The sequence below is a fragment of the Akebia trifoliata genome, chromosome 3 (genome assembly GCF_017979445.1).
Source record: "Akebia trifoliata isolate Shusen 1 chromosome 3, ASM1797944v1, whole genome shotgun sequence".
Taxonomy (NCBI): Eukaryota; Viridiplantae; Streptophyta; class Magnoliopsida; order Ranunculales; family Lardizabalaceae; genus Akebia; species Akebia trifoliata.
This window is the reverse complement of record NC_141377.1, coordinates 8565409-8629699: the sequence shown is the minus strand read 5'-3', so window position 1 is coordinate 8629699 and position 64291 is coordinate 8565409. Positions and strand designations below refer to the sequence as shown.

The 64291-nt window shown below is 34.8% G+C and overlaps 2 protein-coding genes and 1 pseudogene across 4 annotated transcripts; 1 reads left to right on the top strand and 2 right to left on the bottom strand.

Moving 5' to 3' along the window:
* Window positions 1–5293: 5293 nt before the first annotated feature.
* LOC147405888 (uncharacterized) lies at window positions 5294–22790 on the bottom strand. Of its 2 annotated transcripts, none has more exons than XM_086433768.1 (10): window positions 22563–22790; window positions 22144–22361; window positions 20577–20691; window positions 19976–20065; window positions 19644–19829; window positions 19443–19562; window positions 12303–12413; window positions 6461–6542; window positions 6293–6353; window positions 5294–5641 (listed from the first exon to the last, which is right to left on the bottom strand). In XM_086433768.1, coding segments are annotated over exons 1-10 (1149 nt in total). In that variant the 5' UTR covers window positions 22728–22790; the 3' UTR covers window positions 5294–5640. The 2 variants fall into 2 exon arrangements, with proteins under 2 accessions (XP_086289894.1, XP_086289895.1); XM_086433769.1 differs by having other exon boundaries at window positions 22144–22329; window positions 22563–22701.
* Window positions 22791–40355: 17565 nt separating this feature from the next.
* On the top strand, window positions 40356–49482 carry LOC147405887 (F-box protein At5g39250 pseudogene; annotated as a pseudogene). Its single transcript, XR_015176125.1, has 3 exons — window positions 40356–40424; window positions 40747–40845; window positions 47986–49482. The product of XR_015176125.1 is annotated as an F-box protein At5g39250 pseudogene (transcript).
* A 4682-nt stretch (window positions 49483–54164) lies between these two features.
* Window positions 54165–63054, bottom strand: LOC147405886 (biotin carboxyl carrier protein of acetyl-CoA carboxylase 1, chloroplastic-like). The gene is made up of 7 exons (XM_086433766.1): window positions 62462–63054; window positions 59257–59310; window positions 58991–59157; window positions 58195–58501; window positions 57742–57813; window positions 54449–54514; window positions 54165–54343 (listed from the first exon to the last, which is right to left on the bottom strand). The coding sequence occupies exons 1-7, from the start codon at window positions 62627–62629 to the stop codon at window positions 54320–54322; spliced, it is 858 nt and encodes a 285-aa protein (XP_086289892.1). The 5' UTR covers window positions 62630–63054; the 3' UTR covers window positions 54165–54319.
* Between the last annotated feature and the right edge of the window lie 1237 nt (window positions 63055–64291).

Here is a 64291-nt window from a genome sequence, read left to right as displayed (position 1 = left end):
CAATAGTGGTTAAATTTAAAAAAAAAAAGTGTCAAAAATGTATTAATTAAATTTAAATTCGACTAAAAAATGACGGGTTTGGGCCGTCGTTTTATTTTGACAGACCATGACCGTCGTTTTTTACAACACTTTATTGACACGTGTCAACCGTCGTTCACTAAAAACGACATCGTTATTTACAACTGTCCTTGCAACGGCGGGGGCCGTCATTATTCTAAAAAAACGACGACTTTGGTCCGTCGTTTTTTGTGAAATATGACGTAGTGATGACTCATGGCCTAAAAGCATACCACGAATTCTGCCTTCATAATAGATGAAGTAGTACTATTTTGCTCCACAAGATAACTCCTCTTGCTAGCAAAAAAACAGAACTCAATGAAGATTTTCTGTTATTAAAGCATCTGACAAAATTTGAATTAGAGTACCCGATCACTTCTAGATGATCTGATCCTCTATCAATGAACATATAATCATTCATTCCTTGTAAATACCTCATAACCTTCTTTATAATTTTCCAATAATTTATTCCTGTGTTACTTTTGATATCTGTCTAACATTTTAACTACAAAACTGATATCCAGTCTAATACATATCTGAGCGTACATCAAACTCCCAATAGTTGAAGTGTATGGAATGTCCTTTATCTACTTCATTTCTAAATCATTTTACAGACATTGCATCAAGTTGAACTTGTCTCTTTTCTTGATAGGACGTCACTAATAGAACAAGATTACATATTATATCTCTCTAAGACTCTATTGATATAACATTTTTTAAACAATAATAATAATCTTTAAGATCAATTTCTATGGATTTTTATGCTAATGACATATGTTGTCTCACTCATATCAATCATTTTAAAGATCTCAATGAGATAATTTTTAGTTTTGTGCAGCAAACCAAGATCACTACTAACTAACAGAATATCATCCACAAACAAAATCAACATAATAAACTTGTTCCCACTAATCTTTAGATGGATGCACTAGTCAACAGTGTTTTCCTTAAATCCAAATAAGTAAATGGTATCATTAAACTTTATGTACCATTGCCTTGAAGTTTGTTTAAGTCCGTAAATGGATTTCTTAAGTCCACAGGCTAACTTTTCATTTCCTTTTTTTGTGAATCTTTTAGGTTGCTCCATGTAGATTTTTTCATCCAAACTCCTATTTAAGAAAGTCGTTTTCACATCCATCTTGTGTAACTCAGAATCATAATAAGACACCAATATCATAACAATTCTTAGTGAGTCTCTAAAGAGAAAGTTTCAGTATAACAATACCTTCTTTTTTAATAAAATCTTAGGCCACAAGCCTGATTTTAAATTGTTAAACATTACATTTTGTGTCACGTTTGGTCTTGAAGACTCATTTACAATCGACTTTCTTACTTTTAGGAAATAATTCGACAAGATCCCAATCACGATTCTGGTCCATAGATTTTAACTTTTCTTTCATGACATTCATTTACTTGATAAAATTATTACTTTTCATTATTTGTGAAAACGTAATCGAATCTTTATTTATCTCAATATCAAAATCAGATTCTTATAGATAGACCACGTAATCATTTGAAATTGCAGGTCTTCTTATTTTAAGAAATCTTCTCAAAGTTACCAGTGGTGAATCTTCAATTACAATGATTAAGTCTTGATGGAGTAGTGAATCAACTTGTTCTAACTATTTTTCATTCTCCCCAAATTGTCGAACATCTTGATAATCAACAGTTTCTTGAAGATTAAGAGATGGTAGGATATTCACTCTTATTTCTTTAAGAGTTATTTTACGTTGTTCCACATTCGTACTAATCTCACAATTTTCTAAGAATCTAGCATTACCGATTTCAAATAATCTCATATTATAGTTAAGGCAATAGAATTTGTATCCTTTATATTTTTCTAAATAACCAATGAAATATTTAGAAATGGTCTTGGGATCCAATTTCCTTTCCTGTGAGTTGTAAATATTTGCTTCCGCTAAATAGCTCCAAACATGTAAGTGTCTTAAACTAGGTTTTCTATCAATCCACAACTCGAATGGAGTCTTAGGTACTGTCTTACTAGGAATCCTATTTAAGATGTATATTACGATTTTTAATGCTTCTCCCCACTAAAATTATAAAACTATTGAATCACTCAACATACTCCTAACTATGTTCATGAGTATACGATTATGTCTTTCAACTACATCATTCTGTTGAGGCGTCCTACGCATTGTATACTATACACAAATACTTAATTTTTCTAAGAGTTTGGCAGAAGAGCCAGGATTCTGGCTCGATTCATTAAATCTATCATAGTATTCACTTCCTTTATCTCATTTAAAGTTTTCGCCTTAAGCATCTAACTTGTATTAGGTTAGCCTTAGATTACACATTCTACCATAATTTTATGCAATTAACGTGCTAAACAAATGAGAAGTTTATATTAAAAAGATGGAAGAATTCTAGTATAAAAGTAAGTTGGATGAATTATTGAGATCAATGCCGCATCATCTTGAGGAATTGATAGAAAAAATCAATGAATCCAATGATGATAAGATCACTTGTATCATTGTTAATGAAGTTATGGGATTGGCTGCAAAAGTTGCTAAGAAGATGGGAATCACTTGTTAGCCTTTTGGCCGGCTTTGGCAACGCTAAGTTTCTTGAACCAACACATTCCAAAGCTGATAGAAGAGGAAATGATTGACACCAACGGTAAGAATTATTGCTTGAATAAAGCTGAAGTGACCACAAGTTTGAGCCTCATATCACACATCCTGACGCGAAAGTGTGAAAAGCATCTATGGTTCAGACACACTTTCCCACCAAGATGTGCGATACAAGGTACAATCTTGAGGTCACTTATTTCTTTGTAATTTTTTTTTTTTTTTCAACCAATGTTTTAAAAATCAGACCGAATTTTTTTTCAAATGGTCGGACCAGGGCTTAAAATTAAAGATTTTCTTGAAACTTTTCTATTTTCTTTAAATTTAATGAGATTTTTCAACTTTCTTTCTTTCTTTAAAATGACAGTTGAACTATCAATTTTGAAGAAATCGTCGATTCTATGTAAAATACTGGTTCAAAGTGAATTGGACCGATATATTTTAAAATTTTGGTCAGACCTAGTTGAACTGTCGTACGGTTTTCAAAAACTGCAATGATTTTGTAACTCAACCTGACAAGTGACTCAAAAACTCAACTGACGTGTACCCTGCAAGAACAGTAGATTTTTCCCTTGGGATACACAACTACACATGTTTTGAAAAATCTACAATTCTTGTAACTGCCACGTGTCAGTGAGTTTTTGAGTTCTCTGTCAGGTGGAGTTACAAAATCAGCATTCTTTTAAAGAAGGTATATGTCAACTCTATATGATGATGTGGATCACATGTAGAGTAATTGATACTGAGTCCTTATATCAAATCTACAGCTATTGCTACTCAAAATATATATAGACTAATATTATCTAGGATACATTATTTGTGAATCCCTAGGATTGTTCTCCCCTTCTCAACCATTTATTTGATGGATGTCTTCAAATTAACCTAGTTTGAGGGGCTTGTTTTCCTATTAAAAAAAAAAAATCCCTTTAGAAGTCTACCCACTGCCACTGCATTATGGACCAAACTAGGCCATTGAATTCTTTTGAATAACGACCATTAAAACAAGAAATCCAATAAAATTCTATCATAGGGATATGTATTTTCTGGTTTTATTATCGAAATATGTACTATTGGGATTGGTAATAGTCTCGACAGATAGGCATCACGCGTTTTTCCATGACTAAATCAATCTTATTCGTGACCCAACCCAACTTTGCCCCGGCAGGACAACACTTAGACTAATTTGAGGGTAGACGGCTAGGCTTCAGCTGGAACGTCGATTTGGAGTAAATTAAAGGTTGGGCTTGTTGAGATAAGTTGAATTATCAGGCTAAACCCAAATCGATATAGAAGCCCAGCCCTCTAATTTAATGGGCTTCATCCCATCTAAGATGAATAAGAATTGGGACTATAAACCTAATTATAGACCAATCCATTGTGGATTGGACCTGTAGTCAGGCCAATCCATTGACACCTTTATCTTTATTCTTTACTGTAATATTGTGAGAAAGGTGAGTTACATTGACTTATAACCCTACAATTTAATTTTTTAAATTACAAAAAGACCTTTAGTTATTTAATATTAAATGATTTATGTAAAATAATTAAAGATAAATCTTTAAAAAGAAAAATCTCTCGATAAATAACAAAATGTGCGACGATAAAAACCCACGATTTCGAGTATTTAGCTAAGCAGCAGTGTCCCTTCCCTAATTTTATTAAAATTTCAATTAAAAGTTTACGTCATTTTCAAAGATTTTACTAAAGACAAAATTGGTTAATCAAACTTACAGGAGCCCCATAAATCGAAAAATGGTCCGCCTATCTCCTACCATGCCTCCCATGAACAGAACCCATTATCCATGGAACCGCATCGGTGACCCTTCGGTGGACCAAACATTATTTCGATACATATTAACAAACAAGGAAGCAATCAAAGACGTTGATTTGGTTCCATGCAACTCATTCTACGAGATCAAAAAACCAACTTTTCAATTGAATCCAAACCTCCTCCCAATCGGCCCATTGCTTAAGTGTTGCCACCTAGACTAGATTCATGGAAACTTTTTGCCGGAAGACTCGACTTGCCTGCACTGGCTAGATAAACAGACTTCCTGTTCTGTCATCCATGTTGCCTTTGGAAGCTTCATGGTCTTTTAACCAGGACCAGTTCCATGAGCTAGCACTCGGGCTCGAGCTTACTTGTCAGCCTTTCTTGTGGGTCATGCAACCCAATCTCACCGACGGTCCAACCGAAACATACCCAGATGGTTTTCAAGCAAGATTAGGTTCAAATGGAAAAGTGGTGGGGTGGGCACCACAACAGCAGGTGTTGAGCCATCCTTCCATTTCTTGCTTCTTGACTCATTGTGGTAGGAATTCAACAATGGAAGGATTAAGCATGGGAGTTCCATTCCTCTGTTGGCCTTACTTTGGTGACCAATTCCATAACCAAAGTTACATATCTGATGTTTGGAAAGTTGGATTGAAGTTGCAACCAAAAGAGAACTGAATTATCCCAACGGAAGAAACTAATAAGAAGGTTAAAGATTTGCTTAGCGATGAGAAAATGAGATTAAGAGTTTTAGAGATGAAGGAAATAGCAAAGAAGAGTGTAAGTTAAGGGTGGTCTTCTACCAAGAATTTCAACATTTTCATCGAAGTTATTGAGGGAAAATGATAGATCTCATCCAATAACGGAATCATGACCACCAAAATCAGACTAATAATGATAGATCGAAATTACAGTAAGATTTGTACCCTTCAATTAAATAAACACTAGTGAGAAAAATTTGTAAAACTGTTTGAACATTTGGTGTTTCTTGTAGATGCAAGTAGTGTGATTTATGTTCTATGATTCCACGAGTATATCACTAAAGAAAGAGTGTCGTTAGAGACTACTCCACCTTTGGAAGTTTTCTATGAGGATACCAAGTCCAGTGATGAGCATGATCAAGGATTAGCATCCTTAGAGATGGGCCTCAGATTGAGGGATTTCGACCAATCCAAAGGTCCTCGTTGCATCGGCAGTAGGAGGTGGGTCCCAAAATCATCTGCATCACAATGGAATAACCTTAAGAGAAGAAGATAGCAAGAGCTTTCAAGAAATTATAATTCTTATTATAACAAAACCATTGACAATCTATATTTATGCAAGCAATGTGTTGGACCCCTTCAGATTTCATATCATAGTTTTGAATCCGAATCTGTAATCCATATCATATAATCCAAATACAATCCGACCCTTGGAAATGAAGTCTCAAGGAATTACAAGTTTGACACAGATATACTTGGAATTATAAAACTATGGAAATCTGACAGTCAAAATTTATCATAATGGTGTATTATGGGAATACGTGTCAATCCTAACAGCTGGATTTTGTTTTTCCATGAGACACCCAATCCTGGCGTGTCCATTAAATTTCTATGGAAAAATAACAAAGGAATAGCTCAAATTTTGGAAAAAAGAATAATGCTAGAGAAGCAAAAATTTTCTTAAGAACAATTTTTTTAGACGTACGCACAGAGAAAATACTCATGGAAGACTTGGCCAGCTACGACAGTATAAAACATTGATCGAGTAAAATATATATATAACTCGAGCTCAAGCCCTACCAAGCAATGCTTGATTAAACATCAATTGTTTGATTAGCAAAAAGTGGTAAAAATAATAATTCCAAGTTTTTAACCGAAATAAATATTACCATGTTGGCAAAGTGCATGCTTTGAAAGAATCCCTGAGAATGTCCTCATCCAGATTTCGACCTGCAACCCATTGAAAAAAATAATATATATATCATAAAAGGGGTCTACATAATTTGTTATAGGAATCTAAGAAGCAAAAGAAAGATTATCCAAGTCTGGAGCTTTACCTATAAACACTATCTTATCCATCCGATTCTCTCCTTGCTGCCATCTGCGAGCTGGAAGAATCTCATATATCTCCCTCACGGCCTGTCAAAACATTCCAAGACATCAAAATTTCTGTTGAGGCAAATGAAAAGAATAAAAAATAAAAAATAAAAAAATAAACAATTAAGCAATTGGTATCAGAAAAAGTCAGTTAAACCCGTTTAATGTGAAGTGCTTTGCATTTAGTGGAAATTTCTGGACTCTATCCATGGTCACCAAGTCGGGGTTCAGGAATAAGTCAGAAAGGGAAAATCTTGGAAAATTTGATAAAAACGAGAAAAAAAAAATTGAGATAGGTTAGGACTGTGTTATTATTCTTAATAGTTGGTGTTATCATATTATATTATCAAATCCCATATTAAACTACAATAATAAATCATTGAACCCCATATTGATATCATACCTCCATCCACAACAAATAACCACAGATCTACAACATATTCAAAGTTTATATTGTACTGGTCAAAATATCAAAATCAATGTCATCCTCATTTCCATGGTCGTCATCTTATGCTTAATTCGTAAAATGGTCAACATTTTTTTCCTTTTGATAGCAGTATGATGGTCAACATTATCTTCACCTAGGTTCCTCTTACTACTGGCCATATCCTCTTACTAGTGCATCAAGCTCATATTTCGTTTTTTCAGATTTAATCACAAAATAAATAAAAGTAGTGTCTTATTGAAAAAGTGACAATTAAATTGTGAGTGAACTGGTGAAGGAAAAAAGTTACAATTTAATCACGACTTATTCAATAAGTTGGAGAATTTGGTGACTATGTCTTTACCTATAGAAGAAGTGACCATTCCCGTTATCTCAGGTCTATTATACATAAGGATCGAGAGATTGAGGAAAATATTAACAATAAAATTTGAACTTGATAGTTAAAGTGGAGGTGTGCTTCTAGAGTGCTATGTGACCAACGCAAACCAATCAAATAATAAGGAAAATTTTATAAGGTACAGCAGTAAGACCAGCTATGCTTTATGGAGCTGAATGTTGGGTGGTCAAAAAGCATCATGTTAATGGATTGAATATAGAAAAGACAAGACTGCAGTGATGGATGAGTGCAAAAAAATCCAGAAGGTAAAACTGGACATGAACACAAAATGTAGCAGCTCCAATAGGTGATAAACTAAGAAAATCAATTGAGATGGTTTGGGTACATTCACGAAGGCCAGTTACAGCTCCAGTTAGATCGAATATACAAGTTTGAAGTTCTAAAGGAACAAGAGGAGGAAACAAAAGAATGTGAATTGAGGTGGTCAAAGTGGATATGAAAATACTCTTTCAATGGTAGAGTTTAATTTCTATTTCAAATTGTGATGTTATTGTCTTTGGTTTTCTTCCTTCCTACAATTCATCATTGAGTTTGAAGGGGAGGAGATCTAATTGGATCATGAGGGATGATCACTATGATCCAACAACATAAACTCTGAGTAGTAGAGGGAAAATCTCATATTTAGCTTTAGGATATCAAGACTAGCTCATCCCTCGATCTGCAAGCACTAACTGATAAGTTCTAAATTTACCGCTCTCAAGTTTATTTTACAGATTCTTGATCTACTGCATCTGTGATAGCTAGTTTTGTTGATTGATAATTTTGCTGGATATAAGAAAAATAAACATGAGAAATCTGCCCAATATATTATTCCTGTGACTGTTTGCTCAAAGTCAAATTTTAGACTTTTTTTTCCTAACACAAGATTCTTTTAGCCGGCCCAAATCTTTGGGATGAGGCTTAGATGATGATCTGTAGAAGAAGATTACTGTCAATAGCATGGGCAAAGTGGAAATAAGAGGAAAAGGAATAATCAACCAAAAACTTGAAAATGAGTTACTTTAGGGTGACGAAGACTTCTATCAAGTTATGAGGGCAGTCTTGGTTTTCATAGAGAACTCAAGAAAACTTGACCAACTACTTAGTCATTACTACATGAGAGTTCAATCAAGTACTACTCGAAGAACTTAAAAGAACGAGACTATAATGTCAGCTATTCCAACCACAGTGACAAAATTCTCCGATTTTAAAAAAAAATGATTAACTCACAATTCTTTCAATCGGCAATTTAACTCTGGGTTATTCACAAAGCTTTAAAGAATATTGTTTATATTATATTTAAAATGTAATTTTATAATGTATAGTTGACTTTGTTCAAGGGTTTCTTAAGAGAGGGAAGAGGAAGAGAAGAGAGAGGAAAGGAGAGTAAAAATGAGGAAAAATAGATATCTTGTCTCATATCCTCATCCCTTTTATAATAAATTTTTTGAAAATTACAAACTACTCCTAATAAAGGAATAACAAATAAACCCAAAAAGCATAATAAATTAGTTATCTAGTCCATATAATTACAACACTCCCTCTCAAGCAGGACTTGGATGTCGGACATACCCAACTTGTCAAGAATGGTACGGAATGTACTTGAAGCTAAGCCTTTTGTAAAGAACTAGCAACTCGCTCACAAACAAAATGTCTGTCAACCTCAATGTGCTTGGTGAGATCATTTTGAACTAGATTATGAGCAATGATTATGGAAACTTTGTTATCAAAGTACAAATTCATAAGATGGGGAGCCACAACTCCAAGATCATGTAGGAGAGATCTCAACCATAGGAGCTCTGCTACACTATGAGCCATGGCCCTATACTTGGTTTCAACGCTCGATCTGGCAACAATCTTCTTACTCCTCCACAACACAATATTACCTCCAAGAAAGACATAATACCCAGATGTGGATCGTCTGTCATCCACTGATCCAACCCAATTGACAGCTGAGAAAGTTTCCAACTTGAGGTGACCAAGATTAGCAAATATAATTCCCTTCCCTGAACAAGATTTTAGATAACACAAAACCCATTCGACTACTGCAAGGTGATGAGTTCTAGGAGAATGCATGTATTGGCTGATCACACTCACAACATAAGAAATATCTGCCCAATAACTCAGGATGGCATGCTATTAATCAAGTAAACAACGATAAGAACAGCATCTCCTCAATATCTCTTAAGCATGGTGGCATTCATGAGTCCACGTGCAACTTCTAGTAAATGGTGATTCTTGCGGTCAACTACGCCATTTTGCTAGGGAGTATGGGGATAAGTGCTCTGATGAATAATACCAAACTCAAATAGATAATGCTCAAACTCCCCCTAAAAGTATTCATCAACATTGTCAGACATGAAGATCTTAATATTAGTGTCATTTTGATTCAACACCATTTTATGGAAGTTCTTGATAAGATTTGGAGCTTCATCATGAGACCTCAGTAAATACAACCACGTAGCACGTGAAAATCATCCACAAATGTAATAAAATATCGATAACCATTCAAAGAGACAGTAGGACAAGGCCCCCATACATCAATAAGAACAATATGAAAAGCAAACAAACTTCTTATATCACTAGGATAAAAAGAGGTTCTACAATGTTTAAACAACTGACAAACTTCCCACTATAAACTTTGAAAAGAAACAAATGCAAACAACTTCGGAAACAAAACATGTAAAGACCAAAAAGACAGGTGGTCTAAGTGAGCACCTCACAGGTGGCCAAAGTGATGACATAACAGTCATATGATCAAATGCTTCTGAATCAATGATCCAGGAGGAAGAAGAAACAGATGTAGAATTGACAGATGTCAAAGTACCTATGTGAGCAAAAGCTGAAGATGCAGAAGAAGATCCCTAATCAAGACAAGCTAGAAGGCCCCTGAGTTTCTCAATCTCCTCAGTCATATGATCAAATGCACCTGAATCAATGATCCAGGAGGAAGAAGAAACAGATGTAGAATTGACAGATGTCAAAGTACCTGTGTGAGCAAAAGCTGAAGATGCAGAAGAAGATCCCTAATCAAGACAAGCTAGAAGGCCCCTGAGTTTCTCAATCTCCTCATGAGACATAAAAGACGCATCAACCGAACTAGATGGCATAGGAGTAGAAATAGTCATTAGGTGGGCACCTCCTTTAACAGGCTTCATAGGAGGTTTTCCATGTAGATCCCAACAATGCTCTTTGGAATGCCAGTCTTCCCACAATAATCACATTTCTAAATCTTCTTCCCATCACTAATAGAAGAAGGCTTGCGAGGTCCACTCGGATTTCCCTTTGGAGGAAGGGAAAACTATGATACAAGAGCAAAACGATCCCCTATAGGTGGAGGAAGCATAGCAATATGGCGGCTTTCCTCACTCTAAACAATAGAATACACCGCAGTCAGAGAGGGAAAATTCACCCTTACTCAAGATTTGCACCCGCACCATCTCATATTCTGGGTTGAGACCCGCCAAGGATTCAAACACATGGTCCTCCTCCAGTAATCGCCTATAAACTTGACCATCTTTGGGAGATTCCCACTAAACAACTCTTTAGGAAATTCCCACTAAACAACTCGATAATAGTCTAATTCTTCTCACTTAACACGTAGGGAAGAAAAGAAGGTAGCTAATGTCTTCTCCCCCTGACGAAGATTACCAATCTCTTGGCGAAGCTGATACATGTGAGCAATGTTCTGGAGTTGCGAGTAGGTCTGAGCCATGGTATCTCATACATCCTTAGCCGTATTCAAAAACAGAAGGCCTCGACTAATGGATGGATGCATAGAATTTAAGTGCCAAGAAATCACCAAGGAGTTTTCGCAATCCCATTTCTCAACAACACATCCTCTAAATCGAGCAGAGGAAGCTTCCCATTTATGTATCCCACCTTTCCACGACGATGAATGTACCTCTTAATCGATTGAGACCACTATAAACAATTGGAGTCATCCAACTTAACTATAGTAATTTGAAGAGAAGGGTAATCATCGTAACTCTAAACTTGAGAATTCCCATGTGAAGTGACTTTGGAGGAGCCCGAAGAAACCATTTACACTCAAAAGGCAACCAAGACAACGCAAGATACACACAAGCCGCAAAAAATCACCCAAAAGAAAAAATAGAATTGCGGCTGATCTACTCGATGTTTTTTTTATGAAAAGAAACACCAAAAAATGGATTTGACAACTATTTTTCAGAAAAATCTCCTAATCCACCCTCAAAGCCTTGCCAATAACTAACAAAATAATTTCAATAAAACATCCTCTAACAACTTACAAGAAGGAAAGACACAAACTTGAAGGATTCATAGGCCACACGATTCCCTATACAAGCCATATGGCCATTATTCGAGGAGGAAAATTCATCTTCGCATTTCGGAATCCTTTACGAGAGGCTCTGATACCAATTTGACTTTTTCTAGGATTTCTTAGGAGAGGAAAGAGGAAGAGAAGAGAGAAGAGTAGAAAAGATGAAAAGAGAAAAAATGAGATATCTTGTCTCATGTCCTCATCCCTTTTATAATAATTTTTTTGGAAATTACAAACTACTCCTTCTAATAAAGAAAATAACAAATAAACCAAGAAAGCATAATAAATTAGATATTTAGTCCCTATTATCAGAACATATATAATACAAGTGATAGTATATTTTTATTTTCCCGTTTTTTCTCCGACTTTTTTCCACTTTCATTGATTTTTTCCTTGCTGAATTTTTCTGAATCCCGACTTTTTCACTATGATTCTAACTCGAAAAGGATGAAGTGAAGATGTGTGTAGAACATGGAGGAAAAAGAGAACTGATGCACGAGCATAAGTAGTCTGGCCGTCTAAGGAAAATCTAAGCTACGTTCCACCAAAAAGACAATAGCGAGGACCAAAGCTGAGAATCAAAGCATGACAAAACACCTATCTTTCAAGTGACTTGGTGACCTATTAAGGATATATTTATAGAAAAGCAATTTGAGGGTATATATGATGAAACTTAACCTGTATCGTATGAAGATGATCCGAGCCTTGTACATTTAAAACCCCTTTGCAACGATAGACATCCATGTCGTATTTCTTCTCCCAAAGAATCTCCTCAAGCCATATCCGAACCTGGAAAAAGATACTAAAGTTAGAAAAAATGTATATTGGTTACAATACAGTACATCAAGCATTCAATCGAGAGATGTTAACCTTTGTTAAGGAAGTGAAAAGGAAATGAAAGCAAAGGAAAGGAAAGAAGTCTTCACTTACAACTACAATGTTAAATGTACTAGAGTTGCTACCCCATAGTTTAGATAACTTATTAATACAGTCCAGAAAACTGAAATACCAAAGTAAAGCCCTTCAAGTGGCCTCTAATGGTACCAAATTTCAATGAGTTCTTAATGAGGTGGATTTCCATTTAGGATAATGTATGCTCTCATAAAAATTCAATTTTTATTTTTTTGACATATAAAAAGAACTTTATTGGAAGAGTCGTGATTTTCTGACGCCCCGTCTGACACACGCCCCCTGATGTGGCATGTGCTAGAACCATAGATTCTTTTCCCTCAGGATAAACTGCTGTACAGCCCCATAAATTACAGTTGTGTATCCTGGTGACAAGAATTTATGGTTCTAGCACATGCCACATCAGGGGTCGTATGCGTGTGTCAGAGGGAACGTCAGAAAATCATTACACTTATTAGAGAGGAGGATGAGATACACTAAACTACTCAACTAATAAATCAAGACCCATCTAAAGAGAAAGTCCTCAAAAAAGACAAGTAAAATCAGGGAATAATTCACAAAAAAATACAACAGAACCAATACACCAACAACCTTTTGAAGAAAATGTTATTTTCCTTCAAAAACCCACCAGTTCTTCTCCTTCCTTAGACCCCAACACATAACAAAGGGAATGAGCTATTGGAAATAATTTAGTTAGTTGCTTTCCAGTCTTAATTACTTATTAGTGATGGTATTTTATTTATAAGGACTTTTCTGTAATTTAACCTTTGTAATTAATATAAATTCCTACCAAGCTCTCACAAAGAGACTTGACACAATTATTCTCAAATTCTTCTTGGTATCAGAGCCAAGGAATTTTTCTTCTTTCTCTCTTTCTTCCCTTCACTCACTAAACCCTAACCTAGAGTCAATCTCATTCAATCTTCTCCCCTTCGGGGGTAGTTCAATTTTTTTTTTCTTTTTCTTATTTCTCCTCACATGCTGCAATAATGCGCTATGCTTATACCCTATGCTAGGGTTTATTCATTCGTAATAGCCATTTTTTTATGTGAGCAATAGCAAATAGTGGCTGTTTTTTGGTCCTACAACTCCTGCGACTAACATAGGACCTCTAATTGACCCTGCGATAGATCTCTACGACCTCACTGCAACCAAGCGACTGGTTTTCTAGCTTCGTTTTGGTCCTACGACTCCACTGCAAGTGGTTTTGGTTACATTTTGGTCAGGCGATAGTGATTTGGGTTTCATTTTGGTCCTACGACAGTGATTTGGGTTTCGTTTTGGTCAATCGACAATGCTTTGGGTTTCATTTTGGTCCTACGACAGTGATTTGGGTTTCGGTTTGGTCAAGCGATAGTGATTTGGGTTTCGATTTAGTTCTACGACGTCACTGCAAGAAGTTTTGGGCCTTGGCTTGGTCAAGCGACTTTATTGCAAGAGATTTTTCCCTTCGGTTTGATCAGGCGACAGTAGTGGCTGTCTTGCTTTGGTCCTACGATAGGTCTCGACATCTCTAGACCTTCGTTTTTGGTCTTGCATCAGTCTGAATAGCTTCAAATTTCTCCTGCAACAGTGTTGGACCCTGCGTCGTCACTGGAACCTGGTGCCAGCAGTGGATATCTTATTTGTTTAGTTTTGCGATTATAGCCGCAAGCATAGGATCCTTCTTTAAGTCCTATTATTACCGCAGCAGGTTGTTATGACCCTTCTTTCAGTCTTGCGCGTACAACAGCAAGTTTTGGATTTGTCTTTAAGAAATTTTAAACAATTTCTCCTTTAGATCTCCCTTCAAACCAAAGTAATGTCTTCGGAACAAGGAATTACAACTTCTACTGCAGTTCTTGGATCTAACTCCTCAGCTCAACGTATTACTACTGCTCTTCTCGATGGTCGGAACTTTCAGTCATGGTCCTGATCTGTGCGTCTCTTTCTAGGAAGTAGAGGAAAATCTGGATGGCTCTCTGGGACTGTTACTAAACCACCTTTAACTGATCCTAAATTTGAATCATGAGAAATCGACAACTGCACTATCATTGGGTGACTATTTAACTCCATGGAGCAGCACATTTATACCATGTTCATGTACCATGAGACAGTTCCATCTTTATGGTCAGCACTTACTCGAACATACGCACATTCCAGGAATGACTCGAGGATTTATGAACTTTATCGGGACATTGCCCAGGCTACCCAAGGGACTCAGAGTGTAGCCAATTACTTTGGATACCTTCAGTCACGTTGGAAAGAATTTTCTCACTATGAGTCTATGGCTGAATTGTCTTCAGAGGCAGCCGATTATGTTGTCAAGTGGATTGCTCGACATCAAACCTACCAGTTTCTTAAGGGTCTACATCCAGAATTTGAGGCACTCCAAACACAGATCCTCAACACCATTCCTTTACCTTCTTTATTTGAGATATTTGCGACCATCGATAGTGATGAGCATCGTTGCCATATTCCTCCTCCTCAACATTAGGTCCCTGGCATTCTTTCTGCTCCAGCTACAGATTAGAAGGCCTTAGCTGCCAACTCGAGTTTTTCCGACCTCCATACTACTAGATCAGGGAGTCGTGGCCGTGGTAGCCATGGTAGTGGTAAAGGGAGTGGCCTTACTTGCAGTCATTGTGGGAAGACTAGTCATGAGAAGGCTCGCTGCTTTTAGCTCTATCCTCATCTGATACCACGATCTTCTTCCACTTCATCTTTGGGACATTCTGCTCCTCGTGCTATTACAGTAAAGTCCTCATCTACTGATCCTCCTTCAGTTGGCACGATTGACTTACAACATCTACAGACTCAGATGCCACTATTATCTGGGATCAGATTAAAGCTCACACTAAAACTTCATCGACTGCGGCCTCAGGTATTACGCCTCCAAGTACATCCTCTGCATTCAATGTCACTCAATCTAACTCTACTCCTCTGACATGGGTTATTGATTATGGTGCCTCTGATCACATGACCGGTGAGTCTAGCCACTTTACTTCTTTTTCTTCCACCACCCATAGGGAGGTTCACCTTGCTGATGGATCTCTTACACCTGTCCACAGCAAGAGTATCATCCCTTTAACTCTAGGATTTCTCTAGATTATGTGTTTCATGTCCCTCACCTATCTCTCAATCTTTTGTCTGTTAGCAGTATTACTAAGTCTCATAATTGCTCAGTTACCTTTTTTCCTACTCACTGCATTTTTCAAGATCCGACTTCGAAAAGGATTTTTGGCAAGAAGTATGAGAAGGATGGGCTGTACGTGTTTGGATCTCAGCCTACTGCTGCTCCAGATTTCGTGCTTCCATCATCTGGCAGTCACACTTTTACCTCTCAGACTTTAGATTTATGGCATGCTCGCTTAGGACATGCCAATTTTCAACACTTGTGTTCTTTATTTCCTGTTTTAAAAACTGCTTGTAGAGGACATAAATTTCAATGCTCTGTGTGCGAACTTTCTAAACACACCGTACTTCTTATATTCCTCATATGCATAAGTTTAATGCGATATTTGATTTAGTTCATTCTGATGTGTGGGGGCCTTCCTCTGTTACTGCCTTTAATGGTCATCGTTATTATGTTACATTTATAGATGATTACTCCCGTTGCACTTGGGTTTATTTGATGCATTCGTGTTCTGAGGTGCTTCCAATTTTTGTTAATTTTCTTTAAATGATTCAGACTCAGTACAATATTACTGTTAAATCCCTTAGGTCTGATAATGGGGGGGAATATATATTTGATGGTATTCACACCCATCTTCATGAGAAGGGTATGCTTCACCAGTTGACGTGTCCTTATACTCATGAACAGAACGGGGTGGCAGAACGCAAGAACCGCCACCTCATGAACATTATCCCTTGTCTTCTTCGCGGAATGCATGTTCCAAAGGCATTTTGGAATATGAATGTCCATACTGCAGCTTTTCTTCTTAATCGGGTTCCAAGTCACACCCTAGAAGGGCAAGTGCCCCTTCATGTCCTTCAACCTGATAGCATTTTCTTCCCTATTACACCTCGTGTCTTTGGATGCACGTGTTTCGTTCAAGATAAGACCCCCAATCATACGAAATTGGATGATAAAGCTATTCGATACATTTTTTTGTGTTACTTCTCTATGTCCAAGGGCTATAGGTGTTATGATCCAGTTTCTCACCGTGTCATCCACACTCTTGATGTTACCTTTTTTTAAAATGTTTCATACTATCATGCTACATCTACTTTGTAGGATTCTCCTACTTTGCAGGACTCGTCCCCTATCGTGCTACCTTCTCCAGTTTTTCCTCCATCTCCGCCACCGCTTCAGGTCTACACTCGTCGCACTCACCCCAACCAACCTCTTCCTTGGATTCAGGTATACCCTCTTCTACCTCCACACATATACCCGTTCTTATTCCATCTATTTTTGACTCTCACTTACCTATTGCCCTGCGCAAAGGTAAGCTGGGGTGTGTTACTGATCATCCTATTGCCCAGTTTCTTTCCTATCAGGGTCTTTCTTCTTCTTATCAGGCCTACCTTGCCGCAATTGATTCTATTCGAATTCCTCGGTCTGTCTCAAAGGCATTACGAGATCCTCAATGGACAAAAGTTATGACTGCTGAAATGGATGCTTTGCAAACCAATAATACCTGAGAACTTGTTCCTCTTCCGTCTGGGCCCGGACTGTTGATTGTAAATGGGTCTTCACAGTGAAATATCTCGCAGATGGTACTTTTAATCGATATAAGGCACGACTAGTTGCTAAGGGATTTACACAGACCCCAGGAAAAGATTTTAGTGCCACGTTCGCTCCTATCGCCAAACTCTCCACTGTTCGCCTTCTTATCTCCCTAGCTGCGTGTAACTCCTGACTACTTCACCAACTTGATATGAAGAATGCATTTCTGAATAGTGATTTGACTGAGGTTATTTATATGAACCCTCCTTCAGGGTTTCGTCTTCAGGGGGAGTATTCTGGGAAGGTATGTCGCCTTCTTAAGTCTTTGTATGGCCTGAAGCAGTCCCCGCGAACCTGGTTTCAGCGTTTTTCTGAGGTTATTCTTTCTATGAAATTTTCTAGATGTCACTCGGATCATACTTGCTTTGTTTGTCGAGGAGTGGATGGTCGTTACACAATTGTTTTGGTCTATGTGGATGATATCATTGTGACTGGAGATGATGCACAATGGATTAATAAGGTTAAGACGCTATTAGGTCGTGTCTTTGAGGTTAAAGACTTAGGTCCACTTAAGTACTTCTTGGGGATAAAAGTGGCTCGCTCTAGCCGTGGTATATCACTATATCAGCGAAAATACACATTGGATCTTCTTCAGAACACTGGAATGCTTGGTTGTCATCCTACTTCCTCTCCTATGAATCAGAATCATCGTCTTCAAGCTGATTCTGATGATCTTTTATCAGATCCCTCTTCTTATCAGAGACTTGTAGGCCGTCTGATTTATCTAACACACACTAGACCGGATTTGTCATTTGCAATCAGTGTGGTCAACCAGTTCATGCATACTCTGCGTGTATCTCATCTTGATGCAGTTTATCGCATTCTTCGCTACTTGAAGTCACGTCCTGGACTTGGACTTTTCTACTTTTTCACTGCTCAGCCGCATTTGTCTTGTTTTATAGATGCTGATTATGTTGGCTCTCTTACAGATAGGAGATCTATCTCTGGTTTTTGTACCTTTTATGGTAATAATCTTATCTCGTGGAAAAGTAAGAAACAGAATGTGGTATCTCGTTCTTCTGTTGAAGCTAAGTATCGTGCTATGGCCCTTGGTACATGTGAAATAATTTGGCTTCGTTCTTTCTTGACAGAGTTGGGTTTTCCTGTTTCTGGTTCTTCTACTATGCTATATAATAACAAGTCTGCTATTATGCTTGCTTCTGACTCAGTTCTTCATGAAAAAACTAAGCACATTGAGGTTGATATTCACTTTTTTAGGGAGAAAATTCGACCTGGTGACCTTCAGACAGTTGTCGCTCCTTCTTCAGATCAGATTGCCGATATGCTTACGAAGTCTGTTGGTCCATCTATCACTAATTCTCACCTTGTCAAGCTGGGTTTAGTTGATATATTCTCCCCAGCTTGAAGGGGAGTATTGGAAATAATTTAGTTAGTTGCTATAGTTGTTTTCCAGTCTTAATTACTTATTAGTGATAGTATTTTATTTATAAGGACTTTTCTGTAATTTAACCTTTGTAATTAATATAAATTCATGCCATGCTCTCACAAAGAGACTTGACACAATTATTCTCAAATTATTCTCTAGCCTCCACAAAATCTTCTCTTTACCAGCTCACAGCCTTGGATTGCCGACTATGGAACAATTGAACAACAGATTTGGGAAGGCACGATGATATAGCAAAAAGTGAAAGGAAGTGAGCCTGAACCTTACTTGCAGAATCACAGTCGATTAAAAAATGGCTAACCGACTCACCATTGGATTTGCACATAAAATTGAAATCCACATAAGTAATATCCCTAGCTCTGATATGGTCTGCAGTGGAGATTTTCAAAGGTCGCAGCCCAAATGAAGAACGTTAATTTAAAAGGAATTTTTTTTAGAGCAAACAAAAGATGTTGGAAAATATTGGAGTACTTCCAATAGGATATGTACATATGCAGGTTAAGACTCCTTGAACTAACCAACAAAAGAAGGCCTAACTAAAATAAAGAGCTAGTGAATCAAGATATGGGGGGAGATCTGTCAGTGAAATAGAGAAAGTTTTTGACTGGTTAAAAAGATATCATATTGAATATTTTAAAAGTCAATCAATGCCTTATAAAAGAGTAATTTTTAAATTATATATTAATTATTAAGTACAGGTGAATCTGATAAAATATCTCAAACAAATGAAGCCTTGTGCTCAAGTGGCATGAAGGAAGGAGTTAAATGTAATAGATATCAAGAAAAGTGTGCTTACCTTATCAAGATCAACCTTCTGCTGCTCACATATGCACAAGGTTCGCACACTACTGTCATGAAGATTCCTGGAAGCTATGGACTGGCTTTCTCTCAGAAGTGATTCCAAGTGAGCAAAATGCTGTTAAGAAAAATTGAAAACTATCAATTAAATGTAAAAAAAGAGCTCTTAGATGATAGATGGAAAATACGATTAACTAACCGTAGCATCATAGGCCTTGCGGTCCAATATCTTAGACAAGTCAACTTGGCATCGAACTGAACGAATGATATTTGCAAGGGAATTAATGCTATAAATATCCTTTTCGAGTTCCTCTAGAAGATCCAAGGTCATAGTTTCAGAATCTTCAGGAGAAACCAAATCAACCTTATTAAGAATCACCACATCCTACAACAAACAATAAAACCTATCACCACTTGTAGTAATCATTCCATCTAAGATCCAACCTATTAAAGGAGACTCAGGAGAATTGAATAATTAATGGAAAGCTTCCACAATACTAATAGAGAAATCAGAAAGTTAATCAGAATTACCGCAAATGCTATTTGAAGAAATGCTTCAGGAAAAGAAGATGAGTCATGATGCTGACTAAGCTGAAGCTTGAGGTTTTTGGCATCCACAACCTATTTTGGTCACAAATCCACAAGTAGTACGAGATTGTGAAAAGAAAGCAGAAACATTATATAAAATCACAGTGATAAAGGAACCATGAAAAGTACATGCATTCTACAACACTTGGGCATGCAACACAAATCATCTTCATCAAGCCATATCCCAAAAAAGTATGGTTGACTGGCATGTAACATAACTCAAAATTACTTAGATTAAAGTAGAAGACTTACTGATAATTTTTATTTATTTTTTGATAAGTCTTACTGGTAATATTCAGTAAAATCCAAAATCATGCCAATGAGCTTCAATATTGTTCACCATTAGTAGTTGACGACTTGAGTTGGTAACAGAAAATAGTTAATGCATTAACGTTGATGAATCTTTGGGACCATAAACTCCATAATCATAATAATCACCAAGAAACTAAAGTATGCATTAAAGATGAAATGATGGTGTAACCTCAATGCCCATTGCAAAATAATAGAAGCTAAAATTGCAGAATAATGGTGGAAGGAAACAAACTGTGATAATAGAATCAAGTCTGACTGCTGATTCTAATTGATCATCCAACCAAAGAACGGATGCAAGAGGTGCCGGATTGGCCAATCCTGTGGTCTCTAACAATATATGATCAATTCTGTGGTACATGGAAACAAACAGTCAATGTTAAGTTCTGCTAAGAACTCTACAAAAATAAAAAAATATATTGTAAATAATGGCATTCCTATTCTCGTTACAAATTGAGTCCCATCTAAACAAAATATCCTTAAAGATGAACCCCCTAAACTCCTTGAAAGACTTACACCAAAAGAGCTAAAAATTCAATTTAATTTAATTTTGACAATATTTTATTGTTCTCAAACTATAGTGTATGGTATGTAGGATTTAGTGGGAAAATATTAAATATTTAAAACTAAAAAAAAGGTGAGAACAAAAGTACCCACTGTTATAATGGCAGCAACAACTGTCAAAATGGTGACTAACGACCAAAGCCCACCACAGTTAGCTCCATTATATTCTTTTTCCTTAAACACTGGCAATGGAGGTGTAAGTAATAATGAATTATATAACACAAGTGTGTATGTGTTTTCTATCCTAATTCATTTCTAAGCATTAGGAACTGTTCAACAAGATGAACCCATGAATCCCCATGTGAACTAGTCCATAAAGGGTCACAAAAAATCAAGGTTTAAAATGGTTCACTAAACAGCAAAACAGGGCACATCACCATCTTGGCTGTTAAAACAATTACATTATAATGCTAAGACCAATTATTCATGTTATGTAATAAAAAGACATATTTCCATAAAGAAAAAGAAAATGAAATTGAAGTGAAATAATGGTTCAAATAGAAATTTGAAATTTCATTTTTCACCGAACTTTACAATCTTAAAGCTGTTAAACAGCCATTATTTCCAAAAGCCTCGAAAATCCCACTTCTTTTATTTAAGCTGCGTTTCGAAAATGTTAAGCTAAAATAATATTCAAATTAAAAAAAAAAAAAAAAATTTAAGCTTCTATTTAAAAAGAAATTGTTCTAAATACCAGCATTCAATGGGACTTTGAAATATAACAAATGGCATCATGGGTTGGGATGTTATCGATATACAGCCATTATATCTGCGTTATTCTTAATTTTTTCTAACATGCCTTGTAGCACCATTGAAAGTTATCCTCAGAGGATATTTTGCTCTCACTTGATTTCCACGAATTCCCCAAGACTTCCCTAGTTTTTCGGATTTTCTTCAGAGTTTTCCAAGACTTCTTGCATTTTTATTTCCGATTAACAGAAGTTTTGCCAAGTATTTTGAAAAGATGTTGCACAATTTTGAGGTGTCTACATCATGGTCTCAAAACTCAGCTTGACGTCTCATCTTGTTCATGGACGATACCAAGTAGTCTCAGACGAGATATACCATTTAACTCGGTTTACAATTGTTTATTCATATATACTTATACGAAATAAGGTAGACTAGAAGATATTTAATCATAACATCATTTTATTTATACAATAAAGATCTAAATTTTAAATTTTAAATAGAATATATATCATAAATGAACGTTAATGAAGCATAGAGTATAGAATCACCTCTCTTTCCTCTGAATGAGTTGTTCTAGAGCTTGGACCAGACTATGCTTCACAGTGCAACAAACACACCCATTCGCCAACTCTACCCATTCTTCAACGAGTGCCCCATCGTCTCCCTCGTTGATCATTGCCCTTTCTACTCCAATTTCCTCACCAAACTCATTCAATATAACAGCAATTCTCTTCCTATGTTGTGCATTTAAGATGAAATTCACAAGCTGAGATTTAAATGTACTAAGTGTAAGAAACCTAACAAAATTGCTCAAAAGAAAACTAAATGAAATTTCAATCAAAAAGTACGAATGAAAAATGTAACAACAACAACAACAACAAAACAAACTAACAAACAAAAAGAAATATCATTTAAGACGCATAGAATCTGAAGAAGAACGAGTTGAGATTCATAGAGATGGACTTACAGTAGATTTTCCTGCTCCGAGATACCCAGTGATCACGGTTACTCCAACTGAATCTTCGTTGGTTTCTTTTCGATTTTCGGATTTTTCAGGTAGTTTTGACGAAATCAGATTGGGGGTTTCGTCAATTTGAACTGCAAGAGGTGGAGTTTCGTCGTCGTCCTCCATGATTGAACCAGAGCTACAGAAGAGGGAGGTTTTTTTTACGACCTTTAGCAAATTTGGAATTGTGTGGGTCTATTTGCACAAACCTAAATGACTCAATGCACCCACTTACGTGACTTTTAGGAAGAAATGCAATTTACTATTTTACCCTTGCGTTTTTACTAGTTGTACCCATCGAAGGTACCTATGGATGTATACCTAAAATCACCGATTGAAAGAACACATTCACTCCACTGATTAAAACCTAAATATTTCTATCGAAATTTTTAAAATCAAATTTGTTTCGCTCATAACAATATAACAGCTATTAACACTTGAGTATCTTTACCTCTAGATGAGTTTTTAATAGATTTGAATCAATGGAGGTAACTTATTAGGGTTTTTAATATTAATCTTTGTTGGTTACACTTTTTGGATAATTACATCTCGTATTGATTGACCAATAAACGCAATGAGATGAAATTTATTTTATATTAAGGTGTTGTTAAGATTTGAAACAAATTGTAAAAATAATGATCGATTTTTAACATTTTTCATTATCGTTTGGTAGGTTCAAACTGAACATGTAATAACATATTCGGTATGTACATACCGAATTAGTTGAAAAATGAAAAAAACTAAACACTCACTCGATAGATAAGTACCGAAATTAGTATAATCGACTCGATGGTATGTACCGATTGTACCATGCAAAGTTCGGTGCAAGGGTACCGAACAGGGCTATTATAATTTAGAAATCTTGTCAAAGTTTTGTTCAGTACCACAGTACCGAATATGCCATCGAATCAATAAAACAATTTGATATTTATACATCTTTTAATTCGATCACTTTGATGACTATCGAATTAGTCCAATATCTATGTCAAATTGATCAATGACATACATTTACTGACCAATCATTAACCATTGTACAATTAACCAATTATTTGATCAAGGATAACACCACGGTCAAAATAATTTATTCTCATTGATTTATGACAAAATCACTGTCAATTCTTGTCAATCTAATCGTTTTCCTGCAATGAAAAGAGGTGAAATCAAAGGCCACCATGTCCAGTGAGTTTTTTCTTATTTTAGATCGATTTAATTTTGTTCCAAATACCTATCAAATTTTTTTTGTTCCAAATGTTTTATGGAGAAAATCGGTTCAGATCCTATAAATCTGAGATCTAGTTATTTTCGATACTGACGATTGAGTGAGGTTAAGATTAAATTTGATAGACGGGTGAAAAGATATGACGATTTGAACGCATCGATGTCTTGTCCTGAAAAAAGGGATGAACTGACCTGGGTTTTCAACGAATTGTAAACAAAATATTGTTCTGTGTACGTGCACGGCTTTAAGAAAATAGAGACTCCCATTTTGCTTCGCTGTCTAAAACAAGTGGATTCATGATTTGAGACATGAACACTAATCAAGAGGCCCCCACAAATGGGTGGTCTTTAAGAGTTAATAATCTAATTTTATAGGTCTCAATTAATGCTCAAACCAAGAGTCCTGAAATACTTCAAATAGACTATTAGTTTGTCAAAATCTAATATAAACATGTTCAAAATTACCAAAATAAAATAATAGTCCAAAGATACATTGTTGATCAATCGAGTTAAAAAAAAAAGCAGTTAATTAATATGTCAACTGTTTGGTTAGGCTTATTATCCATTTCGGTTACAGTGTGTTGGTTAGTCTATGAGTTGCATAAATCTCTATTTCAAAAAATAAAAGAACATTATGACTTATGTTCAAGTTAAGTGCATCATAACTTGATGGTCTAATCAACACCAAAAAATAATTTGTTTTATCAATAACCTTTTGGTATATAAATTAGTAATGAAATGCTTTACAATGAAATTAAATCTATTTAAAAAAAAAAATTGTCATTAATAGTGAGAAGAAAATAATCTGCCTGTTTTTTTGTGTATCAATCCATGATGGATATCCATACAACGAAACTAGTAATATTTATCAACATCAATATCAAATGTAATATTTGATATCAACATCAAAGATTTTCATTTAAATTAATATGCCACATATAATATTTAAACTATTAATACCACATGTAATATTTATTCTACTTGATTTTATCATCTGATCTTGGGTTTCAAGAGATTATCAACATCAAAGATTTTTATTTAAATCAATATACCTTGAGCCATTGATGTGTTGCAGACGAAGGTTTTATTCATTGATCTGAAAATTGAAAACCTTCTTAATTGTCTACTCACTTTAGATTTGATGTGTAGAGCTCGATCTACCCTTGATTCACCTTCTCTCTCTCTCTCTCTCTATCTCTCTCTCTCTCTTTCTCATCTTCTTTTGAAAGAGTGTTTGACTATATGTGAATATATGTTATCTTTAGACACCCCATTTTGCACGGCCCCACTCAAAAAGGCTCATAAAATGTATTTTAAAACAATTTATCAACCAAAAGACTTAAAGGCCTAATTTTCAAGATTCCAACATTTAATAGCCCAAGACCTTCATTGGGACCATGGGCTCACAAATAATTCGCTTTCGCATGAATCCATGCATTTTCATTACATTTATTCCCATGCTCATTATTTATAAACCTTATCCTTTCTCTCAAAAGTCAATTTAAATCAACCCACTAATCTCAATCCAATTCCTAAAGTCACTCTAACATAACCCCTAGCTAATTCCAACCTAAAGCAATCTCTAAATCCAACCTACAAGAACTCATTCTTTTAAAACCTAAGCCAACTCACCCATAGATCACCCCTAAAACCATACCAAGTCCATTCTTAAAGTCCAAATCCAACATTATCCAAACCCCCCAATCATGGTCCATTGACTCAAGTCAAGGTCCAATAAGACAAGAAAAGCTCATTGTCACAAAATGAACACACATCATCACTACAATTAACCTCCTAAATCCGTTCTCACCAACCTCATCATTACCCTTAAAAACTACACACACCATACCCCATCTCCCACACCACATGTCGTAACCCTACCTAATCCAAAATCCCATCACAAGTTACCCTCATACTATACCACTCCTCATTCTCTTAATCAACTTAGGTGGTGTTTGTTTGCGCTATTTTTCAGTGCTTATTGCTGAAAAAAATTAAATTCAGCACTTTTGTCAAAATAGCGCGTTTGTTTACTCGTGCTTATTGCTGAAAATAAGTGAAAAAAATTCAGCACTATTTTGATGCTGAAAAAAAGTGCTGAAGCGGTAAGCACTTCGCTTTTTCAACACGGACAAGTATGCCCTTTGTTTTTTTGAGCATGGACAACTATGCCCTTATTCTTAAAAGGATATTACCTATTATATCCCATGGATAAGTATATAGACACCCCACAAATTAATAAACCCACACCATAGCTAAATTATTTTGTCTTATATGGGTTAAAAATTTAGGAATGAGTTGATTTTTGGTGAGGATGATCTCTACAATGAGGAGATCATTCTCACAAAAAATCAGCACATCTTGAAACTTTTAACCCTATTAAAACAAGTTCAAGAATCGTAAATTGTCCATTTTTTTTTTTTGAAAACTATTTTTAACGAGTTAGAAGTTTCAAAATAAACTGATTTTTGGTGAGGATGATCTCTAGACCATATAAATTATCCTCACTAAAAATTTGGTCATTCCAAAAATTTTAATCCATATAAAACAAAACAAAAAATGGCTATAGTGTGGGTTGCCCTTATTAATTCATAGGGTGCTTTTATAATTACACATCCTTCATTTCCATCGAAAATTATTCATAAAAAATTAAGTTATTTTTAAAGTTGATTTCAAATTTTGATGACTTGTATGACATTATTATTTTTAATTTGAAATTTGTGGCTTTTATAAATAGAAATTATTATTTATAAATTGAAGATTTGAGTATTATTTATTATTTAAAAATAAATTGTATTTTAATTTTATAAGAAATAATATATTTTATTGTGTTTGATAATAAATAAGCATTTAAAACATGCAAACAATGTATAATATGATTGTAAAGATAACAAAGACAATTTATCAGTTTCAGCAATGTGTAACAAACATGATTCAGCATCTAAACAAACAACTTTTTTAGCACTTAAATTCAGCGCTTATAAGTTTCAGCGCTTAATGCTATTCAGCACTTATTTTTTTCAGTTTAACAAACAACACCTTACCTAATACACACATCCATACTCTTTTGTTGCATGTCGTCACCACACTCACCCTCCCAAAAATTAATCACATAACGTTATTACCTAAGCCATTCTTCCAATCAACCACCCTACCATCTCTTTACTTGACTTGCACTCAACCAATATATGGGTTCCAAAACCCAACCCATTTGGACCATACCAATTGAAATGGGTCAAAAAGAGATCTATCTACTCCCTTTTATCTTTAACCTTTACTAACCTCAAATTCCATCTCTTTTCTCTCAAAATCTCATGTCATTCTCTTCCAATCTTTAATTTGGAACCCCTTTTACCTTAAAAAGTGTCCCAAAAATCTATATAAACTCACCTTTTCTTCACAAAAATCCTATGTTTGAACCACCTCTTTCAAGCTTCAAAACCCCTCAAGTTATCCATCTCTCTCTCAATCTCACTAAAACTCTCTCATTCTCTCATACTTATCCATATCTCTAAGTTTAAAATCACCCTCTCATAATCTAAAGTCTCTACTTTATCAACCTATCACCTTAATCTCTACATTCAAGATCAAGAAGTTATCTTTGGAAAATAAGAAGACATCAAGATAATAAAGATAAGATCAAGGTAAGAAGAGGACAAAATAGTGTAGAAATTCTCATTTATCCTCTTTTCATCTCCCCTCCTCTATCTCTCATCTTTTTCTTTAATTTCGATTTAGATTAACCCTAAAATGTGATGCATATCCTCTTATACAACCGGTAAATTAGGCTTCGGCTCAATCAAAATAGTAGGGATTGAAGACCTTTTCAAAAAATTTATTTTGCATTAAGCCAAATACACACTTTGCACCCATCACAAAAAAAAACAAAAACTATTTTGAGGCTAAAGATAATTGAGCCTTCCTCATTCTATGAGAGTGGGCCCATAACTAATAAAGCCAACACTTTTCAAAGATTATATGATTCAAAGGCAAGACATGGATTGGGATCCCTTTTTTCGATGAAGTGATCCTCATGGTCTAGGCCAATACTAATACCACTTGCAAGTAAATGTACAAATCGATTTTCTTAATCTTTATTTTCTTTATTTTTTTTCTAAAATTGGTCTTGTTCCCAAAATTACCATCTAAGGTGAAGAAAATAGGGTACCTAACAGCTTCCTTACTTTCTAAATAGACTCTTATATAGATCTTAGGTAGATCAATGTTGTTATCCATATGAGAGTCACTACAAAAAATCAATTTTCAAAAATACTTTTTAGGTGGCCATACCTTTTTTTTTTTTAATGAATGGTGATGACTGTAATTCTCATAGTGTCGATGTTTTGAACTCGAAAATCGTATAGCTACACCATCGATGAGAGTACTCCTCTTTATTTATAGATTGAGAGAGAGGGCAAGATTTTCAATCTTTCATGGATTCCTAACCTATCAAGAAACTCAATCTTATATAAACTTTGTTTCTCATATCCAACTGGTTGTAGGATTCTTATTCAATTGGCATTTCCCTTAAGAGAATCCAACTTATTCTAAAAATCAAAAATCAAGGGATATGGGTCACACGTTCAATGAAAAATTATAATATTTCATCATTTTGATCTCATAAGATCTACGAGATTGTAGGATTTGGAGAAAAAAAAAAAGGTTTTTGAGGCTCTTGGAATTCTTGCCTTTTGATAGATCTTATGAGATTTAGTTGGAAGTACTAAAAGAAAGAGAGAGAGAGAGAGAGAGAGAGAGGATGAAAGACAATACCTTTTGTTTGTATCTTAAATGAGGTGGGATGACGATTCAAGGCTTTCATATTTTTACGAAACACTTGTTCTTGCAAAACATTATGAAGAATTCACAAGATTTTTATGTATATTTTTAATTTTTTAAATGTGGGCCCACCGCTTAAAAAGTTTACCAAACAATTGTATTTATACCCTTATATAAAAATGAAAAAGAAACTATAAATTTGTATTTCCTTCCTATAAACCTACTATGACTTTTTAAATTTATTTTATCAAACAAACGGCTAAGATATTGGATTGGTGATACGAATACGATGATTGTCGTTTCCTTCTCTAATGATCGATAAAAAAAATATGATCTAAATAGCAAATGAAAGAGAACTAAATGGTTATTTTCTTTTCACCACGATATTTCATAGACTTCTCAAAAAGTGGTAAGATCTACTTCGTATGAGAAGTAACATTGAATCCAAGAGCACTAAGATCCACTTTGTGTGAGAAGTAATAATGAATCTGATTTTCATTTTCATTGAGAAGTAACAAATTTTCTTTACTTAAAATACATAGGACTGTCAACTTTGTGAAAAGTCAATGTTATCCCTCAGAAAAACCAACATACCCCAAATTGACTAAATAACTTTTTTAATGATTAAAGTAAAAAAATAATATTACAATGTTCAACGATTACTAGAAAATTTACTGTCCACAAATTACCAAATCGTGAATGTGGTATCACTCAATGTTTTAAAGAGAAAAAAGTGATGAATATGTTTCTTCTTCCATCGCACGACAGAGGCATAGGCACAGGTCAGCGCTAGGTGAGTCTTGTTCCTATTATTCTTAACATTAAGACTCTTTTAAAAGTTGAAGATTACTGATTTTGTGGAAAGAAGAGAAAATCGTAATTATTTATTTATTTATTTTTGAAGATGATTGATTTATATTTACGTTAGGTTTTTTTCTTTTATTTTCCATCTTCTATTCATCATTTAAACTCACAGTCCATCTCAAAATCCATTATTAGGGTTTCTTTTCATCTCTTGAAGATTGTTATTAACTTGAGGCATGTAGAATTTTATCTTCCAAAAGTTTGAAAATTATTAATTTCTACTGATTTTAGTTCTAAGTAAAAAAAAACTTTTTTTCGACTGATTTTAAAGAATCAAAAACCCTTTACGCGATTAATTTTTTACCCAAAATCAAGGGTTGAAGATGATTGAATCTATTATTTTTTATATGTTTTTACTAATTTGAACACAATCTTAATTTTTTTTTCTCTATATCTTTCTTTTTTCTTCCTTTGATCTCTTGCTTGGTCTCTTCTTATTTTTTAACCATTGCAGCATGAAGGTATATGTGTAGCTAGAAAAAATTAAGAACAGAATTTGTAACCGGGGTAAATTCTAGAAGAGTCTCATTTGATCAATCTATTTATTTTTGTAACAAAATATTTTCTCTTCAATTTAATATTTTTTTTAATATGCTTTCTTATTTTCTTCAATTGCATCAATATTTTAATTTGAGTTGTATACGCATATGTACTTTAAAAATAAAGTTGTATAACTTTGAATACTTGTATCTTTACTAATTAGATTGATTTTTTTTTTTTTTTTGTTCAAAGAGGTATAATGATCTTCTAAAGGAGTGTCACGTCCCAAGATCTAAAATCTAGATTACCCCAAATCCCAAGGGTGAGTTAACCTAAAATCCTCAAAACATCTCAAATATGATATGAAATTTATTTTTTTAATAAATGTTTTCCCAGAACCTCCCATAAAAATAGACATAGGAAAAATTTGTACCTAATGAACAATATTGGAAAAAAATATTTGTACATTCATCCAATTTCAAAAATATCATCTCATCCTTTATTATACCCAAAATTTAATATCCACAAATATATATATCACCATTCCTACTATGTACACTACAATCACACATAATATTTTTATGGTTACATTGCAATCTATCTACTCATTCAAAACTATAATTTACATATAATGTCTATTACAAAACATGTACCCAGGACGACTATGTATACCTAAAAATATTCGATCATTCACTTTAGCTATCCAAAAATCTACAACGGCCACACCAACTCTATGTCCCAACCTCACCTATATCTAGTAAAAATATAAGGGTGGATTATGAACTAAGAAACAATATTTTATTGAATCTAATATAATAAAATAATTATATTTAGGGCTTAGGCTCATATCTCAGTTGGTTTGACACATTGCAAAGCAACCTTAAGGTTGTGGGTTCAAGTCCAGCTTACATATAAAAAAAATGAAATAATTATATTTATTATTTTTATGCATATAAAGTTAACATAAGTTATTTTTAATTATAATCGAAAAATATTATTTTCTAAAATATTAAATTCATTTATGGTTTCATAGAAATTTTCATCTCCAATTTATGAATTTCGCAAAAATATTCAACCAAAATCATGTAAACACATTAATTCATATAAAGTCAATCACTCGGACCGCTAATAGAAAATTACTTGAATACATTAATTCTATATAAAATCTAAATTTTGATCAACTGACACCTCTCACCGAATACCAAAGCGTGCTTCTCAACTAAGAGAGTTGGAGTCCCCAAATAACCATTGGGATTCACAATGGATTTAGGATTTTAAACCCAAGGGATGATTATGCCTTGCTTAACGATTGAATTATGTATTTTATTGTAGACACCCCATTTTTACACTCGCCTAATTAATCAACTCGTCAACCCGATTGTGACGGTTCTCCATGATGGATGAATATTTCAATATTTTTTATTTGTTATTAGATATGTTTTAGAAATTCAGATGATGTATCTCAAGCAAACAAAATTTTAGGGTATGTTCTTTATAGAAGCCAACTCCAACTCCAGCTCCAGAAGTTGGCTTCTGGAAGAAGCAGAAGCCTAGAGTCTGAAAAGTCATATTCGACAAAAGCTTGTTCATTACAGAAACATAGAATCCAAAAAAGTATGTTCGTTGTACAACTTTTTATTGCTGAATTCTGATAAAATGATCATAATACCCTTAATGTTGATAATGCATCCAGAATGCACAAAAAATGATTAGAAAATTACAATAAATATATAATTACACTAATATATATATAATTTATATTAAAAAATTATTAAAATAATTATTTTCAATTTAAATAAATGTATAAATTTTATGATTTTATCGAAATTTCGATAATACTTCTTCTTAAAAATGGACATATGAAATTTTCTTGATAAAAAAAATACCTGCATAATATACAATCTAATATATACATAACATCCCATGCACAATCCGACATCCACATAACATCTCATACATATTAACATTCAAACAAATACATCTTATACTAAAATCAAAAGTATTGCAATGTCATACAAAAAGAGAATTATAATTTTCATTAATAACAAATCCAAAATAGATTAAAGTTCTTAAATTCTATCATAAGCAGCATATAATGCATTAGTTATTCTAATCCTTGTCCTCTCCATGGTAACACGAGATCGACAATCTATAAGCTCATTATTATTATCATGTTCAGATGTACCCCCTTTATTTTTCACAATTTGTTCTTCCTCGAAACGTAAAAATTCTTCGTCTACAATTACATGTTTCCTTATGAAGTTATGGAATGCCATACAAGTCAATGTAATATCTCGTTGTGTTTGAAATTTATAATGTGGCATTTACTTCAAAATTGCCCATTTAACTTTTAAAACCCCAAAACATCGCTCAATGACATTCCTAAATGAAGAATACATATAGTTAACTAATTTTTTATCTGTTCTTGTCCTTGACTCTCTTCTAAAATCTTGTAAATAATATGTTGTACCCCGATAAGGTGCGAGGTAGCCTTCCATCAATGAATATCTAGAGTCGATCAAATTATATTTGTCTTGAAAAAAAAAGACAACCTATTAATAATGACATTTTCAATATTGTATTTTATCTTTACTTAAAAAAAACTAACCTTGAAGAGGATATGGAAATTGTAATGATGGCTTCGCAATAATATCGAAGAATACACGAGAATCATTAATAGATCATTCACATCCAGCTACGACATATGTAAATGTCATATCAAAGGCACAAGTGGCTATAACATTTTGTGTTATGTCTTTGTGTCCTCGAAATCTATTTTGATGCACGAACGAGATATGTGCACTGATGTGAGTCTCATCGATCGTCCCAACACAGTCTTTATATTTACATATTTAAATATAAATAATTATATTTGACGTTATTATAAATAATGATAAATAAAAGAAATCATTGATAAAATACCTTGAAATATGGCCAATATCTTTCATTGGTTTGTATATGCATAGAGACTTTGTTGAGATTAGGAGGAACGATAAAAAATTTTAAAATTTCAATTAAGTTTCTAAGAACTACATGAAAATATTTGTTAATAGTATCCAATGAATGCTTAAAAGTAGCCCTCAGTACCCTATACCTTTCATTATAACCCACGGTATAGACAAACATTGCAACTTATTCTTGGATCGAGATTTTCTTTTCATTTTTTATCAGACCCCTTCCTTCTAATATGTCACATAAATTTAAGAAAACATGTCGTTCCATCTTAAACAAATCATTGCATGTGTTACCAAGTCCATCAATGATGTCACGCACATAATCTACTCTAGTATAACAAGAATTCTTATGTGGTTCCTTATAAATAAAGGTGTCAATGTATTGACGTATTGCAACAATGACACCTGTTACCAAAATATCTAACGATAAATTATCATTAACAGCATTCACGTCATGAACTTCATCATTATTAGACATATCATTGTCGGTAGACGTACCATCATGGGTGAAAATATCATCATTGAAATCCATAAGTCTATATAATTACATAACTACAAATTATTCATTTAAAACTATAACATTCAAATAATATGGATAATAAAATAAGCATGTTTAACATTCACTATATAATGGACATTGTCAATAGCATTCACCACATAATGGACATATTACACAATTTAAAAAAAATAGATAGGAATTGTCATACCACCATAGGGGTGGCATATAGTCATAACCATCAATGAAAGAAGGTAATACAAAAAATACATTAAAATCACACATAAACAGATAAAAATCACACACTATTTAGAATGATGAACTCGAGCATCCTCCATTTCGTCATCCAACCACCCAACACGGAATTTATTTATTTTTAGCATACATCAAATTTGCCGGTACTCCTTCTTCATACTGAATAATTTTAGTGCAAACCGATAATGATCACTATTAGGGATGATTTATGTTGTTGCATTCAACAAATCAATACACTCCTTAATGTAACCAGGTTGTGTAGGTGGTGGTGGGGGGGTTGCACTACTCGCACTCGTCATCGATGACACTACTTCAACCAAACGCTCAATTTGTCATCCTAACATAACTGCATTCGTCATTTTTTGTCATTTGGAGTGTTGGAAATCTAGGTTACTTCTAGATTTCATGTGCGATAGTGCAATAAATAAAGGGATACCATCAACATCAGGACTAATATCGACAGGTAGTTGGGACCCTGATGGTTGGGACTCTGGTGATTGTATTTATTGAATAAAGACATCATCATCATCATCATCATCCTGAAGCTCGTGCTCAATTTCTCTAGATGACTCAATGGATGGACGCACATCAGGATTATAATAACTTACAACATACTCTCCAGTAGCATAAATCCTTCCAAATAGTATGTCCAACTCTTCAACATGTTTCAGTCCGTCATAACGTCATTGTGTATCAGTTTTATTTTTCTACAAAATAAATAAACTTTTTTTATAAGTTTGAATTGATAAACGTAATATTCCTATTTGGTAATCTAATAAAAAATTACCTCCAACCAAGAGTTTCACTATTCATCGTTCGCCAATACCATATTGTTAACAGCATCGTAACCCACTCCAGTACATGCTTTTAATTTAATCCATCTAGCCCAAATACCTTTTGTTTTATCCTAATGATTCTTATGTTGCTTCTTAGTGTAACTAAGCCTCGTCGTTGTCTGAAATTACTTCATTAGAGATGAATACCCTGATACATTCAATGAAGTACCGGGTATTTTTCCCTTCTTAACCAATTCCACACAGATATCAACCCAAATCTTATGAAGATAGGGTGTTCATCTTGCGAAATCAATTTTTGACTCTATTTCTTTTGGTTCTGTTATTTTTTGTTTCGGCATCTGATAATTTGATTATTCATTTAAAAAAATAAAAAATAATTGATAAGAATAAGGAATGAAACATGTAATGAAATATGAGTAACAACAACAAGAATCATAAGCAAACAAATAATTATCGTAAACAAATATCATTGTAAATAAATGTTAAAAATATCAAATAACATACTAAACCCATCGTTCCCCAAAATAATACCTAACAACAGTTGCGTGTGCAAACACATACTACATAAGAACTTATTTGTGGTTAAAAGAACACTTTAATAGAACAAAATAAATGAGCGATTCACTAACAATCTTTTTGGATTAAGAGAATAGAAAAGTAAAAGGTAGGGTGCCAATAGTATCTTTCATAAATAATGAAATATGCTATTGGCACCCCAACTTTTACTCATTTAATTATATAAACTTTAAGTCATACATAATCTATTGAGAGTTTATATTAAAAATAGAGAGTGAAAACCATCAAATAGTTCAAACTAATAAGGATCATTGAGAAGGACACTGGTAAGCATTTTATTTTCAAACATTCCAACTGTACATTTTTTAGCTCACACTTTAGTGTAATTGCCACATTAATCTTCTGTCATGAGAGTTTTCAAGAAAGTAAAACAACATACTGGCATGATTACAATATAGATGTCATAAAATTAATGCCCATGTTTGGTACAAAGGCCAAACTTAACTAACTTCTTCACATAATTGGATTTTCTAGGATTTCAATTTTTTGACAAAACGAGGGACACGTTGTTCTCTTCAAGATATTAGTTCAATTCAAAGACCCAACGGTGGTCCCATGATTAGGAGTAAATGGTTTCATATGACATTCAAATCCTTGAAAATAATTAATAATTTAGTCATCATTTTAGTTCCCTTCCTCCCTCTCTCAACATCAAAATTCTAATGTTCAAGAATAACAAACACAGTCAAAGCTCAAAGGAACACCAAGAAGACACGAGTGAGAACATGGAGCCAATTGGAGAGCAGGCTTGGAAAAATTTTTAGGGAATTCTCTAAGAATTCTAGAAACTTGTCATAAAAACTCTTATGGAGAATGAAAAAATATTTGGTGAGTTGAACTTAGGCATCCTAGAAAATGAGATCAATTATAGACGTGGTTGGAAAACTATGAAATCCAATTTACCTCAAATTACATCATTTTTCTCATCTGCTCCATCTATAAATTGGAGCAAAGGGAGGGATGTCCCTACCAGTTCAGCTATTTCTTTTGAGAATTTTCTCATAATGTTTCTGTAAAAATTTTTTGTAAAAAATCGTCCAATCATTTTTGTAAAAAATTATTTGAATCATTGTTCCTTCACAGAGAACTAAACAATGAGCTCTCCATAAACACATCTGGTTTTATTATTGTGTTGCAAAATCACTCCTTTATTTCAATGGATACAAATCAATCACATAACACTCTAGAAGTGCCTTCACTTTACTCACTCAATACCAGTCTATATGTCAGATTTACAATAAAATCCGTGGGAGTTTAAGCCTTATAATCAAGTCGATTTACAATAAAATTCATAATAAAAAGAACTCCCCAACTTGATTTACAACAAAATCAGTAATAAAAAGAAATAAATTACAAATCGATACCTTAATTAGTTGTTAATGGTTGAAAGCAAGAGACGAGATTTGTCGTTATAGAAGAGATCGTTAATGACAGTCTGTAATGAGACGAGATCTGTCGTTTACCATTAGGGCTTTTCGTTTGGTTAGTTGTGAGGAAAATATGAGAGAGAGAGGGAGGAAGGGATCTCTACGACAAAGAAAGATGAAAGAATCGATCGGGTTGAACGAGACGAAGTTGAGAGTCGACAGTCGATCGGGTTGAAGGAGACGAAGCTGAGAGAGGCAAGAAGGGTTGACAATTGATCGGGTTAAAGGAGATGAAGCTAAGAAAGGATCAGTTTCGATTCTCTTTCGATTTTGGTTATAATTTGTTTGGAAATTTAATTAAAGGTGAGGGGCATTTCAATAATTGTACTTGAATTGTTTTTCGAAAATTAGCTTCGCACGAGAGCCCAACGAAGAAGTGGGCACAGGGTGACTCTTAAAATGAGCCATTTTTTGGTTTTTTTTTTAAAATCAGTTGGAGTTAAAAAAAATCGAAACAAACGTTGATCAACTAGCTTTTTAGGCTTAAAAACCAAAAAAACTTCAAAAATCGACTTCAAAAGCCTAAACGAATAGGCCTTTAGAAACCACGCTACACTAGGAAAATATGACTAAAAACGTAGAAATCATCATTTTCAAATAAAAAGAAGCTTTATAAGAAAAATCACTAAAAAATGATCAAATTATCAAAATACCCCTAACATCAAAACATCCCTAGAGCCTACGTCATACTTAGGAAAATCCTTTCGAACATATAAAACAACAAATTAAAATCAAATAAACTGTTTTGCCAATTTTCGCCAAATTCGACAAAATTACAAAAATGTCCCTTATAGGGTCCACGATTATTTCACGTCGAAAAATCCATAAATGACACAAACTAATACTCTAATTGAATTCCTTACGAAAAATTTATTTCAAAATATCCCAAAATATTGAAAAACAACATCTCAACGCAAAAGTCATCATTTTTCTCATTTGCTCCATCTATAGTATCCCAAGTTCTTAGTCTGTAATCAAGCCAATTGTGGGTAATTGTCTCTAATTTTTTATGAGTCTTGAATCTAATTTTTTTTATCAATTCAGTAATCAAGTATGTTGTTTTTTCCCTTTTGAGTCAAGTTAGTTTGTCGAGTTTGCAGTGGCGTCAGTCGTCCCATCTGAATTCACATGGACTCTAGGTTTCGTTCCTGGCAATCAGGATTTTTTTATTCGATTTTAAAACACCTAAACCAAAACCAACCTTATAAGAATCGATTCAGTCGCAGTCCAGGTAAATTATTGATTCTAGTATGGTTTTCCAAGTTTGAATGTTATGAACACCCTTAGGTTAGGTTACTAAAAAAAATCAAAAATAAAAAATTTTCTCAGCTACATGCCACATCTTTCTTGTCTTATCCATTTAACTCATTAGTTCATTGAATTTTTATTTATTTTTAAGTGCATTATTATATTTGTATGAAGTCATTATGTTGGATGGTGAATCGTTAAAAAAATACATAAAATTTTTTTTCGATAGAAACCTAACTACATTGATATAATCAATTGAAATTTGAGTCTTAGAAGTTTTAGTGCGATAGAATCGATCAAATATATGAAAAGCATAGACAAGAAGTACCCCACTTTCATAAGAAATGGGCTTAATGCCTTAGCTTCAAAAATATTTTGTGGTGGGTGGTAAGGATTTTTTAAAAGGATTTATTTTGAAAAGGGACTTCAACCCCTACCCTTTCGACTAAGTCGAAGCCCAATCTATCGGATGTAGGGGATACTATATCCTAAGGTTATTTTAAACTAAAAGAAAAATAAAATAAGTGAAGGGGAAAGATGGAAAAGGAAAAAAAATGGAGGGGAGAGAAGGAGAATTAGTACATTGTTCATTTTTTCCTCACCCTACCTTGTTCTCGTTTTTTTTTTTTGAATATCTTTTTTGTTCTTAAAGTGTTCCTTGGTCTTGACTTTGATGTAAAAGTTTATGATTGAGATGCTTTTAATGTAGATGCTTAAAGTTGATGGATTTTTGGGTTGAGAGTTGTGTGAGTTGAGGTGATGAGTTAAGAGGCTTTAATGGATTTGAGAATTATGTGAGTTGGGAGACCTTAGTGGGTTTGAGAGAAATGAGTAATTTTAGAGATTAGTAGATATGAGATATTTTAGAGTAGAGAGGCTTGAGAGAGGGAAATCAAGCATGCAAAGACTTTGTGGGAGAGTTTAATTCATATATTAAAATAAATAATAAAAAATTAAGAAAATATCAAATAACATAAAAGATATTTTAGAATAACTATTGATTCAACAAAATTATTTTCAAGAGGAAAATATTTAACTTCTATTGAATTTTGTATGCAATTAGGTGAAAAAACATCTCATTTAAATGATAATCATTCAAATTCTATTGTACAAACGATGACTATAAAGTATTATAAATATTGGCTTGATGTTCTCACTAATCTTGCTCTTGTTTCAATTATGAACCTTCGTTATAAATTATCCATCTTAGAAGTTATTTTAGATCTTAATTACAATAATGGTAAAACTATTGTGATTGAAAAATTAATAATGTTTAAAATAAATTTATTTCAAGTTTACGATCATTATGAATGTATATTAGGTGTTGAAAATAGTAATGTTGTCTATGTTCTTTTAGTTCTTCTTCTTCTCCTAAAATGCGTGAATTATTATCAAAAGGAAGGCCTAGACAAAATTCCTCTAATGAACTAAGTTAATACTTAGAATCTGAACCATTACATTTACTCGAAAATGAAGATTTTAATTTATAAAATGATGAAAAATATATTCAGAACAATATCGAGTGCTTGAAGTATTGGCATGTGATCTACTAACAATTTTTGTTTTACAATTGCATCTAGGTCTATTTTTAGTACATGTGGAAGAACTTTCTTTCTCTCTCTTCTTCTGCGTATTGGAGTCGTTTGTTGTCAGAGATCGTGCAAGTTTTGATTTGTTTGAATGATTGGTATCTCACGAAAAGTGAATAAGAGAAAGGGACATTCAAAGATTGGAAGATGAGATTGGAGAAACTGAAATTTGATAATATGGAGATTTTTCTTTTCATTCATTTAGGATCGAATGCAAATGATAGATAGGTGAGTGGGTGTCAACCTAGTTGAGATGCACTCAACCTATTATGATGTAAACCTCACCCAACATATTTATAAGTTGTTTATTTTTTTATTTTTGGTAATTATTATTCAATTCTTTGTAATTTTAGTTTGACAAAGAGTATTTATTCAATCTTTCTTTAGTTTAAAAATATTTGTAATTTATATGATCCTTGTTTGGCTTGAATCACTATTCAATAAAGAGTATTAATTTGAATTTTTCTAATTTTTTTTTGTAGTATATTATATAGTATGTATTTCAATTATTATTATTATTTTTAAATCTATATGAAATTCGAGTCGAAAATTGAATTGGTCCTAATCCGGTCAATTGGTTTTTGGATAGGGTTCGGGTTCACTTGGACCTAGTCAGATTGGTCCAAGTTCTGATTTACCCCTAGATCAGACCAAAACCCAGTCAACCGGTTCCGGTCCAGTCCGGGTTACCCAGTTAAACACACCTAATCCAACCTAGCTTCCAAACTCCGGCTGGACCCTAAATATGAATGGAGTCTAACCCAGCCCAGCCCAATCCAATACAACTTAAAGGACCTTGTAGTTCTAACCCAACTCCATTGCCCAGCCCGGCCCATTGAGATTCTTACGTCAGAGGTAGAGCTTTTGTCATGCTCCTTTTTTTGGTCTGATTAATGATTGATTGGAGTTCACAAAGATTCATGCACCTGATTTGTGGGACCCACCAGGACCACTTTACCATCGTAAAATGGTAGCTCGCGATTTATTTTAGAATTATCTCACCAATATAAGACAAGAGGATAGTGTGAGGGAACATAGTCTAAAGTCTTCGTGTTGACGCTAAGCTCTCTCTCTCTCTCTTGTTTTTTTTAGGTGATCCAACGTTGCCATTTCGATCGGATCGGATTAGAAATATTGTGTGTGAGTTTTGAATCTCATTCTTAAATTTCTGTTTCTCTGATTAATTCAGATCTCTTTTTCTTTTTAGATATCAAAATTTCGATTCTTTTTGTTGTAATGTGAGGGATCATGGTCTGTATTGGATAGATTTTGTGCATTTATTTTTTCTTATTTTCGGTTAATTTTCACGAGATTTTATGTTAGTTTCTTTATTTTGGTGAGTGGAATGGTTGATTTCGTATGTTCTAAGTGTTGGATATCGTTAATTTGATTCAGGTTGATGATTTTTAGGGTTTTGGAAATCTTTGTATTTTGGTTGAAATTTAGAATTCTTTTTTTGCAGGATTCATGATGTTGTTTGGTTCTGTGACTGAGATTCAGCGACTCTAGTCAACTTCCATTTGGGATTGAGCGAAGCTTTCTGTTTAGTAACGAAATATCAGTGAGTTAGATTTCCTTTTTGTGGGGATTTTTTCAGATTCATTGAGTTTTTTGTTGGAAAATCATGAAATTGTGTGGAGAATAGATCGGTTTCACAATCAGTCTCAATAATCAGGGCCAGTTTACAAAAATCCAAGCAATTTGATAAGACCTCCGAGAGGAGGCTCTCTTTACTCAAACTAAAATTAAGTTTTTCAATAAAATCAAATCTCTTTTGCTTCTAAATTTACTTATTTTTATATTGAATCTCTACTTTAACTACCCTAATTTTAATAAAACTAAGATAAAAGTCTCCTATTAGTGTAAACTTTTTTTTTATTGGTTTAACTGTACTATTTCTCAATTTTGCTCTAAATAAACAGCAATTAAAGGAATCCTTATCTAAGTTACGTGCATGATGTACCATCAAGCTCCCTTGGTTTGAAAGAAATCAACCTCAAGCTCAAATGGCCATGATTTTTCTCCTTGTACTCACTCCTTTTGCTGTAGTATGATGGATGTAGTATTGGGGGCAATTGTTTAGGACAAGGGTTTTTTTCCTAACTTCTTATCTATTGGAAGTATATTCTCATATGTTTCGTTTCATGCGCAGGAAATAGTTTGATAATTGATCTTATGGATTAACCTTGAGTCTGTTCCTTTTTACTCTAGTTATGGATGGATTAACCTCTCATTTTCAGTGAGAGGTCATTTGGTGTATATTGTTTGTGTTTGATGTAGTGGTGGTTGATGAAAGGATAGAGTAAATTCAAAGTTAGAACTATGGTACCTTAGAATCAAAGATTTCTAAGATAAATAGGACCAATATAATATATATAGAGGGTTGGGTTCTGTTGACTCATGATCCCAACCGTGTAAACATAAAATCCAATAGTTGAGATTTATCCTTGAGATTTGTGTTACCTCAATACATGTAAATCCCGACTATTGGATTTCATGTTTGCATGGTTGAGATCATGTGTTTTCTCATGAGATCTTGTGTGGACATGCAGGTACCAACTAGCTTAGTTGGAAAAAGTCTTTGGGTGATGATACTAGAGGCTTGGGATCAAATCCCGCTAGCACCAAGTTACTAAACTCATTAAAAACAGGCTTACCAATCAAAAGAAAAAAAATTGTGTGGACATTGCTAGAGATGAGATATTAGATTGATGGGCAAGAAACTTGTTCGTCGCGTAAAGATGTCTCTGAAAAGAATAAGAAAAAATATGAAATTAAAACCTACTTTAGATTGCCAAGTAAGGTCGTTCCATTGAGGATTGGAGGACTAATATTCTATATTTTATAAAATCAAAGGAAAAATGGTGTAATTTTTGAGAAAAACTAAATTTTATCAAAAATAATTGAAATGAACTAAAATTAAGAAAAACTTGCAATTTAAGAAAATCTAGAGAGAATGAATCCACCAAAAATACCTAAGTAAATATAATCCTAATATTCAAGTTCCTGTCAGATAACTCAAATCAAGAATCCAACTGAGGATCTTGACTCAAAATATTTTTTATGAAATAGATATAATTAATTGGCTAAAATTTCATTCCCTTATAATATTTTATTACCCAATGATCCTCCACACGGCAAGTATCTAATATAATAGATTTTATTCCAATAATAACAGATCACATCGAGCATGGCAGATAAGGATAAATAATTGAAGAATCCTTAAGATCCAAGTTTGTTGAAGAGAAATTTATTAAAAATCTTTAAAAACACATGCAAGAACAAAAATACTAGAATTAAACCTAATTAGTTTAATATGGTTTCATCAATTTTCTTAGAATATGATATTAACCTAGCATGATCGTGGAGACACTATAGCAAAAATTAACAGAACACTTATTTTTATTATTGATGAATTCCTTGACCACAATCTTCACTGTCTTCTAAAATTACAGCAAAAGTAAAAGAATAAACCTAAAGCTAAAAGATGAAGAGGGGAGAGAAAGAGGCTAGAAGAGGAGAGAGGTATCGAAAGAGATCATCCAAAACTAGGGAATTAAGGTGTTTTTATAGGGAAAAACAAGGGTTATCTTGGCAACACGTTTTCACCCCCAAAACATTTGAATCGGCTTTTCTTCGTGAAATGGGAATATCTTCTCCTCTCAGTTAGGGTTCCAACCCTACTAACCTTGTCCCGATTTAGCAATCGAGTCAAAAGTTATGTCCATAATGGTAAAACACGACAGATTTAGAGTTTTGACTTGCCTCATAAAAAGAACTAGCAGGTTGGTGGTAGAATGATCAAAGTCTAGAAAGCCCTCTCACTGGCCAATGATGTGGACATAACTCTTCTTCTTCTCTTGTAGTGCCTAGGTGGTTGGTAGCGGAACTTGGAATAGATTACTTAGAGGTAGGGCCACGCATTTTTTACTAAGAAAAAGTTCAAATTGACCTTTCTACATTAGACACCGAATTGTTCTCCTCTGGATCATTTTCTAACCCCATTTGTCTTGCTTTAATTTGATAAGTGAGTCAAAAATTGTGAATAAAATGGTATGACGTGAAAATTTAGAATGAAGGAAAACTTGATTCTATCGGATCTCTTGGACCGTGCTTTGACCTTAACTTTGGTCTCCATTATTTAATTCTTCAATTTCTATCTGTTTTGCCCGCAAAAAACAGACATATAATTAGACCTTTGCAATCTGTGAAAATACATGCAATCTAGTCAATAAAATGTAACTTATGATGAATTAGTTATTATGCAAGATTTCATGAAAAAAACCTAGCTCTAGGTTAGAAAATTCGGTTAAGTGCTCTATAAAACAATGAGAGAATACACACTTTTAGGTACTTAACAAAACACCTATAACTCAAAGAAGCCACTTATGTATTTAACTTAAATTATCTGTAAAGATTGAGAAATTGGTGAGTTTCTCATACATAATGTTAATGTTGGATGGATAAATTGGAGGAGTGCTTTTGGATATTTATGTGATCGATGTATATCAATCAAACTCAAGGAAAAATGTTACTAGAGAACTATAAACATATCATGTTTTATGAAGTTGAATGTTGGTCAATAAAGAAACAACACATTCATTGAATAAGTATAGCGATGGTGGGGATGTTGAGGCGGATAAGCAGTAGAATTATGAAAGACAAAATAAAAATTTGGTATATTATTGATAGTTAGTAACAACCCTGATAGGAGATGAAGTAAAATTGTTTTAGATATTTGAGCATATACCAAGAAGATCAGCACTTGTCAGGATTGATATTTTGGAACAAGTCAAAGGTTCTATAAGGATAATAGAAAGCTTAGGAGGCTGAAAATAACTTGGATAGAAGTAATAAGAAAAGATGTTAAGACGTGCCTTGATTGAAATAGTTCATGATGAAGTTAAATGGGAAAATAAGATTCATATTGTCGACCCTGGTATTTGAGCTAAGAGTTGCATGATGATGATTGGGTTGGGATCATATCATTTGATTTCGGTTCCAGAATGGGTACCAATGGACCCATAGTTGGACCATATTTATGTTGGTTTTCAGACTAATTGATTTTTGTTTTGGTATTGGTGGTTCTAGAACCGGAATATCATAGATAAGATCTGTTATGGTATCTAGTTGTCAGCTAACCATACTTATTCACATTCCCAACGATAAGTTTTAAGGCTTTATAACTAGAATCTCACGTGTCAAATAAAATCTGGTTAGGGTGAGGGATGATTGTAGGCAATAAGAGATGAGGGATTATTTAAAACAAATGATCGGGCTTCCTTATTTCTCAATGATAGTTATGTGATGCACTAGCTCTACCACTCTCATTTGTTTCCCAACTTCTCATTTTATTTCTACCTCGTGTCCTACTCTTCACTCCCTCTATCCTACTCTAGTTGTTCTTCTCTTTCCATATACTTGCTATATTAGTGAAGCAACTCTTTTCTAAGTTGTTCTTAGTGTCTTCAATGAGCCTCTTCAATCTAATTTCCCTTCCTAGGGCCCATAGCTTCTTCGAATGGCTAGGTTTAAGAACAATCACTTCGATAGGGGATAATTCCCTTTGCTTGCAAGATTGAACTAAAGATCTGAGTTAGGACCACTTTCGCATGACACATCCCTAAGCAATGATGTCATATCCCTAGGAGCCTTTAGTTTCATGATGATCAAGCAATTTGATCAACTGTCGAGGCTTTAATTCCCCATGTTATACTCCATTTCTTAAAGAAGATGATGCCAATCTGCAATTTCATGATTCAATTCGAGGACTTGGGATTTTGGATTCAGATTTGGGCTGCTGAAAATTTGGACCATCTTTTCATCACTGCCGGGTGGCTTCTCAAATGCATTTCCTTTCTCTCTTTGGCATTGTGGGTTGCTTGCCCCTTTCGGTCAAATCGCTTTTGTAGTTATGGTTAGCTTGGGGAGGTTCATTTTCCTTGTCGAAAAGGATTCTTTGGTACTTGCTCCCCTTTGCAATCTGTTGGGGTATTTGGAAAGAAAGAAATAGTTGGGTTTTTGAGGGGAAGGAGACATTGACGGAAGAAGTGTTCTTATCTATTTTGGGCTTGGTGTTCGCTTGGAGCCACCTTTACAAGGAATTCAAAGGAGTTTTCTTTGAAGAATTTTTTGTTAGATGGGATATAATTTGTAGTTTGGCTTTGGAATAGTTTGTTTGGTGCTTGTTGCTCTTTGTTCTTTTGTTTTTCCTTCTTGTTTGGGTTGGTCTTCTCGACCCTCCTTTTCTTCTCCTTTCTTTCTAATAAAATTATTTTTACCGACAAAAAAAAAAAGATGCTTTAGTGACTAGGAATTTGAACCTATTGTTAGCCTTATCAGTCACATCTTTAGTTTTCCCCATTTGTCCCTTGGAGGAAGAACACCGGATTTTGGTTGTTAGTCGTCGTGGACAAGTCCTTCTACCATTCTTTGCACCCATCTTCCTCATAGTCTTTTCTTGTTATTGCTATTTGGAGTCGGAAAGTTCCCTTTAAAGTTTCTTTTTTTTCATATGGGCGGTTAGCTTGGGCAAAGGTCTAACCTCTACCAAAAAAATAAAATAGAAAAATTCTAACCATGGATAACCATGTCTTGGGTGGTAAGATACCTCCTAAGATATGTTTTTTCCTTTGGTTGACAGCATTAGGGAGACTTGCAACGTTGGATCAGTTAATTAAAAAATGGTTCATTTCTCCAAATCAGTGTTGTATGTGTGGTTCGCAGGCGGAAACAGTGGATCATCTTTTCATTCATTGCCGGGTGGCTCATCACATTTGGTCGCATTTCTTGTCTTTATTTGGGCTAGTGGGTTGTTTTCCTCGTTCCGTCAAGTCGATTTTGGAAGCTTGGATGTCTTGGGGAAGCTCATTTTTGTTATCGAAGCGGATTCTTTGGTTGTTGGCTCCATTTGCAATCTGTTGGGGTATTTGGAAAGAACGTAACCGGTGTATTTTTGAAGGGAAAGTTTCCATGGTGGAATGATTAGTTCTTTCTATTTTGGAGCTTATGCTCTCTTGGTGCAAACTTTATAAGAAATTCAAGGAGATTTTCTTTGAAGATTTTGTCGTGCGATGGGATAGGGTGTGTTCTTTGTCGCGAGAGCCTCTTCTTGGTCTTGTGTCGTTGTTTTGTTTTTTCTATTTGTATTGGGTGGGTTCACTCGACCCCCTCGTTTTTCTTATCAATAAATTTATCTTTATTGATCGAAAATAAATAAATAAATAAATAAATAACATTATTGTTTGGATCGAATATTGTTTCCTTTGCAGAGCGGTGAATGCATAAATCTTCTTCTCATCCACTTTGATCTCACCCATGTGGTTTGTTCTCATGTTATCTCCTTGATTAATATTAATTGGTACTTTCCAAGTTCCATCTCTTCCCTTTTTTATGGTTGGCAGACAGGACCTAAATTCCACCCATAGGATTTTGTGAAGTTTGACCTCATTTTTTGTATGTTGGGGTATTTGGAAGGAAAGGAAATGTTGGACTTTGAAGGAGTCGAGCACTCGCTTCAAGAGACCATTTTCTCCATTTTAGTGCACTATTTTTTGGTGTAGGCAATTTGAGGAGTTTGAAGGAGCTTCCTTTGAAGATTTTGTTTTTAAATGGAATCGGTTTATTCGTTGCAAGTTTGGTGTGTGGTCTTTCTGTCCTTTCTCTTTTGTTTAAAAGGTAGGTTTCGGCCTCCTCCTTAGAGATGATGGACTAACCCTACTAGAATAGGGAAGCTCAACATGGGTGAGTTGTAAATCGATATTTGCAGTAGCATTGATGTGTTATGGCTAAAAGGACAGTGCTTATGTTATCTATGCTTACATCTGGAAAAGCCTTATGTGTAGGACCTTCTGGGGGGTATTTTTACTGACGTGGAATAACTTAACAATGATTGAGTCTTACTTTATTTCTTAGGGGCTGTTTCGGTTGACTTAGTCCGGCGCTTCCTTCAGGGGACTGCAGTTCGAATATTAGCTCGACGGTATTCACAGTTTTTTCGGATCACTCCTGGTGTGTTGGTGGGATTTCGAGATCATAATATCGTCTAATGAGAAGTCTAAGGATAGTAGAAGAATGAGTTAATGGATATACGTGTGGCCATCTTTGCTTGGAGGTTTTTTAAAGGTGAAATCTTTGCTTCACCAATGGGTCTCAATAAAAATGGACCTGACTGGATGAACCTAACTCTTAATGTTATTGCTGGACTGTTAACGTAAAGAGTGAAGTATCAGGTCGTAGAAACATTATTGAGGTTATTCCTTGATCGAAGTCATATACGAAATCCACTTCATGTGCACTAATAGGCAAGATTTTAAATCTTGTCTTCAGGCAATGTTTCGGTTGGGAGAATATCCGAGAATTCTCAATCGGAAATTTGCCTGACAAACCAAAACATCCTTTGTTTCGGGGTCAGTGTTTCGATCTATATGCTAGTAGTAGGTTAAGGTTGGATGTAGATTAGACATGCGGACATCCTCACTAATATTGTCTGTCTCAGTTACATTAAATGATTACATGTCTGTTCCTCAAAGTTGCAATGAATATGCGGTCCAAGCCCAGTATTTGCAAGTGCTCTTTATATCATGATTCATTCGTCTTCGTCTGTTGTTGTCCCCCCCCCAATTTTGAGTACATTTTAAGAGCATTCTGGTGTGTATACAAGTCGATCACTACTTACTGAATTTGCTGTCTTTGTTTGCAGGTACCAATCAGAATCTTGCACGGACTTCGCATGTTGCAGCTCATCTCTAATCTCTCCAATGCTTTGGAACACTGAAGATGACATATAGGGAAGTCCTGAAGGCCGTGTTTCCTCTTCTGGATGGTAAAGACTTAGCTTCATGTATGCAGGTATGTAAGCAGTGGAAAGAAATTGCCAAAGATGATTACTTCTGGAAATGTGTGTGTGCCAAGAGATGGCCTTCTATCTGCAAGAAACCAACACATCCCTCTTTAACCTACCACAAACTCTTCCTTACGTTCTCTAAACGGAGGCACAACCATTACCCCGCCCGACCTTTCCTCCCCCAAGGTTGTCCTTTGATGACTTGGAATTCTACATTGACATATGGGCGGAAGAGAGATTAATCTTCTCACAAGTGGTCCCAGGCCCGGTTCTCCGGACTGGTATCAAGACCCCTCCACCTGATATATCCGAAATGCTGAGGTTCCACCTAGAGGGGCCAGACTACAAGATGACAATCCCTGTCGAGCCGAAGTGCACAATCCCTCTGAGCCAGACTGTTACAGTGTCTTTGCTTGTGGGACGTAAGGATACCAACAAAGTTGCTTGCATCGTCAACAAATCCTTGTTTGATTACATTGATCGGACGGCGTACAGAGCCCTTGCCTTTGACTATCTTGTCTTCTCCCCCGACCACCCCTTCGTCTCTGGCATTCGGGCTTGGATTTCTTTGCTCTTCATGGAAGATGGGAACGATAGTGTCATCAATGTTTTTGGGATCGAGATGGATTTCTGTGATGCTGCAAACTCCGAAACAGAGGTGTTATGGCTCTTAGACATACTTGATTGGAAATAGAAAGAGAAACCATTTGTGCCACAGGTGTCCCTATGAAGTAAATTCCTCTTATTCTAAATAGTTGAAGTGGTACAGGTACGTTAGATCTTCGCCTGCTCTTTGCATAATCCGGTGTAAATAAAATAAAGACAAATCCTTGGTGATTCTCATCTCATGTGAATGCTGGAGAATTGGATGGACCAACCAGTAGTTTTTGGCCATTGGATTTGAGCATTTTTCATCAAGGGTGTCAAACCCATGTTTTTTTTAGGTCATGATCTTGGTTTATGATGAAAATGCTTAAACTCAAGTGGCTAGAAATCATCATTCATGCAGGTTTTTTGGTGGTTCTAAAGGTGGCCCAGATGTTATGGGTTCAATGGACCCAAAAGAGTGTCCAACATGTCATTTTCGGATATATGAGGTTATGACAGCATTTTCCCTCTGTATATGAATTGACATGAGGCCAAATGGACAGTGTGGCCCAGTGGTTTATAGTTGGATTTGAGCATTTCTCATGTTGAGTCATGCCCATGGTAAAGGTAAAAAAAAAATTGCACAAATCCAACCTGTAGAAATCATATATCAGGCATATTTATGTACATGTAGTTTGTGACAACTTTCGTGAATGTTTGTGATCTTGATTTAATTGTTAAGAATTACTCTGGATATTTCGTTCACTTGATAGATCTCTTATAGTTTCTCAATCTTTGAAGAATGTGGCGATGTATTATTGTAAGTTCTGAAACTCGACGACAAATTTTAAATTGAAGTCACACGGATTTGACAACGGCCGACATGGAATGACCTGCTGTGATGTCAAATGCTACCATCCAGGCTTGATAGATGACAGGGGACTGCAGCCCTCCCCCCCTACAAGCCAAGCGAACCTGACATATCATGGTCAGAATCAATAGATTCTAACCAACCACCCTATGCCCTAATAGATTCTTGGGAAAATTATTTAAAGGACCCTGGTGGAGGGATTTTTTCTAAATAGTACATAAGTTTTGGGTGGTCTCTTAATTGTTCGTTTAGTAAATTTTTCTTTTCATAAGTCTCTAGATCTCATCTGAGGTTTATAATATCTTTGAAATACCCTTTTCTCTTCTTCACACAGTTAGGTTTTCCATGGCGATTGGGATCATTTTCAACAATCTTTGATCATGAATGACAAATGAAGAATGATATTATCTTAATTTTGAACATTTAAATGTGTGTTTTTTTTTTTTTTTTCTCGATGATTTATAATATGAAAAAATGAAGAACAAAATTGAGAATCTATTTTTTTATATGATTATGTTGTAATTTTTTATTTGCAGTTATGCTTTTTTATATTTTGGGTATTTTGAGGTGATTTAACCAATATCCAACTCAAAATATATATATATATCTATATATATATAGGGTCCCGTTCAACACCCTAAGCTTTACCACACATTTTAACAAACGTGTTTTGTCTTACATGGGTTAGAAGTTTTGAAATGGGCTGATTTTTGGTGAGGATGATCTCTATGGTGAGGAGATCATCCTCACCAAAAATCAGCTCATTCCAAAACTTCTAACCCCATCAAAAATGGTTTACAAAAAATGGACGGTCCACGATTTTTCAACGTGTAAACATGGGGCTAAACATTTCAGAATGGGCTGATTTTTGGGGAGGATGATCTTCTAATCATAGAGATCATCCTCACCAAAAATCAGCCCATTCCAAAACTTCTAACCCATGTAGGACAAAAAACATTTGTTAAAGTGTGTGGTAAAACTTAGGGTGCTGAACATTTCCCATATATATATATATATATATATATATATATATATATATATATATATATATATATATATATAGAGGGTCCCGTTCAGCATCAAACATTTTAGCCAACCATTTTTGTCTTACATGGGTTAGAAATTTTGGAATTGGCTGATTTTTGGTGAGGATGAGACCGTCCATTTTTTATGGGGTTAGAAGTTTTAGAATGGGCTGATTTTTGGTGATGATGAGCTCCTCACCGTAGAGATCACCCTACACTTTACCCTACGTTTTACAAAACGTGTTTTGTCTTACATGGGTTAGAAGTTTTGGAATGGGCTGATTTTTGGTGAGGATGATCTCTACGATTAGAAGATCATCCTCACAAAAACTCAGTCCATTCCGAAATTTCTAACTCCATGTTTACAAGTTAAAAAATTGTGGACCGACCATTTATTGTAAATCATTTTTTATGGGGTTAGAAGTTTTGGAATGAGCTGATTTTTGGTGAGGATGATCTCCTCACCATAGAGATCATCCTCACAAAAAATCAGCCTATTCCAAAACTTCTAACCCATGTCGGACAAAACACGTTTGGTAAAGCGTAGGGTGGTGAACGGGACCCTATATATTATATATAGATATGAAAAAATGAAAAAATCTTGATCACATTTGGAGTGTCGAGTTCACCACTTTTTATTGTCTATTTTAATGTTTTGTTATGAAAACATTGTCGAACTCGACTATAATTAAATGTTGAACTAGACAATAAAAAGTGGTGTTATGAAAACATTGTCGAACTCGACTATAATTAAATGTTGAACTAGACAATAAAAAGTGGTGAACTTGACACTGAAATGTGAACTAGATTTTTTGATTTTTGATTTTTTTCTACTTCGATACTTGGTAAATTTCGTCGAAACATTCAAAATGCATGTACATAGTTGCAAATCAAAAGTTACGATGTAATCATAAAAAAATTTAGAATCCCATAATGAAATATCAAAAAGAGAAAAAAAAAATCTAAATGGTCTAAATTAAGAGAATAACATTCTCCATTTGTCATTCATGATCAAAGATCGTCGGAAATGAGTACAATCTCCATTTGAAAACCTAAGTTAAGAAGAAGAGAAAATGGTAGTTTGACTATTTCAGAGACATTATAAGCATGAGATGAGGTTTAGGGGCAATTAAGAAAGAAAGAGCCTGACTCTCTCAAGGTCATTCGTGGGAGGTTCATAACTATTCGATTAACAACACGAATCTCGAGCTTCTTTGCCACATCTCTTCCAATAATTCTAAATCAAGAAGAGCCCCAACGACCTGGATTTTTCTTTCCAAATCTACGATTCCTGAACTTGTTCACGTTAGGGAGTCAATTGAGTATGCCACTTGGCAAATCATATTATAAGGACTCTTTTTGAGTCGTGATAATATGACTCGTCAGGTGGCATACTCAATCGAACCCCTTGACGTGACAAGTTTGAGAATCGTAGATTTAAACGCTTCGGGATACACAATTGCACTTTTCATTAAAAAGTGTATCTCGAGGGAATCATGTATCCCGAGGCATTTTAGATCCATGATTCCGGAACTTGTCCACATCAGGGACTTGATCGAGTATGCCACCTAGTGAGTCATATTATTAGGGCTCTTTTTCTTTTCACTCAAAACCCTAAACACTATTTGAATAATGATCAAACTCTCTCCCACGAAGGATTGTGGTTCAGGATGAGTTTTGAAACCATGTTCCTCCCTCTCCATCGTAATGAATAATGATCAAACTCCAACCGATGACTCAGACGACTGACATGTTCTCTAAGGTCATCTCTCTCTCTCTCTCTCTCTCTCATGTATTAATGAGTGTGATATGCAATTCAGTTCACATTGTTCACTTGCTACCTACTGTCAATGTGAACTCCTTTGAAGTAGAAGATCATGAGATTTTTTAATAGAAAATTTTAGGATTTTCAACAAAAGATTAAGGCGATGTTTAGAATGAGGTTAAATAAATCAAAATTAGTTTGGTTAAGTCGAAGAGCTTGAAAATAACGGGTTTTAATAGGAAAATTATTGATTTTTTGTTAAAGGTTAAAAATGTATTTAAGTTATTTTTTAGTTTATGAAAGTAGATCGATGTCAAAGGTCATCAATTTGAAATCAAAAGGTATCTCAAATATTCACCAATTTGATAGAGGAGATGTTTCAATAATCCAAAAAATTGACGAGATAGGAGCATTAAGGTAAAGGGGCATGTCATCAATTTGAAAAAAATCAAGACATAGAAGGGTGTTTAATCACCCAAATGATAGATGACTTTTGTTGACCGGGTCAAATCGTTAAAAAATAATTATATATTTTATTAACAAGTGTAATTACTAAATTACTCTTCATCTCTCTCTTCATTTTCAATTTCAACCACACTATTTGCATTTCTTCCAGACCCTAAATCACAAGAACAAGTAAAAAAAACCCCAAAAATTAATCCGCTACCAAATCTATGAAGGGCAAGTTTTAGATCTGATTCGAATCAAATATTCATTATCGAGCATCAACTTCATCTGTAGTAGTATCTATTGAGTCATGACAAGGAGCTTTATTAAAGTCTTTAATGGCTTCAATCACGATTGTAATCATTATCTGGTTCGTTCCAGTATCAAGAGGAGTGTCAGAAGAAGAAATGGCAGTTGCTAGCCATACTGAGAAAGGATTTCACCCTCACGAAGGGTCTTTGGGCTGGTGTTGCCATGATTGCAAAGCCACCTACAACAACCCTCATTAGAAGAGAGAGAGATGAAGGGTGCTTTGGTAATTATACAAATCTAAGGGCGTTTGAATCATTTGATGGTCTCAATTAACAACGAACTGTATCATTAACGATTTGACATGACCAAGTCAAAGGGCAGACCTCATTTGTATTTCGTGGGTGGTATTACTAATTTATAACAGGGTAAGACTAAATTACCCTTTTAAATTTGGGAGTTTAGTGACACCCCATTTCCCAAGACTTCACCCAAGCAGAAAAAATGATCTTTTTTTTTAATGAAAGATCTCATGGTAAAGTTTGACATTCTCCACAATTTTAAATTTTCAAAAAACACCCTCATTTTTATTTTTATTTTCATTTTCGTCTTTGAGAACAAAAAAAAAAAAGTATGGGCAATTTAGTATTTGGATGATAAATTTGTAAATATCAAAAATGTCAAATGATATTTTAGTTTTTGTCCAAAAATTGCTGTTTGGAAAATGACTAAGATTTCTGATATTTAAAAAATCTCATCTAACAACTGTGAAAGTTTTTTGATATTTACAAAAATATAATCAGATAAGTACCAAAATACCTCACCTTTTACTTAAAAAAATAAAAAAAATAAATTGAGGACTAGTTTCAAAAATCCAAAATTGTGGAAAATATTAATGTCCCCCCTGAGGTCATGTTTACAAGTGTGGGGTCCTTTGACTCAAAACTTTTCAATCATTCGGTGAACATATTCAAGAATCAAAATTTGGCTTTCTACAGTGACTACAACAGGGAATATCCGACCAGCCAGACCTAAACATGCAAAACAACTTGAAAAACAATTGTCCACATGTGTGAGTGCGTGAGATGTATTTCCAAAAATATAAATTTAGTTATATTATGCAATACCTTTGTTAAATAACTAATACAGATAAGAAAATAAAATTATAATTCAAACAAAGTTAAACCTCAGAAGAGGGCAAATTACTTTGTTTACATGTTACATTACCACAAGGTTTTCCCTACTTCATGGTTCAATGACCAATAGAAGCTGCAAAGAGAAAATAAGAAGATCCAATAAATCATAGAAAGAACAGAAAAGAATATCGACGATTTGTGTATGAGAGAGAGAGAGAGAGAGAGAGAGAGAGAGTACCGTATCCATGCTAACTGGTTTCCCATCTTCTGCGAGTATCTCAACAATGGTTCCTGACTGATCAGCCTGACGAGAAAAGAAAAAAAAAACATATTGGTGGGATTAAATCACTGATCATGTTCATCCAACATCATTGAAATTGATGTTGTTGCATGTCTGTAAGTACATTGCACATGCATAGTTAACAAATTCTTTGCTCAAGAAATAAAGTTGATTGTTAATATTCCTTGTCAAGTTATAATGCTCTATCAAGAACTTAAATTATGGCCTTAATAGTACATTTGTGGCATTGATTCCCAAAAAAGTGGGGGCGGTTGATTTGAGTGATTTTAGGCCTATAAGTCTAGTGGGATCGGTGTACAAGATTATTTCTAAGGTTTTGGCAAACAGGTTGAAAGAAGTTGTGAAGCATTTAATTGGCTATGAGCAAGGTGCATTCATCAAGGGAAGACAGATTTTGGATGGAGTGTTAATGGCAAATGAGTGTTTAGATTCTAGGATTAAGGATAAGAAGGAGGGGCTCTTAGGAAAAATTGACATGCAAAAGGCTTACGATCATGTGAGTTGGGACTTTTTGGAGTATATGTTGGGGAGGATGGGGTTCGGGCCTAAGTGGATTGGGTGGATTATGAAGTGTGTAACTTCGGTATCCTTTTCGATCCTTGTCAATGGTAGTCCGGCGGGGTACTTTAGGAGCTCCAGGGGTTTGAGACAGGGGGATCCGTTATCCCCATTTTTATTTCTTATTGTGACTGAGGCCTTGGGGAAACTGTTCAGAAGGGGGGTTGAGATAGGGAGGTTATCGGGTTTTAGAGTGAACATTGAGGGTCCTTTGATTTCGCATTTGCAATTTGCTGATGACACCATAGTGTTCCTAGATCCTTCTAGAGAACAAGTTAGAACTCTTAGGGTTTTATTATGTTGTTTTGAAGCAATTTCTGGATTACATGTCAACTTTCAGAAAAGCAAGGTGTTTGGGGTTGGAGAGGTGTCTAACCTTCAAGTTTTAGCGGCTACCCTTGGGTGCAGTAGTGATTCGCTCCCTTCATCCTATTTAGGCTTACCGTTAGGCGCACCGTATCGGAGTAAGAACATTTGGGAAGGAGTGATAGAGAAAATGGAAAAGAAGTTGAATTCGTGGAAGGCTAAATATCTCTCCAAAGGGGGTAAGGTGACTTTGATCAAAAGTACTTTAACAAGTATCCCAATTTACTTCTTATCCCTGTTTACGTTGCCCAAGGAGGTGGAAGTGAAGATTGAGAGACTTATGAAGAACTTTTTGTGGAATGATAAGAATGGTGGTAAAAAATATCATTTAGTGAAATGGAAGATGGTTTGCACTCCAAAGAAGAATGGGGGTTTGGGGATTAGAGGGATCAGGGTAACGAATAAAGCTCTCCTAGGCAAGTGGCTTTGGAGATTTGGTGAAGAAAGAGACAACTTGTGGAGGAGAGTGGTTCAGGCTAAATATGGAGAAAAGACTTATGGTTGGTATAGTGACGAGGCCAGAGGAACCTATGGGTGTAGTGTGTGGAAAGGTATTATGAAGGGTGTTCATGAGTTTGATAGGGAGATTAGATTTAAGGTTGGCTCGGGGGACAATGTGAGATTTTGGGAGGATTGGTGGTGTGGTACTTCACCTTTGTCTACTCAATTTCCATCCTTGTACTCTTGCTCGTTGAAAAAAAATAATCCGGTTAGGCAGTGTTTGATTCGGGACGGGAACACAGATTCTTGGGACCTGGGATTTAGGAGAAACTTCAATGATTGGGAATTGACGGAGGTTACATCTCTTTTAGGTCTCCTTTATTTGATTCGACTCAGAGAGAATGAGCAGGACAGGAGAGAATGGTTCAAGGCCAAGGATAAGAAGTTTTCTGTCAAATCCTTCTATAAATGTTTGCTTCCGCCTAGCGAGATTTCTTTTTCCCCATCTATAATTTGGTCCGCTTTTATTCCTTCTAAGGTGTCTTTCTTTGTTTGGCTTGCCTGTTTGGGTAGAATTCTCACTTTGGATAGCTTGATCAGACGGGGGTGGGTCACTCCGAATTTTTGTTTTCTTTGTTCGAGAGATGGGGAGTCGGTTAATCATATTCTTATTCATTGTTCCTTCTCTAGGGTTATTTGGATGTTCTTTTTATCCCGTTTCCAGGTGGATTGGGTCGTTCCTTTATCTTTTTTTAATCTTTTGGAGGGGTGGAGTTTCAATATATTCTCTTCTAGAAAGAGGCATCTTTGGGCTATCCTTCCTTCAGCTATTGCTTGGGGTCTTTGGAAAGAGCGCAACAACAGGGTTTTCCATAATAAGGAGAGCTCGCCCCACACAGTGATTTTAGAGATTATTGGGCTTCTGTTTTTGTGGTCCAAGATGAGCAAAGATTTTGAGGATGTGTGCTACCGTGATTTCTTATTTAATTGGGAGAACATTTGTGATTAGCTTACACCTGTGTAGTTAATTTCTTTTGATCTTTTGTTGTTTCGCTTGTTGTTTTGTTGGGGGCTACCTCAGCCTCCTTCTCTTTGTTTCATTAATAAAAGTTTATACTTATCAAAAAAAAAGAACTTAAATTATGGAAAATGATTTCACACAAGTTTTAATTTTCAGACTCAATAGAGTTTCAGAACTTGTATGAAACAGTCAAACACTCAACTAAGTTTTAATAGACTCAAGGCTGCTCCAAGTCTCAACTGGAACTTGTTTTCCTTCATTTCAACTATTAAGTTTTCAGTTCTTGAACAAGCTGCACGTATATATAAACATGCATGCAAACTTCAAGACATCATTCAATGAAAGAATTAATAATGCCCTAACATCACTCTTAACAGAAGGCCAAGACACAATTTGCACTTATCTAAAAATCCAAGGAAAGAAGTGTCAAACTACGAAACATGGAAAACATATTTCATCACATAAGAGCACCCCAATGTAATTATGGTCTGTTTCATTGTCTTACAATATGAACTACAGCTAAAAAAATTTAGTGACGGATGAAACTAGTTTTTCTTAATTATATAAGAGTCAGAGAGTAATGTACTGATTCTAATCTAATCACATGCCTCTCCCCTTATTGCACAATAGAACATAATAGATTTTGAGTTTTCCTTCTAGAGACAAGTGATCACTCCCTCAGAAATAAAATAAAGTTCCTGAAGTTTTGGTGCAACCCTAAAGATGCATTGAATGCTGATAAGATACTACTAAAACCCTTTCTAGAAAGTATTTCCCTCATTTAGTTAAGCTTTTATTTCTGCAGTACTCTTCTCCTACATCAGAGATAAAATGTGATACTTACTTCAATGTCATTCATCAGCTTCATGGCCTCAATGATGCAAACTACCTGACCTTTCTGGACCTTATCGCCCACCTGAAGAAACACTGTACATACTAAGTGAAAGATAAATGATATGTTGTATGAATTTACTAGAGTTTGCCCGGTGCCTATGGCACAGGCATCCTGTTTGGGGTTAAAAGGGTCAAAGAGGAAATATAGTAAAATTGGAGGGATATTATTGAAAAAGGGGGAGGCGAGGAAAGACATTAAAGTTGAAGGGAGTGAACACAAAGGGCAAGAAAGTGGGGTAGTGTAGACCCCACTCCCTTATAACTGGAGTAGGGTTATTATACCCCACAAAACTGTAGCTAGAGAGGGATCCACCAGTGTGTTTCATCATATAGATTTAACATAAACCCATGCTTCGTCCTTCTACAAATCTATACATAAGACATGCATACGAGACACTTTTACCTTCACAAATGGTGGTTCCCCAGGTGCAGGACACCGATAAAAGGTTCCTGCCATGGGGGATTGCAAAGGTGGGTGTGACGACTTGCTCATCTTTGCCGGGGCAGGTGGAGCCGAAGCTGGTGCTGGGAGAGCAGGGGCCGCGGCAGGTGATGATTGAGATGGAAGCATTGATTGAGGAGAGGGCGGTTGCATCATAAAAACGGGAGCTAAAGTTTCTGGCTGTGGCAAAGCTTCCTTTTTCCTTATAACGATCTCACAATCTAGATGCTTTAGCTCCAGTTCCGCAATATCTCTTGAATCCACAAGCCTGTCCAGATAAAGGAATGTTACCCCCCTAAGAAGTGGTTTCCAATCTTGAATCGTGTTCAACTCTAAAAAAGAGAGGTGCTATTGGCACCCTAAGTCTTATTACACCCCAATTAAAAAATTAAAAAATTAAAAAATAAAGTGAATGGTTGAGAATAAATAAAAGTTGGGATGCCAATAGTATCTCTCTCTCTCTCTTTCTCTTCATTTTTTTTTTGTTAGATTTCTATTTTTAGGTTTAGGATTTTATATGATCCTAATTCTAACTGTAAACGACTACTGAAATTGTTTGAATGAGTGTTATAATGTTTTCTAATGTTAATTAATAACCTGAGGCAAATCTTTGTAATGGTCGAATTGTGTGTTTTAATCTTTAATTGGGTTGTGATAAATAATTTAAGAAATTGGGATGTAATATGTAAAAGTTGGGGTGCCAATAGCGGCTCTCGTAAAAAAAAATAAGATTATTAAATAAGTAGTTTACACTTACTTGACAAGGTCTGCCACTTGAGTCATGAATGCTGAGATGGAGGATGTATCGGAAACTTCATTTTGGACATCTGGTTTTTTTACAGGCTTATTATTTTCTCCCGGTGATGGGAACTCCAACTTGGTCAGGGGCACCATTGCAGAATTTGAAGAGTTCTTGGAAGCAACCTATTATGTAGAAAACAGGATCAATAAAAGTTAAAGATTATGCACCATAGAAGGATAAACAAAAACAAAAAAGACTCTAAATTGTGGTGAGCAGCATACCTCATTACGCTGGGCCCAAACCTTCCAAATGGAAGATTGGCTCCGGGTAGGCCCCTGCAAACGGCGTAATATAGTATTTAAAAGTCGGGAATATAAAAGATCTAGCTAAAGCATTCTTGTATTGCATGTCAAGTAAGTCTTTACTGATACAGATATCAACAACATATGAGATTAGCAGATAACTTTGCATATCTGATAACTACTAGAATTTTGAGAGTTTTTCAACAAAGTGATACAAAGACCTAAAAGTGTAATGGAAGAGGCTACAAAGCTTTAAATTGTTCCACCATCTTGTTCTTCGATAGACTAACAGAGTATATGGAACTGGATTTGATGAAATGGCAGGAAAGAATCTGTTTGACTGACCCCGGATAGCTTGAACAATACTTGAATGGTGATGAGTCGTATGCAATAACAAAACAGCACATTAACACCTAAGATGTGAATGTTGGATCATTGGAAAGTGATATAAGGGTAATATTTCAATGTGAAATGAGTATTAAACCCCTCAAATTGAGATATGAGTATTGGACTGACTTTTTGTGAGAATAACTACCATCATTAACAGATCACACTAAAAAAATCCATAACTCAATTTTCAACACTAAGAACTGGAGTTCAAGTTGGGCTTAAATTGAATAGTCAATAGTTTATCAAAGTTTTAGTAAAGTTAGAATCCTATATTATCTAAAAATGATCTTATTATTGGTGAGAAAGACTTCCACAATCAGGAGATTATGCTCACATACAGTCAGCTCCAAATGAAACACCATGTGAGCCTCACGATGGTGTTGCCATTTAGTGGGGTGTTAACTCAATTGCCCAGCTGTACACATCATGTATGTGCTATTTTTACACAAAATGCTGAAAAATGTCTATTAAAATAAATGGTCATGGTCTGCTAAACCCTGCGCTTAACAAAAAAAATGCTAACAAATGCAATTATGTGAATATATGTACACGGATAACTCATTGTTACATACATATGGGTGTTCACGTTTTTTCCTACATGGGTTAGAAGTTTCAGAATGGGCTGATTTTTGGTGAGGATGATCTCCATGTTTATGAGTTGAAGAATTGTGGACCATCCATTTTTTGTAAACCACTTTTGATGGGGTTAGAAGTTTCGGAATGGGCTGATTTTTGGTGAGGATGATCTCCTCATCATAGAGATCATCTTCACCAAAAATCAGTCCATTCCAAAACTTCTAACCTATGTAGGACAAAACATGTTGGCCAAATAGTTGGCACCCGAATGGCTCCCTATATATATAGGGTAGTGTTCGGCGGACAATCTTAGGGGGGCAACATTGGGAGACAAAATTTGTCCTATATGGCATAAAAGTTTCGAATTGGACTGATTTTTTGTGAGGGTGATCTCTATGGTGAGAAGATCATCCTTGCAAAACATCAACCCAATCAGAAACTTCTCACCTCGTCAAAAGTGATTTACAAATTAACGATAAAAATTGATGGTCGATAATTCTTCAACTTTGTAAACCACTTCTGATGGGGCTAGAAGTTTCAGATTGGGCTGATTTTTTTTCATATAAAATAGAGACAATGATCACAAAGACTTCTTTTTTGAAAATATGTACCAAAAAGTCTTTTCTAAAAAAATAAGGACTCTCTAGTACTCTTTTTTTCAAATATTACTCTAAAAAGGATTTTTGAAGCGCAAATACAGTGACTACCCTTTGAACCATTTTTGAGGGTTAAGGAAATGTGTTTATTTGATAATATTTTGAGTACTCCTATGTTTTAAAATTAATGAAAAGCCCCTTGACTATGGTCATCTCTTATAGAACAATGAAAAAAAAAATCCTTGTTTTCTCTTCCAAAAACTAACCATCAAGTTGATTTGATCTATGTATGTTAAAGTTATTACAATATATAAATAATTTTCAACAATTAAAACATAATTTTGAAACTCGACTTGAATGTTCATCAAATTGATTCAACTAAAAAATTAGCAAGTCAACTTAAATGAGTAAAATAAAATTATATTGAATTTACGAATAACTTTTAATAAATAAAAATATTTATTTTTTATTTCTCACAAAAATATTAATAACCAAATAAATTTGTCAAGTTCTTTATTTGACTTGGTATATACTTTTAGATCAAACCACTTTGTAAAGTTGTTACAAGGGTATTTCAGGTATTTTTCTTAAAATAATCTTCAAAAGATCCTTAATAGGTTAATATTTTATTAAGTGGGACTTAAATGGTTCGTATAGTTTATTATGGGACTATTCTGTACCTATTCTCAATAAAGAGTCCTTCACGGTCATTGTCCCTATAAAATAACCTTTAAATGTACATTTGCATGTGTATTGAAAAGTTAAAATAGTTACCCCATAGATGTAGATTCAAGTTTATACTACAAGACACAGATACTGTGTCAACTGTCAATGTCCAACACTCGTATGAAATGTCAAAGACACTGACTCCCCATAATCCCAATATGCTTATACATCTCTATCTATTCCAATTGCTTGGAAATGAATTTTAGATCATTTTAGATTCATATTAAGTGTATAATGTTAAAGAAAGTGCTTTAAGGAAACTAATATAAATTAAAAATCAAATAAATGATAAATTTAAAAAATACTCCTCAACAAACTACTTGAGGATATGAATTGGTGTCCAGCACTGAAATATAACAAGAATATTACATTAATACTAGATACCCAATCTACCATTACACAAAATATACAAGTTCACCATTTCGCACAAACAATTAACTGGCCAACGTGCACTGAAACCTCAACCAATAACAAGAGAAGACCCAAAAGTAGTGTAGCTTGTGTTATAGAAGCATGGCAATCAGTGAGTGTTCCTTGCAAACATACTGACCAAATATTAGTCCATTCTGACATTACTAACTTAATGAAAAGTTGATCTGAACTGGACAATCCAATTAAACCATTGTTACCATAAATAAACAAACTTTTCATGTGTAATCGATAAAAAAATCCATATGGATAGTGATGTAGGAATGAATGATTCTTTGCAATGATGATCATCATGGAAAGTGCATATAGGAGTTTCCAACTACCCGGGTGTAAGGTGTACCGGAGTAGCATTATCCATAGATTGCTAACTATTTAGCTAAATTATAACAATCCAAATCATTGATAATTGATTAAACTAAGATTTTCACAAGAAATTGAATGATGAACCGAATAAACAACCAACTAACCTCAAATCTCGAAAATGCAGGCTGATGATCTAGCAACGAAGGCTTTGATTTCAAAACTGATTGAAATGAAATCTTCGACTGCTGCAGCGTCTTTGGTTCCCGATTCCAAGATCCAGATGGATTTAATGTGGAGGAGGACTTAGGGTAAGGAACAGAGTAGGAGGCCATTGATGTAGCAAATAGAACACTTGAGATTTGAAGAAAATCAAAATGAAACACTCACCCAAAAACAATTACGAATTCGGATTCCAAATAAATAAAAACCCTAAAAAAAATCTGAATTCAAACCGGAAGTAAGTTAAGATAAGAAGAGCAGATTCAAATCAGAGAAAGAAATTGAAGAAATCAAAGACAGGAAACGAGAGAACGGAACTGAATTGGGAGAATATGAAAGGAGGAGAAAAAAATTGTGATCTGCAGAGATGAAATGGAGATAGAGTTTTAAGAGACATTTTTTTTCCCCTCAATTTGTAGGAGAAGGGGCGATGAAATCGAAGAGAAATAACTGAGAAAACTATAGAAAAAGAGAGAGAGAGAGGAGTTCAATGAAAAATTCCCTCCAAACGGTTACCTGCTCCTGGAAAGACAGGTCATCCACTCCACCAAGTGAGCCAAAGTATGGTTTTAAAACTCGTCCGAGACCGAGACGTGTCGCCCGAGTTAACTCGGTATCAGAGCTGAACGAGACCAACTCACAAAGTGATTTTTTTGACCGAGTTTTACATCTCATGTACAATTTTTCGACTTATCTCACGAGACGTCTCAAACATATCGGAAAACTCGTCCGAGACGACTCGGTATCGGCGCTGAACGAGACGAGACGCGATTCCGAGTTTAAAAACCATGAGCCAAACTCGTAAAACTAGGTAATAATAAATGAAATTCTATTGGCACACCAACTTAATTTGATATTAAAAGAAGTGAAAATTTTCGATAAAATAGACAAAATTTGATATTTTTTTTCCAAAATAGTACTAATCATTTTAATTCCAAAAACGGTAAATTACCGTTTTCAGAATTACAATATTTTGGCCAAAGTGGGAAAAAAAAAATCTCCGCTCCATTTTAATTTCAGTAAAATAGTTAAAAGCAGTTCCACTTTATAAAGAATAAGTTTTCCCCCCACTTTAACCTAGATGTTTTAATTCTGGAAACGGAAATTTAATATTTTCGGAATTAAAATGATTAACCTTACCATTTGATCAATTTTCAATTTTCAATGCTTGTTTGTCCCCCCACCCCCACCCCCACACACACATACAAAAATCTCTGAGGTGGGGATAACACTTTTACACTCTGAGTTAAATTCACATCCCTATTTGATCAAGATGAAGTTGAAACACCCTCTAGTTGCAATTTTTTTTTTTTTTTGGGTGATAACAGGGTAAAAAATCAATGAGGTGAGAATAACACTTTTACCCAAGGAGGTAAATTCCCATCCCTCTTTGATCAAGATGAAGTCGAAACGCTCTAGTCGCAAATTTTTTTTGTTTTCGTGATAACAAGGTATCCCTGTAGATAGGGGATTAAGCCATATTTCGATTTCATGGTCTTGTCTAAGGACTAGTCCTAGGGCACCTGCAATGCTTGCACATCACACAGACTAGGTAAGTGAGAGTACACCCTGACAGGTGGCCACTAAGGAATTAATGCTCACGACATTCGGGAATTAACCACTTATTGGTATGAAATTGCCATTGAGTCAACGACTCGGGGTTAGTTACATGTTGCACATAGCTTCTGTGTGAAAGGGAGTCCATCCATCTCTATGTGTAAAAGGGATTCCAACCCTATTTTAAATTTAAACTCAATCGGATCAATATTTTTGGT

Bases quoted from the DNA above. Each gene is read 5' to 3' on its own strand.
- LOC147405886 (XM_086433766.1), bottom strand. From the start codon at position 62,629: ATGGCCTCCTACTCTGTTCCTTACCCTAAGTCCTCCTCCACATTAAAT. The intron at 58,502-58,990 runs GTAAGTGTAAAC...TTATCTGGACAG, and splicing joins CAAGTGGCAGACCTTGTCAA to GCTTGTGGATTCAAGAGATA. The intron at 54,515-57,741 runs GTAAGTATCACA...TTTTCTCGTCAG, and splicing joins AGCTGATGAATGACATTGAA to GCTGATCAGTCAGGAACCAT.
- LOC147405888 (XM_086433768.1), bottom strand. From the start codon at position 22,727: ATGGAGGACGACGACGAAACTCCACCTCTTGCAGTTCAAATTGACGAA. The intron at 20,692-22,143 runs GTGATTCTATAC...CATGTACCACAG, and splicing joins CTCATTCAGAGGAAAGAGAG to AATTGATCATATATTGTTAG. The intron at 6,543-12,302 runs GTTAAGTTTCAT...ATGTTTTGACAG, and splicing joins ATCATCTTCATACGATACAG to GCCGTGAGGGAGATATATGA.